Source organism: Porites lutea, chromosome 2, assembly GCF_958299795.1.
Source record: "Porites lutea chromosome 2, jaPorLute2.1, whole genome shotgun sequence".
NCBI lineage: Eukaryota > Metazoa > Cnidaria > Anthozoa > Scleractinia > Poritidae > Porites > Porites lutea.
This window is the reverse complement of record NC_133202.1, coordinates 31,254,174-31,325,446: the sequence shown is the minus strand read 5'-3', so window position 1 is coordinate 31,325,446 and position 71,273 is coordinate 31,254,174. Positions and strand designations below refer to the sequence as shown.

Sequence of the window (71,273 nt, the reverse complement as noted above, 5' to 3'; positions counted from 1 at the left end):
TTTACGCCGCGGTAGTCGGTGAAAAAATCGTTGTGTCGCGGTGATCTGCTTCTTTTTCACGACAAGAGGATACAAATCCTAAAAGGTCTCCCTGGCTAGCCTGCGTGACCTGTGTGCACAGTCTGAGATTGTATTGCGCAAACAGTGCAGACAAATCGTATGGCTTCTAATTTCAGTTAATACTTGATATGATTAACGACATTAACTTTTTCCTCCAATGATACGCAAACATGTCGCATTATTTATGACTTCATGGACCTTGTGGGAATAGTCAGCTTGGTTAACCTCCTTTATACCAATCTTACCACCACTTTCGTGCCAGTCGCCAAACAATTATTCCAGCAAATAGTGAGGTCAGTGAGATAATTATAATTTGCGTAGTGTCGAAAGATAATCTATAAAGATGGTGTGGTCTAAAAATTACTACTTGTCCTTCTCGTTGTGCATGCAGGAATATAGAATGTACTAGTATTCGTGTGTGTTTACCCTACGTAGTATAGCAGCCCGGGGGTGGTGGGGGGGTACTTTCTGATAAGAGGCTAATGAGGATGTGCCGCTGGATGGGGTCGCATTTTCACGACTGGATTGACCATAATGGGGTCGCATTTTCAGAGAGTTTTTTAGAATGGGTTCGCACATTTTCTGCTTTTTTGGGGTAAGACAGTTCTTCATATTTACGGTTAGCAAAGGTACCAGAATGTTTGTATGGTAGATGAAAAGTAAAGTGTTCTTCATTCAATCTAAAACATAGTCTGCTACACAGCCGGCTGTGTAGCAGACTATCTAAAACAAGGTCAATTCATAAAAATAGAAAGTGACGAAGTTGGGATCGCGAAAATTAAATATTTGTTCAAATGACTAAGATGGGGCCTATAATTGGCCACAGAATAGACTGAAATGGGGTAGGGGCTCTGAGAGGCCAGCGGCACATACCAACCAAATATTAACCTAAGTACCCCCCCACCCCGGGCATGGCAGTTTTAGATGGTTTTGTCGGCAGCACCACTGTGAGCGGCGAAGCAGCTCCTGCCCCAATCTCCTCGTCCGCGCCCGCTGTCACAGCGTTTTGGGCATCCCCATTCCCAAATCCCTAGCGTTTTGGGCATCCCCGGTGGGGGATGCCCAAAACGCTGATCGCTTCGACTTTGCTTAAATTATTTCAGACTGGGGAAAAGTCGGGATTGTCAATCACGAATTTACGGCTGAATAGTGTAGATGCATGTTAGAATTATATCGTCTGACACTTTTCGCCGGGTTTATTGCGCAGAAAAAAACCCATAGGCAGTAAACGTTGGCTCAAAACGGGACGAAATTGAAATTTACAACCGCATAACATCCCTTCGCTGTACATGCAACGCTTCATTTTTTGCAAAGCTTCAATTTTATTTAATAGAACTGTTTACCAGCGAGAAATGCCGCAATCACCGGCAGCTGCGATCGTCTGATTCCATACAGCCAAAAACAAGAATACTAAACAAAACAATCAAAAGACAAACATGAATAAAACTGCGTTTTGCGGTGTTGAATTCATAGTATGCATGACATTTGAGGCCTGTACAACTTAACCCCGCAGCGCTACTTGACACACAAAAGGCTGTCACACAATTTATACAGAGGCCTCTTGCACCTACCGGACAGAAGAAATTAATCTGTTGCCGTTTTGAGATGCAGTAGGGGCTTCTATTAAATCAATTCCGACCGAGTACCACACCTTGGGAACAACCTTCGCAGGGTGCAAAAGTATAATCGCGGCCGGCGTGTCCAGAAAAAGGAGCAGAGTGGCACTCTTCGAAGACCCTCGCTTTCTCTTCCTCGGTGAACAATTCGTCGTAGCGCTGTGCCATCCTTCTCCTTGGCCACCTAGAACAAGGACTCTAATTTTGAGTCATACTCCAACTTTTTGGCAAATTTCGCAGAGTCGTTTTTTTGCTTTGTAAAGCCTTCCGGATAAGCCTTCTTTTTAAGATACTGGAAAAGATTTCTATATTTAGCGGAAGCCATCTCTAAAACGTTTTCGATTTTCCCGCGAAATCCAGCATTTTTTTGGAGGGGATGACCAAAACACTAGCGATTTGGGCATCCCGGGAGGGTACCGGGGGATGCCCAAAACGCTGCAGTAATATGAGAAGGGGATGCCCAAAACTCTAGGGATTTGGGAATGGGGATGCCCAAAACGCGGGGATACCCAAAACGCTGTGACACCGCTTTATTTCGACTTATTATTTAGCGCGCCTAACCAAAACCGCCATGCTACGCAGGCTAGTGTGTACTGTGTGCCCTTCGAATCCAAAAGGCAGGCCGGGTCGTCGTTTTGAAACCCTCAACACAGAACCGAGTTAATTGTGAATCTGAAACAACCTCATAAGAGTCAACTGTTTTCCGTCCGTTTATGATCCAGGTCAGTAATATATAAAGTGATACTAGAAAACTCCTGTTGTATCATTTATGTAAACGTATACATGTAATAAACAAAGCTAAACGAGTGCGATGATCTTATGTTTATCGTACGCTTGACATCGACGCACCTTGATTTGGAAACACTGACATAAAAGTATTATTTCTATTTGAAAGGAGGATTTGTAGTATTGACAACGTCAACTTTTTCCCATTTGTTACTGCGGTTTCGGTATTTGGCTAAATTTTGATGCGGTATTGCGGTATTCTCGCGCTACCACGTGCGGTATTGCGGTATTCGTACCCCCCTTACGCCCCCCTCTTAAAACTGTTTTTATCTGTTTTTATTCCAATTTATAAGGTATTTAATAACTGTTTTAAACATGTTTTAAGCATTGCAAAAGGCCTGGATTTTTTATATATTTTGATCAAAATTTAAAATACATTAAAAATTATTTTTTAATAGTGTTTTAAACAGGTTAAAACACCTTTAAAGTCAGTCGAAAAATATATTAAAAATGCACTTTTCACCCTATTTAAAACCTATTTCACAAAACAGGTTAAAAACAGTTTTCAAAAATAGTTTATAAATATATTTAAAACAGTGTTGGATTTGGTAAGGGAAGGCAGTTCAATTTTTTCCCCTTAACTACAGCAGAAACATGTCGCTTAAACAGAATCAAATCTTACATGCTTTCGCAAATGGGGTTGAATAAAGTAACTCTCTTATGAATACTGCCATGATGTGCTCATTTGCTTCATGTCGCGAGAATTCTTGATGTGTTCTTTGAAGTGGGTTGGGGCCGAAGTCTCGGGACCTTTCCTTTCAATCACGATGGGAGGGCAAAAGGGCTTTCGACTCAAATACGATAAAAAGTTCAAGAACATCAAAGATGAGCTCATAAGCATTTTATTGGCTATCATACTGCAGTAGCATAAGTATATTTTGCTTTATTGAGAATGACTGAACTTTTGTGTAATCACACACTTTATCTGTAGTAGCTGAGAAATAGCTAGTACCATTTTCAGTTTTTCTTCGGAATCTTCTCGCAATAATAACCATGTAAGGCGGATCTGGACCCTTTGGGGCACTTAGCACAAACACCCGAGTCTCCCGACCAGAAATGACCATCAGGACAATTAGTCGGACCATGATACTTCGTCTTCTTCCTCTTTGTTAGAATTAATTTCTTCTTCCTTTTAAACTTGTTCTTCTTCCCCTTGTCTTTGCTTGGTCGTTCCATGAAGCAGAGCTTTGTGTCAACTTTCAGCTTAAAGTTAGAAGCAGGTTCTGGAACTTGTACTGATTCGTATCCAGATATGGAAACTTGCCATTTGGAGTATACTGAAGGGAACAATGGCGTCCTCTCTAAAAGCTCTTGGCAGCTGTTCTGATCTTCATTTAAAGGGCAAATTTTTGGCAAAGAAGACCCATATGGGTTTGTTAATTTATCGCTATCCCGTCTGCATACAGCACTGTGACCCTCACGATAATCAAAAATGAACTTTTTCTCGGGAACTCGCACGATAACATACCGTGTTCCATCTGGTGGGGAATGTTGATTTTCTCCACTTAATTTAGCTTCCACTCGTACTTCCCTTTCTGTTGGGCTAACAGTTGGAAGAAAAACAACGAACTGCTTCACAAATATCGCTGCATTTTGGTCGCCTGAGTTGATCCATCGATTGTCAACCAACCACTGACTGTCTGGTATCTGGAAAGTAACGGGCTTGCCAGCATACAAATCGCCGAGACTCATAAACGCCAGGTTGCCATTAGAAGCGATTGGAACTTCTCTGTAATCGTGTACTTCTCTGCAAGGTGGAATAACGAAAGAAGCGAGACTTGCAATTTCAGTGTTAACCCCGTTGCAAACACTAGGTCGTGTTCCTCCTCTTTGGTACTCCAGTATGTTACAATAGTCTTCCACAATCCTCCAGATGTTGATTTTGTACGAAATGTAGGAGACTATAGTGAGTGTCTTGAGATCGTTAACAACGTTTGCATCAACCTCAGCTTCGCTGGTAAGGGCATCGTAATCACCAGTGATGCTCGAGGCAGCATCTAGGGAGACCGCTGCTCTCATGTAGGTTGCCATGGATTCAATAAGCTCAAACTGAAAGTCATATATCTCCTCATAAGTGGCGATCATTTCTTGTGCTTTTGCCTTTGCTTTGGGACATAAACCTTGGCCTCTAACTATTGCTTTAGGACCTGCGCAAAGATTAGTTGTGCATTCTAATATGACCTGACAGGTCCCTTCAATCATTTCTTCCCATTTTCCTGTCATGGCTGACAATTCGGGTTTCTCAACTTGTGGGTCATAAGCCTTGTAATCATCAAGAAACTTTTGTTTTATCGATGCAAAGTCATCTGCTGAAGTACCCTTTTGGATGCCATCAAGGATTATTCGCACGTCTTCAAGAAATTGGGCGTTATTATTCAATCTTCTTCGAATGTCCTTTGCATCATTAACGAGCTCGTTAAAGACCCTCTCTCTCCTTATCATCTCCCCAACCAGGGTTAAGGTGTCGGCTAGTTTTGCCTGTCGATCGATATAATCTCCAGCACTGGAACCACCAAAAAGCTTTTCAAGGGGATTCATAACAACAGCAGCTGCCAGTACACACTGTGCTGCATCCTCTGCAAGTTCAAGCGAAACGGCTGCTATTGCATAATCGATAAGTTTTCCAACTTGATTCCCCAACTCAGTACTCAGAGTCTCAATATTGGATTTGTACTTGTTTAACCTTCCGTTGATAAACTCGACATCAGCATTTGCCTTTTCGCGGTTGAAGGTTTCAACTTTAGTGAAATACGTTCGAAGGCCATTAAACCGTTCGTTTACTGTTTTAGACACCTCACTTGTCACCCACTGGCTAAGCTCTTGCAATGCAGTTTCTTGATTTTCAACGACTTGAAGAATCCTATCCATTTCGGTCAGTGCTAGGAAGCTTTTATAATCGATGTTAGTGTTGAGCATCTTGATAACCTTGCCACTTGCTGGAGAGAGCCGTGATTTTCTAAAGGCTTCTAGCTGGACGATGGCTTTCCAAAACATACATTCACTCTTCTTCACGTTACTTGGAAGGGCCCACGCTGTTTCGCAACCTGATTTGATTGTTGTTAAATCTGGTACCAACGGGATCCACTCATCAGTCAAATCATCTATTTGCCCGTTATTAATGTACTCAAAAATCTTCTCTAAGTTATTGACAATAAGTTCGCTAACTTGCTCGGTAGTTGTTGGGTAAACCGTTTCGAATTCTTCTGGATAAATGTGCTTTAACATCAAAAAGTGCAATCGATAAGCACTCCATTTGAAACTCCTCTCGAATTCCCATTTAACCATTTCTAGGGTATTAACCAATTTCACAAGTTGAGGCAAAGCTGGACAAAATATTTGGTCTGCCAGAGGATTGTTTACACAGGATGCCTCTATTCCCTCTCTGAGAAACTGCCCATCCCGTCCGTACAAAACTTTAGCGTAAGGATTTTCGCCTCTTCTAACCTCTGACAGACCTGCGGCCAGCCTGGACTTTGCATCGTTACTTTCTTGATTGAGAACTGCCCCGCACCTGCTTCTCAGCAGAGGGTGCAAAAGCCATATATCAACATAGACGGCGCGAATGGTGTCTTCTCTGACGCGAATGAAAAAGGGGTTGGACATTGTGATTTTAAAAAACAGGGCGTAAGCACACTCTGGGTCAAAACGCTTCAAGGGGTCAGCACACCTTTCTTGAGCTACGGTCAAGGGATACTGGTTGGGAAGAATGCCTTGATCGACAAGCTGACAACGAATATTATCCAGAGCGCATACGGTTTCCCGATGCACTCCATTAGAGCGCAGCGAGTTAAAATTACGACAGAAGCTTTCAAAACTGCTCTCCAAGCTGGACAGGCGTTCACAGGTGTCTGGATGAGTTACTTCACAAGACGAAGATTGTCCTTGTACAAATCCCCAGAGAAGAACGAGTATAATCGCCTTCATAGCCATGGTCATACCTATAAACAAAGCATTCTGACATTTAAAAACCTCCCCCGTGTCTTATTCGATACTAAAAATAAATCCTTTTGTTTACTATAAAAAAGAAAAAAACAGCACAATTATCATCGTCCACTTTAAAATATTAAATTGAAACTCCTTTTTAAGCGATAAACAACTTGATACATGTAAGGTGGGTGGCTCCGGCCTCGTCAAAGTTGAGAGTCTACGTAGGCGGCGGTGTGCTCGACGGTCTCTCGTATTCTTCGAAATCTTAGTCGTAAGGTAGAATGTCAGAGCTTATTTTCCAGCTGGCGTTAACTTTTAAACCTCTGAAAAAGCAAACTTAATTTCTTAGCTGACAGTTTAGGATTTTTACTGAACTATACGAGTACTCACGGTGTCTCCGTTGCTTTCACAGGTCTATTGAACTATGACAAGCTTTATGAAGTCATAGCTGGACCAAAAATATAAAATTAGAGTCGCTAGATCGTTCTTTATCGGAGCAATTCGTCCTCGAAATTCCAAAATAACTATCACAGATGAATTCTAAAGAACTTTCAAGTTACGAACTTCTGCCTCAACGATTTCTCTATATATTTGGCGTACTTATTATACATCAACAAAATTTCAATGCGATTTTAATGCTACTGCCTGCAAAAATCACCGAAAAAAAATATTATGGTTAAAGCGCCCTGGAGAAATTTGATTTATAGATTCGTTATTGTTACTCTACAGGAGCATTTTGTGTTTTGGGTAAAGGCATAAGTACTGAAACGACTTCAGCACAGAATTGTCCTAAAAGGGCAATACGTGAGTCACATATCCCCTTTAAGCGCTAATTTCACAAAGAAATGTTCATCACGTGTAACATCGAGATTTTTTTTTTTTTTTGGTAGTCTTTACACTAGGGCCTAAATAAGGTAAAAAATATTTCAAGACAAGTAAATTTTAATTTCTTCAAGTAAAAGAAAGCTTCACACACAACCTATCTTTTTTACTTCAGGTTTACTTAAGCCTATTTTCCCACTCAACATATATAATTAAGATTGATTGACATATTGCTTCGCCTTTCTCAAAGCTTAAAAACCGCAAGTTCGCTAAGTCGGTCTTATGGATGTTTTCAAGTCACTTGAAACTTTCTTGAATCGTTTCAACTTTCCGACTTTAATTAGATGTAAAGTAAAGTTACTTGAGGTTTTAGTTAGGCCTTCACACACGCATTTTTGGTTACGTAAACTTAGCAGCTCTTAAGTCTCTTACTTAAAGGAGCTGTGTCACGAAATTCAGCCAAATTAGGTATTACAAAATGCCCGTTAAATCCAAGAGAAACATAAAAATAACCGCTTAAAACATTAAAGGAAGGTTAAAAAAACACAACTACAGATACAACAGATGCCACGGATGGGCAAAACTGAAAAGGGTTGAAATTAGGGTTTTTGAAAACTGTTCAGCCTAACAGTTTTTCAAAGTTTATCTCTGTTTTTTGCAACTTCAAAAATAATACTCAGGAGACATATTTCTTTGTCTCGAATCTCTGACTTTGTCATTTACATGTAATTTCTTTGCTTACTTTAAGTTCCATAGCGATTGAGGGCGAGTAATTGGCAAAATTCAACAAAATCAACTGGACTGCCGTGACACAGCCCCTTTAACAGCATAGTATAAAGACAACCATTATTGCCCAATGTTAGCTGTAGTTCTTTCAACGTTTCGTAGCGATGGCGTGAAAACCGAAAACGTTATAAAGTTCATAGAGTTCATCATAGTTCAATGCACCTATATTTAAAACAAGGGAGCCACCTTAACTACGTGAGAACTTTTTAAAATTAAGTGTTGTCAATTGTTTTGGACATGCAGTCATTTTCCCACCACAAATCATCACAATAACCTAGATGAATAAAAAGTCGGCTAAATATCCGACTAACTTAAAGAAAATTGACAAAATTAGTTTGAGGGGAGCAAAACCACAGAAAATAAGCTATTCATTTACATCTTACTAAATCAAGCCAAAACCCTTTGCTAGACTGTGACTATGTTCAGCCTCAACAAATAGAAGAGAGTGACCTTAACCAAACATTAATGTATGCGCGAAAATTTCGCAAAATTGCTTCGCAAAGTAATAGATTCGTGATCTTGCCTTAACAATGAATTCTAACCAAAAATCTATGCGTAATTGGAATAAGAAAAAAAACTTCTTCGTGAATTTTAGGTTACTTACTTTGCTTGTGAAAACTTAAGTCATATCATTCAAACCAAATCCTTTAAGAGCCCGCTGGATTTAATGCGATTTCGCACTAGGTAGATCCGTCAGCTTACGAGTCAGTCTGAAGTCTTCTTCTAGCAGAAATTCGTCCTAATTGTTCTCTTTCTCTGTTATGGCCGGTATTCTAGTGTGTTACACGTAACCAATCAAGCAGGTGATTTGTTAACTTGTTGCCAATGACCAAGTCGTAGAACACAATCAGAATGCGTAATGACGACCCTGAATTAAGTTTAAAAGACCGCTTTCGATTTATAGATAGGCAAGTTAAACACTATGCTACTTTTCTTTTTTTTTTTTTTAATTGTAAAAAGCAATTCATTATATTTATAAACTATGAGAATTTTAAGCTGACTATCCTCTCAAGAAACTGGTACGTGAATTGTTTCCACAGTTTCACTTTCACACTAGACAAGCATCGCAGTTTGAGCTCTTTCGATCTTTTTCAGGTGATATTAATATTAACATTTAGCGGAGAGGTTTTTCCGGTAAATAACTTTTGACACAAAAAAATACCTGTGTCAAAATAAAAAGAGGAATTATAATTGTCAGAAATCGGGAATTTTCTCAATGTGTTACTGATAGAATAAAATTTACGTTAAGAAGAGAAAAATCGATTTGTTTTTAAGGTTGCTGCCGCCCCTGTATTTATCTCATTCAACCCATGTCCTGTTATTATTATTATTACTGTTGTTATTATTATGTTTTATATTTTAAACTGAAACAGAAGTGATGTGACAAGAAGTTACCTTTAGTTTAGTTACCTCCTAATGCTGTTTATGCAGTCTCCCCGTTACGCGCACTAGATTAGAGAACTTTGTAACTAAAATTGCTACATTCGCTTGGCATAGGAAAGATACATCCAAAACTCTTTTAACTCTGGAAAAATCCAAGAGGACACTTGTAGCCCTCGCCCTCTCTGTCATCTTTTTTGTTTGTTATTTATTATTTTGAATTTTTACAGTGACTTTGTAGCAGTTTTTAATTTTCATAGATGTTGTATTGTAGGCTTTGTGTTACTAAGTATTTGTCAATCAATTAAAGAGCACTTTTATACAATAAATATAAAATCGTTTACTTCCCCACACCCCAAATTAAATATATTTAATAAATATCTTCTTTCAAAAGAGGAATATAGCCATCAACACAGAAAGGGTTTTGTGAGAGAAGAGGGAAACCGTTTTTCTCTCACTCAGCATCCCCTATTTCCGACTTTTTTGTTACATATCTGTCGATCCTAAAGGTTTGGTGGCTATGTAGTACGGTCACGTTCTGTCCGTAATTTCTCCCGTTTCAGTCTAACTTTGCATTTTCCGCCTCTGAAAGTCCGCTGTAAAAGGTGATTGCACGAATTTAAATCGGCTCCTTTGAGTTCTCACTGTTCGTTTGTGATTAAATTCTTTACATTTCCTTGTACATACTATACAAATTAATTGCACTAAAAACAGATCTCTTGTTGCTTTCAACTTTCACACAATAACTGACAGGTACAACTGGTCTCTTCAAGAACAACTTCGTGTCCGTCTTTCTCCCCGGCTCTGTAATTTAAGCCTCGTAATGCTGAAACTGACGCGTATTTCAAGGGCTTTCATGTTTGAGAAAGCGTTCTTGATTTTTATGGTGATCTGAGGGCGAATTTTTGCGATCGTATTTTTCCTATGAAAATATGATATTAATTTGAAAGAGTGTTAAAAATTCAAGTTCTTGTTTTATGGGAGGAGTATCGATGAAAAGGAAATTTCAGCATTTAGTAACACGTTTGACTTCGTTCATTTTGTTACCTTACCGTCCAATTTTGCTTATAATTCTTATCATGTGAATACACATGTGTTTTCCTTTTGACAGACCACAATTAAACATCAGGTGAATACCTGTTGGGGACAAAAATTATAACAACATCTGATTAAGCTATATTACGAAGGTTCTGAATTTTTTTTATTTTTCTTTATGTCATTTTGTGTAACCAAAACAAGCTAAGGATTGTTTTCACAATAGACCGTATTCACGATACGCGCTATCTTTGCGCGCGGTGTAGAATTGATGGGATAAAAGCCATGAGCCATCATCTGTTCAGATTCCGTTGACTTTATGCGAATAACAGAACACATAGCAGCTGCGTTTCATATCGTTGCGAAACTAGAAAAAAAAAAAGAAAGAAAAAAGAAAAAAGGTTAAAAACGTAAACCTTGCAGTAACTCAAAGCTTCAGCTGTCGGTAAGCAAATTTCAAGCTGCTGCATCTTAAATTTTAAAGCGCGAATTCACCTGTCAAAATTTTGACTAGTATGAGAATAGAATGCTTCCGGAGCGTGACCAAACTAAAAGCAAAGCTTTAAAAATCTGTTGTTAACACTTTTTTCATAAGTCAAACACAAGAAACTTCTATAAGCCAAGACAAACACAAGATGCATGTCTGGGTCCCTTTAATATAACCCTCCCAAGAGTCTTAAAGTTTACGGATGTAAGGAGTACAGGCAGTCTTACGTGACGTCATCGATGGTTTTCCAATAGGCCATTTTCATAATGGCGCCATTTTACCACCATTACCATCTGGTTATTTCTTTCATAGTTTCATTTTATAATCTCAGAGAGTTTTGAACTTACTTTGCACAAGGAAGTAAAACGCTGAAGGATACTGGTAGTAATATTCAAAAGACATCATTAGGGACTTTACAGGCAAAAAGTTTAGAAGTTTATCGCCTTTATTTTTTTCTTTATCGCGATTATTGCAACTCGCTTACTTTGTCAAAAGTTGGCAAACCCTTTCTGAGGTTGAAGCCGTGCAGTGACCCCCAACGGCAAGGATCCAAAATGTTAAAAAAAAAAATTAATAAAAAAAACGGAGATGCATGGGTAAATTCCGAGCTTGCTTGTTTTTTATCAGTCTTATTCACACCACTTGGTGAGATGATATCCCTTATGAAATATCCTCTTTAGCGTCAACTGATTTTGGCTGTATTTTTCACTTGGGTGTGGTGCTTGACACCGACATTTGAGGCTCATGGTCGAAAAATGAACCTTCAGAAAATTCCAAGAATGACCAAACAAGGACGGTGAGCTGAGGGTAAAAGGCGGAATGAGTTTGCGGAATCGCATGCGGCATGGCTTGCGGAATGACATAATTATGTTTAATATATGGAAAATGGCGCAAACAAATAAATTAAACAGGAAAGCATGAGCGCGTCTCTGCCACGCCTTTTTGTGGCGCCAATTGAAGGAGCAACCGCTTTAGTTTCCAGTCCATTTACTACTGCTATTAAAACAAGGCTAAAATATTGAATCGAAACACAGCTGATACACCAATACTTAATAAGTCATCGATAACTCGTTTCAAAAATAAACTGAAACGGTTATTTACGTACGTCTCTTTTCCTGTGATGCGCAGTGAAGGTACGAAAACATGCCAAGTTTAACCAGTCTGCTACTCTTCTCATTACATAGAATAACATGGTAACGGCGGACGAGGTAAAATAGAAAGGAGTAAGAGAGAGTACCCTGCGCCTCCGGTGAGTTAAGGAATGGGGCACTGCAAATTTGGAGGGGAGTGGTCTGTTTTAGTGGGGATTTTACCTTTCGCATTAATATCTTAAATTCAATATCTACTTCCCATAAGCATTCATTTTTCATTATTACAAATGTATTATCTGTGTCACGTGACTTGTCACACCCATTTTTGGCTTTTTATTTCAATCCAAATTTACACCACTTTATAAATACCACTTGTAATTTAACTCACTTTTTGTTAATGACTATTGACTCAAAGTTTATGGAATTAATCGGGGTTTTCTTAAATTATCTACGTTTTTGTAAACTATAACGTTTCTTGTTAAGAGGGAGACTGGGACGAGAGAAAAATATGAATAAATGAAATATTATGGAAGAAAAAAACGATTGTGGTCACATTCAGTAAACTGGTGTAATCTGTAAAGTACAAATTTTGCATAATTATGGGCGCGGCTGGTCACGTGATCAAAAAATAGACTGTTTAAGGTCCAAAGTGGTTCTGGACTTAAACACAGCGGTCTAAGATTAAAATAAAGGAAGATACTGGAAAAAACAAGATCGTCATAAAACCCTGCATGTAACGAGGACCCATTCCTTAATTCACCGATCTGGGAACGAGGCAGACTCGGTGTCCCAAAGAAAAATAAAGAAATAAGCCTCGTAAATACGTGCACACGTACCGTGTCTCAAATCTGTCTGGGTTTTTAAAGGGTATATTACTAGAGGGCAAAGAACGCTCGCTGAAGGTGAATTCGGGCTAGCTACGGGTCTGAAGTTTTGGTAAGGTGAACAAATCAGATCATATTTGAGACTAAATAAACGCCCCGAGTCAATCTGTAACCCACAAATCGAGTGAAGCGAACTGCTCTCTGTCTACTTTCGGCCTTTCCGCGTCTCCTCGCACCTCCCTTGAAAGGTGAGTGTGTGGGTTTGATCGTGAAAAAATCCTGAAAGAAGGAAGGAATCTCTGTGGCCGTGAAAAAAAAGCTAATCGAACGTGAGAAATCAAGGAGCCTTTCCTGGCTTTTTGATTGTCACAGTAGTCGAGAGTCAATCGAGCCCGCAACATTAACAAAGGGGCTGCTTGTGAATTGATTGGGGCCAAAAAAGGGCGCAATTTTCAGCTTAATTTATTTATTTGACTCATTCTGCATATATTACATTCCTCATAATTATGTCATTCCGCAAGCCATGCTACATGCCATTCCATAAACTCATTAGTCCCGATTGCGTAAGCGGCGAGATTCATAATTTGCCACGCGTTTTTCGGATCAATTTAGGTTTCTGCGAAACTGCCCACCTACCCCTCCCCTAACCCAACATTTCGCCCTAAGTGAGAAGTAAGTGTTAATGTTGACTTAGGGGAGGGGTAGGTAAACAGTTTCCCAGAAACTTTAATTGATCCCGTTTTTCTTCGTATTTAGGACACAAAAGGGGGTTATTGTGCCGGCTAGGCGTCCCTAGCGGAGACCGTGGTAACTGGAAATAAGAATCGTTGCGTGATCGTAGCCACGCATGTTTTCGGTCCACGAATTCTATCTCTTGACAGCGTTCATTACTTTGGAACAAGTGAACACTACTAAGTGGTACAAAAAAATAAGAATCTTAATTAGTAAAACGGCGATGGTCGGGTGTTCTAAATTTTCATTGTATGTAAATTGGTCTTGTGATGAGCATGCAGTATATTTTCGGTGATGATTAAAATGACGTGCTATGTAAATCACTTTTTCGATCTCTAGCAATGATGTAATTTCTCTGGAATCGAGGCCCTTGAGTTTTCGTGTATTTAATGGTCTTTCGATATAGTTTTTTATAGGCCATACCGATATTTTTCAATCGCTTTAAAAGTGATTTTATCCTTGTCTGATCGCTATAAAATTTTCACCAATGATTGACTATAGATTGAAATTTGTCAAAATGTAGGTTTTAGTAAAATCGATATTACTATGACAACAAGAAACAAAAAAACTTGATAAACGCCTAATTTTGCCCGACCTAGACCAGCTACTGAAAATTTAGCAAAAAGCCTCCGTAAGAAGTAAAAAATTATGTATGTTTGAATTCGACTAAAACGAAAGTATATTTCAGACCTTAAATTTTCAATAGCCGTGATAGATTATTTAATAAAAACGTTATAAAGGACTCAAAGTATTCTTAATTAGCGCCATAATGCTGCTTAATATCGATGCTAGGAAATTTTGGTGTATTTTCCTTCTTTCTATCTTAAACCACTTGAACGAATTTTTTTTAAATCTCTTCACATAATCTTCATAATGTATAAAGTAATGTGTGAAATTTTCATTAAGACTAATTCACTGCAACACCTTGAAATTTCAAGACAAACCTATCCTAAGGACCGATCAAAAATCGGCGCAACAACATTCACTGTTTTGAAATTATGCTGCGGACAATACATATATCCATGACTAGTACATTTCAGTGTGAGTATTGTCAGTGTTTTACATCCAGAAGATGCGATAAATTCAAGTTAAAATGTACTATTCATGGAGGTATGTACAGCGCGCATTATTTTAGAAAAATTAGCATAACGTCAAAACAGTGAATGTTGTAACGCGGATTTTTGACAGGTTCGTACAATAGGTTTGTCTTGAAATTTTAAGATGTCGAAGTGAATCAATCTCAATTAAAGTTTCAGACCTTATTATATACATTATGAAGATATGTGAAGAAATTTTAAAAATTTTGTTCAAGTCGTTTTAAAGATATACAAAAAGGGCTAAAAGTCCAAATTTTTAATGAAGTTGCACTAATACAGGTGGTGAGAAAACGGGTTAGTTTTCAAGGTCACAAGAATGAAAATATACCAAAAGTTATCAAAATATGATATTAAGCAGCATTCTGACGCTACTTAAGAATAATCTGAGTTATTTATAACGTTTTTATTAAATAATCTATCACGCTTATTGAAAATTTAGGGTTTGAAATATATTTTCGTTTTAGTCGAATTCAAACATACAGAATTTTTTACTTCTTACGGAGATTGTTTGCTAAACACCAAACTTTAAGTCCCTAGTGTTGGATTTTCAGTAGCTGGTCTAGATCACACAAAATTCGGCTTTTATCAATTTTGTTTTTGTTTATTGTTGTCATAGTGATATTGATTTTAATTAAAGCTACATTTTCACAAATTTCAATCTGTAGCCAATTACTGGTGAAAATTTTATAGCGATCGTCAGGGAAAAACACTTTTAAGGCGATTGAAAAATATCAATATGGCCTCTGAAAAACTGTATCGAAACACCACATACACGCATATAGCCTGCGACCACATACGTATTTCAGGTCGTCGCTAACAGGCGTACTAAATCAATTCAGGAACAAATAAAAAGTAAATATCCCGAAGAATACTTGACCTCGCTAAAGTAGAAAGTATATAAAAAAATCTTTAGTGAGTAATTCCTGTTTCGAGTAGAATTAATGGCCTCCTTATTTCTCGATCTAATCTCCAAGCAAGAGAGACTGACGGCCGGTGTAAGAGCGTTCTTGGTGCTCCTTTTTCCCCCACCGAAAAAAAGGATATCTTGCGATTACTAACTACTTAACGTTCTAGACACTACGGCCAACCTCGTTCCCAGGGTTCTCTCCTACCAGACCTACGGAGCGATAGAGAGAGAGAGAGAGAGACCCTGGAAAACGCTGGTCACGTGTCTCCCAGAATCTGGGAGATTACAAACAAACGATTTGGGGGAGGGGCAGGTAAGTGTGAGATTTGTTTCTACAGAGCGTAGACAGGTCAGTGCAGCCATCAAACTGTGTACTGACCTGATCTTGATCGCGGAAAATAATGGACAAAGTCTTTTGACAGCGAAAGCGTAACTTCCTGCAGAATATCTGGATGTTAATCGGATGTTTATCAGCGATCCTTCCATTTGGCACATGCAACGGAAATGGCGGAGGATTCACCGTGTGTGCACCGGGAAGAGAATACGCGGCTCGGACAGTCAGGCTGATTGTTAGCTATTGTTCAAATGGAAAGAGGTAAAGAGAATCTTGAAAGAAAATATTTTTAGCCAAGGCTCTGTGTTTTTGCATTTTTTGTCGTCTTTTATAATATCAGGATAGCTGAAAGCTTCTTTGTTGCAAAATACCATATGATATGGCTTGCACAACTGCCAACCATCTATTGTTCCTTGTTAATTTTCTGGATGTTTAAGTATGCTGTAGAGGATTTTTAGAAATCAGTTAGCCACATGTGTTTTTAAATAAAGTTTTCATATTGGCCATAAACAAGAAAGCCTTTCGCTTGGAAGATTATATTGTCTGTTTTGTCTCTGCTTATACTATTTCCTGTTGTCTTACATGTCGCGTTGGTATATAATTATTTTTGTCTTTGATCTATTTACCACTTTCCTTTTGCCGCATCATGACAAAGGTTAGGGGGTGGTAAATGCTGACATTTTAGGCTATAGCTTTCCGTGAAGTCACTAGATCTAAAATATTACTTTGATCGTAAATGTATTAACTGAATTTCTTGCTCTCAATGTAACTACCATGTTTTCTCCCGGAGTTTTGTCACGCCGAACCGCTAAGACCGCAAATGGTGTACGTTTATTTCGCCCGATTACCAGCCGCTGTCAGACGAACATTGAAACCTTTAATATAGAAGTTCAACATACAGGGATTTTACCTTGCTTGTGTATAACTCAAGATCGTAGAATTTTTAGCGATTGGTGTCATCGGTTAACCGACGACAACGCTAGTTTTTGATTCCTTCTCTGGTAATTCACTTGTTTATCTGATAGTTTTGTTAAGGCAGAAATTTCCTTTTAGTTTCAGTTATAGTTGTAGTAGGATTAGCAAATCTATCTTGCTATTGCGATCACTGCGTGAACGTCGCGAATAAACCAGACAAAAAAATGTGAGACAAGGGACCCCTCCCTTAGAAATAATTTTGTTCTGGAGCTACGTGACCAGCGTTTTCCAGGGTCTCTCTCTCTCTCTCTCGCTCCGTAGGGCGGGTAGGAGAGAACCCTGGGAACGAGGTTGCACTACGGCCCGCCATGATCTTCTACGAATTCTGGAACCACATTTACAAAAACACCAGCTCCTCCGCTTAAAAGCACGTTTCCAAAACCTTTTAATTCCTCGTAATCGGCTAAAGCTATCCCCATGAACCCTTATCTCCAATTGTCAAATAATAAGTAACTTAAATGAAGGGAAATTTAATTTCCAAATCGCTCCAAAAACTATAATTACAATTTTTCCAATTTTTACTGTATTTCTTGTCTTCAAAGTATTTTCAAACGTTCTCAACGAATTTCATCAAACATAGCGAATATCAAGGCGGCAATAAAGTGGAAGTACAATTTCATTCTGCAACAATGAAAGAAAAAACAGAGCAAAACCAAAAATTATATAATCCAAAGAGGAACTAATTAGCGATGCAATTTAAATCTTGCATGATACGTTGATAAAATATCCTGAAATTGTTTTTAGGACCATTCGCATCTGAAATCCCTGAATCTAGTGAGCAAGCCACGACAAACACGGTGAGGCGGTGAAAATATATTTGGAAACCTCGGGACCAAAAACGAAAGTTAAACAAACCTAACAAGTATGTAAATATTACATTTGTTTAGCAGGTATCTGATAAAATGATAACTGTATTTAGAAATAATATGCGCGCTTATGGCCCTGTTTCGTGCCATCTCCAACGCGCAATATATATTATCAGATAGCCCTTTTGCTGTGAGCTGGTGCAAACCTTACTTATTGGCAAGGCCGATAAGCAGTGCAAGTATTATATACAGAAAGTATCTGGTACAAAGACATGCGTATTATTTGTTGGATAACGCCGTCTCCGAGATAATGACGTGTATAGTCTATATGTTGGCCGCTGTATTTGACCAGGAAATTGATAAGCGATTCTACATATTCTTATTTGTTGCTACTCAAGGTATGGGAGATATGTCCAGGATTGAGCGCACTAGCAAAAATGTGCGAGCTAAGTTTTTCGCAATTTTAGCAAAAAATGACTCACCAGAAAATTTAGCGAGACACTCGCTTGCAAATATCGCAAAAATAGCAATAAAAAATTCAACAAATTTCTTCACTTAGAAAGAGATAAGGCAAAGAAAATCGCAAGAGTAGCAAGACTAACAAATTTAAAAAAAATTACGCTTTGAAAGAGAAAAGGCCAAGAAGCTAGGATCTCGAGAAGTTCCCAAGTTTTCCAAAAATAACAAGATTTTTTATTGCTATTTAAAAAGACTGAGTAAGAAATATCGCAAGAATAGCAAGACTAACAAATTTAACAAAATTTTAGAGAGAGAAAAGGCAACTAGGGGCCTAGAAAAGATCGCAAATTTTGCAAAAAACGCAAAAGTAACCCGCAATTTCTCTGCAACTAAAAAATACTGCATAACAAATATCGCAAGCGTAGCAAGAATGACAATTTACCAAAATTCTAGACTGAGAAAGAGAAAAGATAACGAGTGGCCTCGAAAAGTCCGCAAATGTCGCAAAAAAAGCAAAAGGAGCGAGAATTTTTCTTGTTCTAAAAGTACTGGGTAACAAATATCGCCAAGAAAAGCTAGAGGAACAAAATTAATGTAATAAAATTCTAGACTCAGAGGTTAAAAGGAAAAGAAATAGTTGTGTGGGTTAATTTATTTATTGTATGGTATAATTATATATTTGCGATTTAAAGAATACGAAAATTCAGGAAAAAAATGGCTTATTCCACATGCCCAGGATTTTCACCCTGCTAAAATGCTAATGTCTTTTACAATTTAGTCAAAAGAAGGAACGATAACAAAACTAGCAAGAAAATCTTTGATAGTAACCTTCATATGGCGGTTTCGTATTGGAAATGTACTGTTGGCAGAAGGTCACTAGCTATAAATTAGAGCGTTAAAGTATGACAATGTGCTATATGTTGATCCAAGAACGAAGGATATAAATGTTTATATTCAGGATTATCTTAATGCAAATAAACTGATGTCTTCAACTGTCGGTTGAATTTTCCTTGCCGCGAGCCTTTGTTGACTGAGATACATCTCAATTATTAAGGTTTTTTGGCCGATTATTTGAACTGTGCAAGCAAAGGAGTTGTTACTTGCTGATGATTCATGAGTAATACTAGAACGAGGCACAGATATACGAAGAATTATATTAATTGTTAGAGATCAAAAGACCTGGGTATTTTTATTCAATAGTTTTTTAAATGATGGGTCAGACTATAGTATGATAATGTAACTTTCACTTTTTGAGTAGCCTTTTTTTACATTAACACTTCGACAGAGAAAAATTCTTAAGTCAAAGGTTGATAGTGAAACAATCATGTTATGGCGATTTGTATTTGTATGGCATTGGTCTTTTGATCCTCTTTTTTCACTTGCTGGTTTTTGTTATAATTCCCTCTTTTGACTAAATTGCATTCTAGAAAAACAAGCAACGGAAGCAATTTTGGTTGGCTGATTCGGCAAATGTCAGTCAATCAAAAAAGTGGGCGGCAGACGTTTCGTAGAAGGTTTGTATCAGGCTCTCTTTTCGTTTCGCCATGCCCGTCGGAATGTACGTAATTTACAAAGTGAAACGAAAATAGAGCCTGATCTCAGGTTACTAGGGACTAGACTGGCTTACGTTTAGTTCTAACTGATTCTTAGGGTCCGGGTTCGAATCCCCTTGAAGCGAATTTTTCCTACCCTTTTTTTTTTTGTCTTTTTTAAAATATTTTTTCTACTCTCTTTTTACCTGTGTGGTGCATATAGCTAGCAACATAATGTGGTAAATTGAAAGCAAAGTTTACAGGAATAAAAAAAAATGCGGTGCGTATCAAAGCGTTTCTACCGGTATTTTTAGCATTACTGGACACTGTTATCATTACCCAGCTCAATCATATCGTCGAATCGTCGAGTAACCTTGATATGGCGGTTTCTAATTGGACATTGACTGTTTTGTATGCCAGTACTATTTGGTCACTAGCTATAAATTACTGCGTCAAAGTATGACAATGTGTTGTAATGTTGACTCATTGAAATTTTCCTGTCACGGGCCGTTGTTGACTTTGAGATACATCTCAATAACAGGGTTTTTTGGGGGCCGATTATTCAAACTATGTAAGCAAAGGAGTGCAAAATTTTAGTGCTGCAGGAATTTGATGAATTTGATGATTCACGAGTACTTGGTACTTTTGCGTTATTTCCGAAATTATGCTTCTTCTTTTTTACTTTAATTTTGGTAGAAATACCTTAAGGGCTACGCAACAAACAAGTAAATGGCAAACACCTTTAGCGTAATTACTTCTAGAAGCTTAAAGAAAGCATAATTCATTGTCTGACAACTATTACCCCTCGGACGTACAAGCAAATTCATACCCCCACCAAGGTACAAGAGGGGGGGAATGGAATCCCTCCCCGGAGTTTTTGATATGTTACAGTATTTTGAAACGATCTTACCTTTAGTGGAAAGCCTTTGATCTTCTTAACAAGATGAGGTATATTTTATGGGTGATGGCGCTGCTGGAGGCCTGTGACGTCACCAACAATAGTCACCATCTTGGATTTTACCGAGAATTGGAAAACAGGTTAAAACCGCAAGAAATGGTAATTTTTGTGTTTTACATGAAAAATAACACATAAATATACACCTTGCATGATTTTAGCCACAAGATTTACTTTTGTTGTTGAAAGAAGTTGAAAAAACATGTATTTTCACCCAAAATTGTTGTTTAAGTTTATTAGCTGCACTGTCTTTTATCTCTACCTTTTTTTTAAGGTTGCCTCCCTAACTGACAGAAATCGCCATGAGAATCATACAAAAAATACTACTAGTCTGCTAGTAGTATTGTTTTTGAACCCACAAGTGACCATCCTGTGCAAGCTAATCTTTATAAAATTTTTCAGCCTCTCAGCTTTTGTCAGCTGTTCTTTCTCTTCTTTTTAAGGTTTTCTCTTTGTCCGGTTGACATCGCCATGAGACTCTCAGCCTTATGCGCCGTGCTTAGTCTGTTGGTAGTATTTTTCTTGATCCCAGAAGTGACCTCATGCTACGTAAAAGTTAATGGATGCTCCATACCAGGAGACCTCTCATTCTTCTACAAGACAAAATTTAGACTTGCCTGTGACAAACATGATGTCTGCTACTACTGTGTAAGACTAATTTTCTTTCTTAAGAAAAAAAGGGATTACCGCAAACGTATGAGGACAAAGATAGCTTAAGTAGCCCTGTTTACACGAATTGGGGATACGTTGTTATCCACCGTCTTCTTTCCTGTCAACTGATTTATGCAGGTTTATAGAGCGTTTTCACTCAAGTGGCCAGCATCTATGCAAATTTATTGAAACAAACGAAAGCGTTTGCATAAGAAAAGAGTTCACCTCCCACGGGATTGGATTGGGACACCAACATCAACCAGGTTGAGGTTGAGTTCACCTCCCACAGGATTGGATTGGGACACCAACACCAACCAGGTTGAGATTGGTTGTCAAAGTGCATTTTGGGACTGTTTTGAGGAAGAAGTTGCCGCCATATTGGAAATGCGTCCCCCAAAACAGTCCCACAATGCACTTAACATCCATCTCCGACCCGGTCTCCCGCCCGACCTCAAAGTGGCCAATAGGCCATTTCCGAGTTCCCCCAGGCCGCTGTATCAAAACGAGGTTAAGTGCTGAGCCTTTGATATGAAAATGATTTTTCATTCTCATGCAAATAAAACTCATTTTCATAAGAAAGGTAGTGCACTTGGCCTCATTTTAAAAGTGAGGGTTTTTGAAACTCAGAAGTGGCCTATTGGGCTGGATATTTTTGCTTGGAGTTCTGACGCCGAATAAAGGGCTCATAATCGAACTGCGTGAGAGGCAATCTCAGATATTGCAACTTCACTTCAAACAGTGGCGTACTTATATTATATGCAAAATAAAATATATATTAAGTTATCACTTAAATACGTACTTCCCATTACGTTTCTTAGTAATTCAACTCCAGGAGAGTTCGCCTACATTTGAGAAAGTAAGCCAGTTGAAATAATCGCCAAAAAAAATGGTACGAAAAAGGCAGATTCACTTACAAAAAAAGCGACGTCTTCACCGCAATATTTAGTACGTTTATTATAATACCAACAAAGATGGCGCGCTTGTAACGTGAACACGATAACCCCCTTCCAGTGCCTCAACCACCCGAAATATATATTATCAGCGTGGTCTTCGTAGAATTAAACAATAATGCTGCCATTATCGAGTGGTCGTTTGGATTCCTTAACCATAAGGCGCAGAGGAAATGAACTAATAAGTTTTTACTGGTTTCAGGGTCGACATTATGGGTGGCAGCGAGTCCAATGTGATGATGCTTTCTGGAAAGACATGCTGACAAATTGCAACTTCTGGGACCTTCCATGTAAAATGGCCGCAGAAGTCTACTACGGTTCAGTTAGAGTCGGTGGAGCATTTTTCTTCAATAGCCCTACCGAAAAATGGTGCCGGGCTGGTTGTGCAAAGCGTTATGGAAATCCAAACAGACTCATCAGACGTTAAAGCCTTACAGAAGATACAAGTCAAAGTACTGAAGACAGTGCGAAGATGGTCATATCGATCATTTGATGAACATGTGCGAAGCTTTGTAATTGACAATAAACTTGTAAACTTTAAAGGCCTCCTGATATTTTTCTGAGAGTGAAGTATACATCTTCGATAGTGCACGTTTAGGGTTGTTCAGCCCCGCAAATACTATCCAAATAGCAGATGTCGCCCTTCGAGTTGTCTTCTTGCTGTTCTTGCTATGTTGCTAGCTATTTTTTCGCCTAGTTGAAACGAGTGAAATGTCCGCCATTTTTCAAGTTCATAACCAAAACAACTCAACCTCGTCCCCAGGTCTTCTCGGTTAACGGTGCATTAACCTGTAGAAGGCAGTAGAAGGCTGCATTTTTGACGTCATTTTTTCGTTAAACACAAAATTCTGTTGCGACATTGCTTCGAATGCTTTCAACATTGTTCCAATATTGCGTCGCTATGTTTCGCTAAAAATCGTCGTTGCGAATCGTCTCGTGTAACATCACCTTTATAAAATTTTGAGGTTTCGACAAGGTTTTAAGAAACTTTTTGTGGCGTCCTCAAAGGAGTTTGCTTTGTGTTGTTTGGTTTCTTTGCTCAGTTGTTTTGACCATTTTATCGGCGTGTTCGATTGTTTAGAAGCAGTCGACGCTTTTATGTTACCACGTGGTTCAGGGGAAGGACGCCGGGCGTTATATTTTTATAACTTCTACGCGTCGGTTCAAGTATTCTGATAATAGTAAGTTTTAAACGAAACAGCAGATTGTATGCGTTAGGTTAAAATAGTCTCACAATATTTTTTATACATTTTGCGGTTAGTTTAGTGTGGAAATTGTCCAGTAGGCACAACATGCTGTAGGAAACGGTAAAAAGGTATGCAAAGACGCTGGAATTGAAGGTCAATTTACACAAACCATAGCCTGCGTTCAACAACAGCGACCCGGGGGCTGCAGAAACTGGAATTCCAGATAAATTTGTAATGCAGTTTACTGAGCATAGAGATGTTAGGTCTTTGCAAAAATATCAACCAAATCCAAATCAAACTAAATCCACCCTGGGCTCCCTGGGTAGCCTATTGGACGTCACTTGGCCAAAGTAAACCTCCTCCGCTGGAAAGATTTGCTCGAGGACTATTGTTCACGTTAGCCAATCGTAAATCAAATCGCAGAAGCAAAATCCGTGCCAAACTTGGTACTTTCACATTTAAGTATTTTCGCTTTATGGCTAGTTTTAGAGTAGCCAGCGGACACAGACGTATCTTTGGGTGGATAAAAGTGACGACCGGAAATATATCGTCTGTGTCCGCAAACTAGCTATTTTTAGAGGAAACATTGGGTGAAATATGAGTTCAGCCAACAAAATCGGGATTCGATGTCATGATGATGTCGTGTTACGTCAATCCAGTTATACCTAGATGTTTGAAATAATGAATACATTATTCTATGCGTGTAACATTATTCTATGCGGGAACGCCTGGAATAAGCAACTTAGGGCCTGTTTACATGGAGGTGGGGGACTCCAGGTAGGTGAGGTAACTCTCTTAGGTTGGGTAACCCGCCTGTCCATATCATCTCTCATTTTAATTTGATCACGTTTACGATAGGTTTATGATAGGTGGGGTGACCCGCCAAGGCGGGTAGCGCGGTCTACCAGACCAGGTTACCCTCTCAGCCGGGGTCAAATTTTGCCATGTAAACGTTTTAATGTGGGGTAACCCGCCTTGCCGGGGTCGTATTCGTGATACACCAAATTCGCGCAAAATTCACTTTGGAGGTGGATTTTTATTATTATTAAAGTTAACAATAGAAAGCCATTGCACTGAAGGTTGCAGTAAGAGCAACAAGTGAGTGAAGAAGTCCATTAATCGCCAAAACACGTGGTTTGCCAGTATTTTTCTTGTTTAAGTGCTTAGCGACCATTCAATAATCTTGAGAAAGTGCACCCCAGGATGGCGGGGTTGTAAGATTGCTTGTAAAGGAGGGCTATTATTTTTTTTACCTCACCTAAGCAGGTTACCTTACCTACCTGGGGCCCCCCACCCCCATGTAAACAGGCTCTAAGACATTGACGTGACCGCACTTCAGAAATACCACAACATACCATAATGCTCTTTGTTTATAACCCCCAAATTTTACATTGGTATTGTTTTCAGTTTCTCTTGGGGCCATTTTAACTCCCAAGAAAAACTGAAGACAATGCTTATGCAAAACTTTGGGGCGACAAACAAAGAGCATTATGGTATGTTATGGTATTTTCTGGAGAGGTCAATTCTGTCGACGACTCTTTCATTGTCTCTATGTAATAGGCGTGTACCCTTTGTTCATCAAGCGTGAGGTCAAATCACCCGGTTCAAGTTCTGTTTTCTTTACTTCATTTTATTTTTTTCATTTAATCATTTTGTTTTTTTTTTAATTTTGCGTCATTTAAAGACCTAGAGAAAGGTCGTGGCCAACATCCGGCCATCTTGAACGAACAAGCTTGCAAAGTGAAGGATTCATAATTAATAACTGGCAGAAAGAAAACTCTTGGGTGAATGGATTAATAGTCCCGAGCAGGCAAGCGCTTCCTATCTTAACCCGCTCGGGTAACCAAACAAAACAAAGAATTAACTTCATTTCGCCTCTTGCAGAGCCAGCTTTATAAAAGTAAGTTAAAGCATTGCTGGCGTGAACTTAGAATATCAGTCCAATATTTGACACACTCTTTACAGATTTACGATTGACATACTTCTTACAATACTTGTTTTCGTACAATGAAAATTCTGATATTTAAAATTGCCTAATTGTGGTGAATTAACACCATCGTAAGAAAGAAGAATTTTGCAGTGACGAACAACTTTTGTACGTCTGGAATTTTGGTATGTTTAGATTCATTTTGTAATTCCAAAAGCTTTGAATTTCTCCTGGAAAGGTTCTTTACGCTGTTTTACACATGAGCCCTAACAAAAATTGAAAGCACGTTTTAATAATGCGCATTTAGTCGCCAGTATTTTCTGATTCAGCCCATTGTCGCATCTCTTTCCTTTTTTTTTTTTTTTGGCTTATCAGGCTAACTTATTGCGGTTTATTTCACCTTGGTCGTTCTTAGTTCTATTTTTTTGCATTTGCTTTAAAAAAAAACTAGATTCTTTGGGCCAGAAGACACACATACATATGTCAAAAGCAGTTTATTTACCCAACTTATTTAATTCATGTTTCTTGTCCCGTATTTCCTATTGCTAGACCTTACTGAGCGTATCAACGGTTTGTATTCTTTTCAAAAACTCAGACTCTCTTGTTCAAGAATTACAGTATGTCGCACTCAGCAAAGCCTATAGTAATTTACATTAAAGCTACTATTGCATTATATATCAATATTTATAGCAAGTTGTGACACAGTTTTAATGAATAACATCTCAGGATGACATGTTTATTCACTTGCCTATATTTGACAATTAATGAATGAGGCTGAGTATCTTATGAAGAATTATTAACACCCTCCGAGATCTCCATAATTCTTCATATGATACGAAAGCTGAATTCAATAATTGTTTTATTATTCATTCAAAATAATTCGTGTTTTAAAAACATGGCTAAAACATGCTTACCTCCATCGAACCATGGATGTTAAGTTAATCTTCGATAGTGCACGTTTGGGGCTGTTCAGCTCCGCAAATATTTTCCAAATAGCAGATGTCGCCCTTCGAGTTGTCTTCTTGCTGTTCTTGCCATATTTTTAGCTATTTTTTCGCCTAGTTCTTACTCTTGAAACGAGTGGAATGTCCGCCATTTTTCAAGTTCACAACCAAAACAACTCAACCTCGTCCCCAGTTCTTCTCGGTTAACGGTGCATTAACCAGCAAGAACGCTGCATTTTTGACGTCATTTTCTCGTTAAACACAAAATTCTTCCAAATTTGGCCACCAGTAACTGGTTATGGTGAATTAAACGTGTGCTTTTTGCCAATCAGGATCGGGGAAATATTTTGCATGACGAATAATTAACAATTATTCCACGAGGGCGCGTTCGATAAGAAATGATAGATAGCCAATGCTACGAGGCGCGTAGCGCCGAGTTGGCTATAATCATCTCATATCCAACAAGCGCGAGTGGAATAATTGTTTTATTAAAAACGCCCACAAAATCTCGTTGAATCTCCCCGACTAGAACAAACCGGAAAAGACAAGGGACTTCCGCTATTCACATGTCACACGTCTATCAAAACTGTCAACGCGCGAACGGACTCGCCTGGACTGCATGAATGAAAAATCAAAACATTGTAGCGATGAACAGTAGTTTTTTAAAAACTCATCGGGATTCTAGGATTTTACACAGCAGAAAGGCTAAAAAAAACCAGGCAGATAATGTGAAGGAAAAGAATTTTCAAGTGACAGCCGTCGAAATTACTGTGAATTTGGATTTTCGAGGCAGTTATAAAAGTAAGAACAACGGAGAAAAACTATTACCTCGGTCGCTTGTTATGAAGTTGTTTGAAACCACAAGCTGGTTTTGCTGAACGAGAAAAGAAGCTATACTGCCTCCTCGATTGCTCTAGTGAATGGCTGCATAGCCTTTACTTGTAGCTGGTCACTCTTGGTTTATATTCTTGATGTCGGATAAACAAGCCGCAGTTATCTATCGGCGAGTGACTCGACCGGCGAATGGCTTCGCGATCATGAAGAAATTACACTTGTCTTCTTTCGTAGCTGGTCAAGGTACTTTAGTTCCATGTGTTTTTATGTGTTTTTCGACAAACGTTCAAACAAGCTCTTGTGGCTTTTTTGTTTGTTTTTGTCTTTCGATGAAATTGCATTTCTAGTATTCTAAGAAATGAATTAAAACAATTTGCTTCTTCGGGCGCCGTTCTATCCTTCGCGAAAAAAAAACTCAGCCAGCTTCCAATTTTAAACTGACGCGTACACCGACCATATATGGAGAGCATGGTATAATAGCTCATATACCATAACGGCTAAGCCAATCAAAATACTAGAATTGCATTATCCAATGATTCAGTTTTTAATAATACGTCTTAGTTTACGTCTTTCAGAGGTATTATCCAATAGACCTTTTTACCAATACGGCGGCCATATTGAATTAATTCGATTTGAGGAGTATTATAGGATGCCCAGGTAGCATGAGCACATTTCGTTTGTATTTTCGAGCGCTTTTCAGGACATTGTTTCTTAAAGTATTCTTAGAATAGGATTGTAATGAGAAAAAAGATCCTTGTGCCGTGTTTCGATGTAATAACGATCGTCTTTTTTCCCGAGAAATATGCAGTGAAAGACTATATTTCTAATACTAAAGTAGAAAAAGGCGATCATTATTACAGCCAAACACGACACAAGGATCTTTTTTCCCATTACAATCTTATTGTAAGAAAACTTTAAGAAAAAATGTCCCGAAAGGAGTCGAAAATACAAACGAAATGTGCTCATGCCCCCTGGGCATCCTATAATATTCCTTAAATCGAATTAATTCAATATGGCCGCTGTATCAGTAAAAAGGTCTATTCAACGGGTATATATGTTGTAATTAAATTTTATCCTTGGTTTAAATTTTATTTTCCTTTGTTTTTGGATATGGTAATGCGTGACAATGACTTTGAAACAAAGGGAAATAAAAGTCAAGCTAAGGATAAAACTGAACCGCCACACTCAACATATACAAACTGCAAATTATTAAGGAGCTGGAGGTATCTGATAATCCGTGACTGTTCATCAGTAGGATGATTTCGACTCCGTTAAATCCTACACCAATTGTAGAGCAGTTTAAGAGGCGCACCGGTTATATTCGAACTTCTTCAAGACTACGAAACTGGTTCGATTTAGAGCTTAAAATAACGTCAGGGGGCAAAATTGTGGTTTTCCACTGGGGAAGAAAAATCGCAATATGCTCCAATAATCGGGGGGTTGTAAAACCCAAGGGTAAAACAAAATGGGGTTCTGCAGTCCACTGAGAACACTAAGAAGGCTGGGTTGAAAGTAGCCTTCCCTACAGACGGAAATTAACTTCTGGTTAAGTCCGTCTGCAAAACAGTGCCGAAATTCTTCAAGATTCTGAGCCCCCAGTTGTGTACCAGGATTTGAGTACGCGCCATGATTTCCTTGTCAAAAAAGCTATTGTCAATTTCCCAATCAGGTTAAAGGGAAATTCGACACGCATTTCCGGTAACTCGTTGAGTTCGTTGGGGGCCCAGAACAAGGATATATACCGGTGCTGCTTCGCAGACTTTACTAACCGGGATTAGATAACGTTAGATAATATACATGATTGTAAACTTAATTGAATTGAATTCCATTTTAGTTATTCATTTAACATTTTTTACTCTTTTTCTCTATTTTTTCTTGTGAGCTTTGTATACATGTATATATAACATACGTGTAACCACTGCTCGCCTCGACTAGCAAATCTGCTAACTGCGGGCAGTGGATATTTAAATAGATTTTTGCATATTAAATGTAAAGATACTCAATTGATTGTACAAGAGCATTAATGTTTCTCTTATCCATTCTTAAGCTGTCCAGGAATGCTGTTGAATTGCAAACAGTGCCATAAAAATGTTAATGAGTAGCGTTTGCACTTAAATGTTTGTCTATTGTCCCAAATGATTTTCAAGATAATGTTAATGACTCGAACGTTGGCGTTAATGAAAGTATATTTTTCCCTTTTGTATGTCGAATGACGCAAATGAATGCCCAAAAATGTTATTGAATGTTGATTAGAATGCAAAAATCGTTATTGAATCTGATTTATGTGCAAATGTTCGCTTTTTCGCGCTAATGAATGTATCTTCGCGCTGTTGGTTGCCGACTAAAATTCACGTAAATGAATGCGTATTTTCTCTTAATGAACAGCAAAAGGTGTAAACAGGGGCTGCCATTGGTTGATTCCTGGTCACGTGGCGTTACCTTTATCCACCTGTACCCAGAGCGTGGTAACATTTTGAACCCCTCAGGAGGAAATCGGACAATCTATTACACCTACACAAAATACCAAAAGCTTGCGGTGAAGTTTAGTGACCAGGGATAGGAAACAAAGTGAATGATGTTTCATATTGGAGTTTCAGCTCCAAGAATGATAATGTTAATGTTTTCTTGAAGCTGCAACGAAGACAAATGAAAGAAACGGCTCACCTGGTCATAGGGGAAGAGCCCATGCGTCTGAGCACCAAAGAAATTGTTGTACCAGACTCCAAGCATCGCTAAGATGACGGGCACCTGTTTGTAGAAATTTTATAAATTTTACTATATCAGTAATAACAGTGTATATTGTTTAAGGGTACAGATTTTGAGAGAGTCGAGGTACACAGGAAGTTGAGTTGAACAACGTTTTATTCCTGAGCTTCTTGGTTCTTCTAAGTTCCAAGAAGCGAAGTTAAGCGTACAAAGTGGTTGTATTTATAGTAAACTATTAAGCTATGTAGTTTCTAAGAAAGGCCAATAGTTCTCTTAGACGTAAAAATAGGTGTTAGGAGGTGGTAGAACTGATAGAAAAAAAGATACTGAAGTAAGTTGAATTTAGCTGCGCGTGAAAAAAAATTTGCAAAACTGCATGAAAATATCTCTATAGCCAAATTCCTATACAAGAAGCTAAAACGATGGTTTGAAAGAAACCAAATTTTCCTAAGATTCTGTCGAAAGAAACCCTAGTTTGAAAGTAGGAAGGTAAGTGAAAGTTAGCTGAAAATAGCCCAACTGAGAACAAACAGCTAAAAAGGTGTTGGGTCGCGTGGCCCCAACAAGATTTTTATGAGATAAGGAAATCTGATTATGATTCAGGTTTGGAAGTGAAAGTGAGAACTATCTTCAGGTTTAGATAAACGAACTTCGTTTACAGAAAACGCCTATTTTCCCATTCCACGGCTGAATGCATCTGCTAAGGGAAGTTATTATTTCTACTGATCTATCGAACTTGTTTCAGCCTATGTTTCTTAAACAAGCTTGAAGGGGTGTTTCTTAACCTCAGCTAAATCTTTAATTGCGAAAGACTGAAACCACGCTTATGTTTCCTACAATTGACCGTGCGTCCAACTTCTATTTTTTGATTTTTCTCAACACCAAAGAGGTCGGTGCAAGAATCTTTAGTGAAAGACTTAACTGAGCAGCAAAGGCTTGTTAGTAGAATCTAAAGCTTGTCCGGATGTTCTGACAGCTTGTAAACACCATCGTTTGTCCCTTAACAAAAGATATTTGACATAATCGTTGAAATTTTGATTTCCGAATATCCCTGGATAAAGTTAAGATGCCCAACACCGAAATAAATAGAATATACTGAATAAATATTAATGATTACGAAGAGAAGCGCAAACAATAAAGCAGACTGAGCAAAAATGTACCCTCACATATTCCCCACTTATAAGTGTCGCCTTCCGACGACAAAAATAATAAGAATGAACCTAGGCAGTGTTAGCGCTAAAACTAACGAAAGTTTCCGTCATGGAGAGAAGAAACTTGTTGGAACCAGACAATGTTTCCGCAGATAGTGCCAAGGAGATTTTCAAGGATGATCAGTTGCACACGTTGTTGTAGCACTCTCTAATAACTTGAATTAGGAGTTCGAATGTTTTAGCCAATTCAAGTATATTGAGGAATCTTGTCCTCGAATGCTCAAACTGTAGTGGTTTATCAAAGTACCAGGGAGGTAGTTAACCAGAGATGCTGACCATAGCAATGAAGGAGTTTCCTGTCGTCTTTTCTTGGCCAGAACATTTCTCCGTAACAGTTTTCAAGGAACACCAGAGTTCGGATAAAAAATAGTTTTACAACTTGCTTCTTTCCACCGTGCACAAAGTGTAATTCCATATTGTGATCATGGCAATATACGTCGCTGTATGTTTTAATGTAATAGTTCATGATTATTCTCTCTTGTCTGCTTGAAGTTAGTGATGCTGAAATTAAGTGAGGGCAGTTAAGTTTGAGGAAAACCAGCCACTTTTACAATAGACAGAATTCGTGTTCTCCGACAGTCCTGGGACGAGTGGGCCTTGATCATGAATGCGAGGCTCATGCGGGGACCTTCTCGCCAGAGGACAAACAAATATGAAAAAACTACGGCTGAGTTTGCCGAATTTAAGGAAAATCTTTAACATTGTAAAGTTCCGAAGGGCTTACATACTTGAGAGATCATTATTTCAAACAACAAAAGGAAGATCTGCTCATTATTACTAAGAAAAACAGCGATCCTAACTATAATTATATTGATGAGAAGAGTGCTTGGTGAGCGAGTTTATAATTTAATACAAACAGAGATGTTCTTAAAATCCCCGACGCCATTTAGAGTTTGGTGCAGACGATAACACTGAGCAGTTTTAACTCCACACTACAGATACACACAAGAAAAAAAGAATAAGAATAAGAATAAAATCTTATAAAAAGGATTCGAGTATTGATATTTTGACACGATATACCATTTTCTTGATTACTTCTAGTTTCTTCTTTTGGCTTCGTGGCTTTTTAACTTTTGCTCTTAGTACGATTAGCCCTTCCCACAGTTTTGTTTTTTTGAAACAGATATCCCTTTAACTTACCCGTCGGGTTTCAGCTTTTAAATCTTACAGTTTTTTTGCTGATTTCTATCGTTTTGCAGCGATTCAGCCGCGACTAACCAATGTTTGTTTGTGTTTTTGCCAAAAAGTTCCCCGCTTTAGCCTCGCAATCATGCTGTGAAGTCTCTCGTCCCAGGGCCGTCGGGGAATACGAATATCGTCTATTATCTGAGCTTAAGGTTACCTAACAACTCTCTGATAAATTATTCTAATACATCTTAACCTTTTACATGATTGAATTTTTTTTTTCTCAAAAACAAAATGATTTGTTTCGAAGATAATTTCGCTCTCTTGTTGGCTCTACTGTTTGTACAAAACAATGAATCGGCGGCCATGTTTGTGTACAAAAAAAAATCCTGTGGGAATTGAACTCTTTTCACATGCTAAAACTTTCTTTTATTCCAAGCAATTTGCATAGCTGCTGAGCACGTGACCGAAAACGCTCTATAGTCTATTTTACAGTTACAGGGGGAAAGAAGGCTGGAGTTGACCTTTTTTTGATACAACCCGTCCGTTCTTATGCTGACTAGTATCTTTCAAACATAATTTCCATAAGAAAAGGAAGGAGGTTTATATCAAAACAAGGTCAACCTCAGCCTCACATTCATTCAATGGCTAGGATAACTGTTAAATGGTCTACTGGAGTCATCATGGAGCATTGTTCCCATTTTTTGGTTCAATGAATGTCGAAAAAGCGAGCGCACGGAACATGAGCTTTTTGGCCAACATATTGACCACACAAAAGTTACAATTATATTGGTTATCATATATTAGTTTATATTTCTGCAAAGATTACACATTCATTTTGATGACTGAATTACTGACGCTAGTTTAAAAAAAGGTAACGGAGGGAAAATGATGTCTTACATTTAGGTTAATGGAATTTTGCCTTTGTAACAAAACCTCGCGCTGAACTAGGTTGCTAAACTAATTCTGCGTCGGAATTTTTTAAAAATAGTGTTCAGGGCTGCTTGAAACGAGGACTATGCATGGAGAGTTATAAGTAATACTATATGACGTAAGTTCCAATACCCAAATATTAGGACTCCAATATTTGACACACTTGCTTTTTAATATCATTTGTTCCAATATTAGTTTTCGTTCAATAAAAAAGCTCACCAAATTCAAAAATTACCAAATTGCGGTTAATAAGCAACACTACCAGAAGCAAGAAGATCCTGTGACGAAATCTTGGATCTCGGTATGTTTCCAGTTAACTAATTTCCTAACCGTTCTAATTTAACTTGGGCCGGTTTAACGATAATCACGAACCCTTCAATTAAGCTTTAATAATGCCACACTCAGCCTCTAGTAATTTCTGAGTCCTTAGCAACTTTGTTACCGATCGGGAAAACTTAATTCGCTCGTTGTTATCATGTTGTCAATTCCTCCTGTTAAATAATCTCACCACTAGACGTATGTACGGTTTATGCACATACATCTCCTTGGTGCTCCATTAGGTTTTCTTACACTAAATGAGTATATTTTTAGCACAGTTTTTCTGTAAAACATTCCGAACCAACAGTCTCATAAATGCCTATGTTGCGAGTTATTTTGTGACGTTCAGTGTTCAGTGTTGTTATGCAATGGTATTCTAATCATTCGAACCTCTTTAAGAAGAAGAAATTTGCTTGATCTAGAATTTGAGGAAGAGAAACCAGGGTTCGTTTGAATAATCAGGTGGATTTATTATTATTATTTTTTTAGCTTTTTTTCTGTTGTTTTTAAGGTTCTCTCCCGGTCTGCCTGACATCGCCATGAGAATCGCCTCCTTGTGCGCCTTGCTTAGTCTGTTCGTTGTATTGTTCTCGACGACAGAAGTGACCTCGTGCTACGTAAAAACCAATGGCTGCTCTATACCAGGAGACCTTCCATTCGCCTACAAGGCGACATTTAAACCAGCTTGTGACAAACACGATGTCTGCTACTACTGTGTAAGACTTGCTTCATTTTCTTACTACAAATTTATCAGAATGACGGCAACAATGTCTCACCTTCATAAATAAGGATAGCTTAACTACGCAAATTAACAGTTGGATGCTACATACGCAAATCCAGAACACAAGATAAATAAATAAATACATGATGCCATACTAAAAACCCAAATTTAGAACAGAGGACAAACAAATAGATTAATATGCCTGAAAACTACAGTGACCAAAATACAACAATATCATAAATATCTTTGAGTGGCTAGTACAAAATTGGAGCTAAGACAAACTAAATTTAACTCCTTAATATTTGCCAATTTTTATTTTTAGAATTCACTGAATATTGAAGGGCGTTTTCGTATCGGTCGTTGCCTATTATCTATTAGAGAACACTAACGACATAAAGAATTTTTTGGCGGTGTTTTTTGTTCTTCTCTTTTACACAATTATTCCAGATGGAGCAAATGTAAGTGCAGGAAAAAAGTTTAGACAACAAAAAGTTTGGGAGATGCCTAAATTTTGCAAAATTAGAAAACTAAAATACTGCAACATCCCAGGGCTAGGATTTCTTTTTATCATTCCTTTTATTCATTAATTTTTTTTCTGTTATTAAATAAAACAAATAGATTCCATTATATAATCGAAAATGATTTTTTGATTGCCTGCACATTAAAGGGCAGGAAAACAAAGCTTTTCTTTCTTTCTTTCTTTCTTTCTTTCTTTCTTTTAGGGTCGACATTACAGGTGGCAGCGAGACCAATGCGACAAAGCATTTCAGCACGACATGAAGAAGGTGTGCGACACATTCGGGTGGGCCAAACGCTGGGCGTGCAAGAGGATTGCAGACGTCTACTACGGTTCAGTAAGAGTTGGTGGGGCTTTTTTCTTTAAAAGCCCAACTCAATCATGGTGCAAAAAGACGTGCGCAAAGAATCGTGGAGATCCAAACAAAACACTTTGGGGTTAAGACCTCACAGAAAAGGGAAACAAGAGTATTTTAAACAGGAACGAATGTTTGTTAACTGAAGAAAAAAATCACTTTTTAATACGGTGCGATGTTGGCGATAAGCTAAGCATGATAAAACCAAATAAAAGCCTGCAAGTAATTCCACGGGGACAGTGAACATATATTAATTGTAATGTAGAGTTTCCGACGCAGTAATTAACTGTGTAAGACAGTAAACTTGGCCAAACCGTAAAACGAGAATCACCGAAGGTTGCCAGAGATTTCTGAGAGTTCAAGGACTCGCTCTCGTTCAGCCCAGCCGTTATCAAGTAATTGCCTTTTTTTTTTTGGTGATATCTAAAACACACGGTTCTATAATATTTATTTGTGCCCAAATGACCAGCACGCGACTAGTAGAATGCACATGCGGCCGCATTAAAAAGTAATAATTACATTTTAGTGGGCGAGTGTTGATTTTCATGGCATTAGAATACTGCATACTTTCTTTATCCCATTCACCCCCGGAACCGCCCGTAAGCGCCTGTGAGGACCCACCTCTCTTGTACTGTTTGTGACGTCATCAGTTTTTACGGTCAAGGACAATTTTGTCAACTAACTTGTGCTGGAGGAAGAGGCCTTTCAAACCATACCAGAACAATGCACCTATCAATGTTATACTGGCGGGGGGGGGGGCAGGGCATTGGGTCGGGATTTAATTGTCTTTGTTGGCCCTGGGTAGGACATTTGACTGATCTTGTTCTCCCAGGGGAGGGGATATTAGAATCTTTTTTTCTCCCGACGTGGATATTTTTGACTGCCGACTCGGACAAAAAAGACTGAGACCGAACATAATTATGTTTACCACTTCCACGCTTCACGCATGCGCCGTAGGGTCTGGAAAGATCTGGAAATCATGAAGACCAAGAAGAACCTAGCGAAAGCTGAGTGGATTTTACTGTTTTGTCTTCAAATTTTGTTTGTTTTAGCGTGTTTTTGATCAATTGAACCTCTTGAGATACTGTGGTATCAAAGTAAACGGAAGTAAACAGCAAGCAAGTCGATTTTTGCAAGTACAATTATTGATCAGTGTTTCCATCATTCGCTACAATCACTGTAAGCTTATAAAACTGACTTTCTGTGTACCCTTAACTAAGAACGGTATATTTAAAGTGACAAAATGTGGACTTTCTCCTAAAGGTTCCTGTAATCTACGCAGTGTAACACGGATTATGGTTAAAACGTATAATTGCAGCTGTAACAGGAACATCTATCTTTGGTGATGCAGCAACATAATATGAATAAAGATTACAGAGTTTTATTTGGAGATATTTTTATTGTGCCTTTCTTGGGTCCAGCCTTGGGATATGTGACGGCAATGTGCAGCCCGGGGTGGGGAAATTTGGTTGCATTTGACTGGAATGATTTGCCCGTGGGTAGGGAATTTGACTGCAAATTTTTGAAAAATGTCAAATCCCTACCCCATGACCTGACTCCCATCCCCCCCCCCCCCCCACCCCCCCTTCCCGCCGGCTTTACATTGATAGGTGCATAAGCACGATTCAGTCAAAGAAGCCGGAGAAAAACGCCAAAAAAAGACATGAACAGTTGACACGAAATTCCAATGAAAATCTGGTTTACCACCCTCACAAAACCTATCCAATATGTGAAAATCCATTTTTAAGATCGGCGTGGCACAGGTTCACTCCATAACAGAAACCGCGCGGAAATCACGGACGGTTCTTGTGTGTGAAAAAAGCCCTATCGGATATGGTTCTATCCGGTGTGGTGAGGACACAAGCCTTAGCACGAGTAGTAGGATTTGACCGTCTCTTGTCACTGTGATATCTGTCTGTAGTCTTAGTCAGTCTATTGTTGTAAAGTTTCTTTGAGTTTGTCTAGGAGTCGTTCGTATGATGCCAATAACTGCTGACTTCAATTTAGACGCGTATGATTAAAGCGAGTCACGTTCCTTAGTAGAAGTCTGAAGAATAAGTAACAAATTGAAAAAATTGTTCAATGTTTACTATTTTTGCTCAAGATCAAGCTATAAAATAGCAGCTTCTTCTAATATTAAGAGATCGTGGTAGAATCAGCCCGATATCCCTGATATATTTCTGGACATATAATATAATATCACTTCCTCTGTATTGGTAGACACTATATACATAGAGCTGCAAACTGAAAATATACGCTTTCTGCGCTACAAATCTACACACAGTTAATTGAAAATTAATTGAAAAATACATTTCTATAGTAACAAGGTATTCTCTTTTAGGAGGAAATGAACTCCCTTTAAACACCAGCCCGCAGTAAAAAATAATAATAAACAAAGTCTGCAATCAGTTAACACAGGTGGATAAAGGAAGAAGGGACTCAACTTCCTTGCATTTTTTTTTTCTGGTAATTTGAGTTAATGGGATTCCTAAGTCGAAACGAAGTAATTGGATTTTTTGTACCGTTGTTAGTCGGGTGAAAGGAAATGACGTGTAGGTGCATATGCAAGCTATTATTGATAAACAAAAACAAAAACAAAACAAAATTGCACTAGCTCTACAACGCCTTTTGCTGCTCGAATCGTATGCCATATTAGTGAGCCACAATATAAAAGAAGTATGACGACACGATTGATTCGCCTTATCGAAGACATAGTGATTAAAATGCTGTGCTCTAGGGCACACTTCCATTCAAGACCTTGGTTCACCGACATGCAATTATGATCGAATTGGAGCAATGGTTTACATCTTTTGCCCTTCCATTGTCACCTCAATACCAGGAAATAAATTTTTACTAAAGTGAAACATCGGTCAATTTAATTAATGTATAAGCAGTTTAGCTAAGGAAGCAATCTTTCCATTTTGTGGTATGGTCAGCCAATAGGCCCTGAGTTCCAAAACCCTCACTTTCAAAATGAGGCTGGGTGCACAACCTTTCTTGTGAAAATGAGTTTTATTTGCATGGGAATGAAAAATGATTTCCATATCAAAGGATGAGCACGTACCCTCGTTTTGAAACAGGGGCCCGGAGGAAGTCGGAAATGGCCCATTTGTATAGCTTTTAGTTAAAAATAACATTCCTTAGTGAAATGAAGATTCTTTTTTATTGGGTTGATATTTGTCTCTACAAAAGAATCTTACGAACAATTATATTCTATATTTTATATATTACATTTTATATTTTATTAGCACTTAGCACTTCCTTGCTAATATAGCGCTGGATTTTGAGGCACGCCTTAATTCGGGAATATTGTTTAAATATGAAATAAGTATTGCTAAAGTGGGGCTCATAGTACGTCACAAACGTTTCGTTAGGCTTGAGGATTGTTGTTGTACAGGATGTCCCAAAAGTTCGTTCCTCTAATAGTCATGCACTATAACTTTTGATCGAAACTTTATTTTTACATGAAATTTCTGGAAGATGTTTATTTCTCTATCGAATACATGTATTCAGAATTTCAGTAACTGGCATGCCCTTTTTTTTTCTTTTTTTTTTTTTATCACTGTCTGTAGCCGTTGCGGCATCCAGTGGGATACAGCATGTACGTTTTGACGTTTTGAATCAGAAGACGTCTTTGAGCCGGTTGCCCCCAAGATTGTGTAGACGATGCTCGTGGAGCTAGAGGTTATTAAACTAATTCTGCGTCGGAATTTTTACAAATAATGTTCAGGGCTCCTTGAAACAATGACTATGCATGAAGAGTTACAAGTAATACTGCATGACGTAAGTTCCCGCGTTACCAATCACGTGAGTGCCATATTCAGATATTAGGACTCCGATATTTGACACACTTGCTTTTTAATATCATTTGTTCCAATATTAGTTTTAGTTCAATAAAAAACTCAGCAAATTAACAAATTAACAAATTACGGTTAATAAGCAACACTAGCAGAAGTAAGAAGTTGCTGTGATGAAATCTTGGATCTCGGTATGTTTCCAGTTAACTAATTTCCCAACCGTTCTAATTTAACTTGGGCCGGTTTGACGATAATCACAAACCCTTGAATTAAGCTTTAAAAATGCCACACTCGACCTCTAATGTTATCTGTTAACTTCAAGTATTTTTGGAGTCCTTAGCAACTTTTTTACCGGTCGGGAAAACTTAATTCGCTGGTTGTTATCACGTTGTCAATTCCTCCTGTGAAATCTCACCACTAAACGTATGTACGGTTTGTGTTTTTTTCAAGAATAAACATAAATCTCCTTGGTACTCTGCAATTGTCGCATTCAAGAAAAACCTTATTTTCACCCATAGACAGTGTTCTTATACTAAATGAGTATATTTATAGCACAGTTTTGGTGTAAAACATTCCAAATCACACAACAGTCTCTTAAATGCCTATTTTGCGAGTTAGTTTGTGGCGTTCAGTGTTGTCATCCAATAGCATTCTAATCCTTCGAACCTCAGTCTTTAGAAAGAAGAAATTTGCTTGATCTAGAATAGACCTTTTTACCGATACGGTGGCCATATCGAACTAATTAGATTTAAGGAGTATTATGGGATGCCCAGGGGGCATGAATACGATCCGATATACTCGCTCATAGTTTACGCGCGTTTTTCAGGCCAATTTTTCTTTACGTTTTCTTAGAAAAAGATTGTAATGGGAAAAAAAGATTGTTGTGCCGTGTTTGGATGTAATAATGATCGCCTTTTCCTGGGGAATATACAATGAAGTTCTCTTTTTGCCCGAAAAGCGCGAGTAAATACTGAGCGAGTGCCCCCTGGGCATCCTATAATACTGCTTAAATCTAATAAACTCAATACGGCCGCCGTATCGATAAAACGGTCTATTGGGGAAGAGAGACCTGTTTTCGTTTGAATAATCAGGAGGATGTAAAACTCCAGGGTGGAAGAAAAGATTGTGTGGTCCGCGTTACCACGAAGGCTGGGCTCAAAGCTAGTCTTTCAGCTTCTTCAGTTTCACAGGTTTTATTATTATTATTATTAATTGTTTTCTATTTTTCAGCCGTTTTTGTTGTTGTTGTTGTTGTTTTTTAAGGTTTTCTCCCTGTCTGGCTGACATCGCCATGAGAACCACAGCCTTAGTCTGTTGGTAGTATTGTTCTCGACCACAGAAGTGAACTCGTGCAACGTAAAAGCTAATGGTTGCTCCATACCAGGAAAGCTTCCATTCTTCTACAAGAGGACATTTAAACCAGCTTGTAACAAACACGATGTCTGCTACTACTGTGTAAGACTTACGGCTTTATTTTCTTACTATACATTTATGAGAATGACGGCAACAATTTCTTACCTTCACAAATAAGGATAGCTTAACTACGCAAATTAACAGTTGGATGCTACATACGCAAACCCAGAACAAAAGATAAATAAATAAATGCATGACGCCATACTAAAAAACCCAAATTTAGAACAAAGGACAAAAAAATAGATTAACGTGCCTAAAAAGTACAGTGACCAAAATACAGCAATATCGTAAACATCTTTGAGTGGCTAGAAGAAAATTGGAGCTAAGATGAACTAAAATTAACTCCTTAGTATTTGGCTATTTTTATTTTTAGAACATACTGAATACTGAAGGGCGTTTTCATCAGTCGTTACCTATTATCTATTAGAGAACACACACACACAAACACAACTAAAGTCATAAAGAATTTTTTTTGGTGTTGTTTTTATTCTTGTCGTTTACATGATCATTCCAGATCGAGCAAGTGTAGGTTGCAGGAAAAAAGTTAAGACAAAAAAAAGTTTGTGAGATACCTAAATTTGCAAAATTAGAAAACTAAAGTACTGCAACATCCCAGGGCTAGGATTTATTTTTATTATTACTTTTCATGAATTTTTTTTTTTTTCTGTTACTAAATGAGAGAAATAGATTCCATTGTATAATCGAAAATGATTTAGTTAGCTTAGTTTCTCGTTCTCAAGTTCTTTTTTTCTTTCTTTCTTTCTTTTAGGGTCGACATTACAGGTGGCGACGAAGGCAATGCGACAAAGCATTTCAGCGTGACATGAAGAAGGTTTGCAACAAGTTCAGAGGGGTCAAACGCTGGACGTGTAAGAGGATTGCAGAAGTCTACTACGGTTCAGTAAGAGTTGGTGGGGCTTTTTTCTTTAAAAGCCCAACTCAATCATGGTGCAAAAATACGTGCGCAAAGAATCGTGGAGATCCAAACAAAACTCTCAGGGGTTAATACCTCACAGAAGAGGCAAACAGGTGTATTTTTAACAGTAAGCAACGTTCGTTAACTGAAAATAAAAAAAAATCACTTTGTAATACGGTGTGATGTTGGCAATAAGCTAAGCATTTTAAAATTAAATTAATGACTGCAAGTATTTCCAGGGAAACAGTGAACATATATAAATTGTAATATAGAGTTTCCGACCCAGTAATTAATTATGTTAGACAGTAAACTTGGCCAAACCATAGAGCAAGAATCACCGAAGGTTGCCACAGATTTCTGAGAGTTCAAGGAATCGCTGTCATTCAGCCCAGCCGTTATCAAGTAATTGCCTTTTGGTGATATCTAAAACACACGGTTCTTTAATATTATTTGTGCCCAAACGACCAACACGCGACTAGTACAATGCAGTCTGACATATCGATGACTCATCTGGTTTAGGTCGATGTTATCAAGTGCTTTCCTAGATATTGACCGCACTCCAGAAATACCACAACATACCATAATGCTCTTTGTTTGTCACCCCAAAATTTTACATAAGCATTGTTTTCAGTTTCTCTTGGGGCCATTTTAACTCCCAAGAGAAACTTTAGACAATGCTTATGCAAAACTTTGGGGCGACAAACAAAGAGCATTATGGTATGTTATGGTATTTTCTGGAGTGGTCAATTCTGTCGACGACTCTTTCATTGTCTCTATGTAATAGGCGTGTACGCTTTGTTCATCAAGCGTGAGGTCAAATCACCCGGTGCAAGTTCTCTTTTCTTTACTTCATTTTATTTTTTTTCATTTAATCATATCATTTTGTTTTTTTTTAATTTTGCGTTATTTAAAGACCTAGACAAAGGTCGTGGCCAACATCCGGCCATCTTGAACGAACAAGCTTGCAAAGTAAAGGATACATAATTAATAACTGGCAGAAAGAAAACTCTTAGGTGAATGGATTAATAGTCCCGAGCAGGCAAGCGATGCCCATCTTAACCCACTCGGGTAACCAAACAGAACAAAGAATTAACTTCATTTTGCCTCTTGCAGAGCCAGCTTTATAAAAGGGGTAACCTTAAAGGCGACCATGCATTGCTGTCGTGAACTTAGAATATCAGTCCAATATTTGACACACTCTTTATAGATTTACGGTTAACATACTTCTTACAATATTTGTATTCGTGCAATAAAAATTCTGATATTTAAAATTGCCTAATTGTGGTGAATTAGCACCACTGCAAGAAAGAAGAATTTTGCAGTGACGAACAACTTTTGTACGTCTGGAATTTTGCTATGTTTAGATTCATTTTGTAATTCCAAAGCGTTGAATTTCTCCTGGGAATGTTCTTTACGCTCTTTTACACCATGAGCCCTAACAAGAATTGAAAGCAAGTTTTAATAATACCGCATTTAGTCGCCAGTATTTTCCGATTCAGCCAATTTTTGTATCTCTTTCCTCCTTTTTTTTGGCTTATCAGGCGAACTTATTGCGGTTTATTTCACCTTGGTTGTTCTTAGTTCTATTTTTTTTACATTTGCTTTGAGGAAACTGGATTCTTTGGGCCAGACATACATACATAGCTATACATATATCAAAAGCAGTTCATTTACCCAACGTATTTAATTCATGTTTGCTGTCCCGTATTTCCTATTGCTAGACCTTACTGAGCGTGTCAAAGGTTTGTATTCGTTTCAAAAACTCCATCTGTTGATCAAGAATTACATTATGTCGCATTCAGCAGGGGCACCCAACGAGAATATAGTTCAAAACCACTTAAACATAACATTGTTAAACGTATTTTAGTATTTAAACGGTAGATATAGGCATATTTTTATCCCCTAAAAATTTTTCATCTGTTCGGATTTCCTAGCTGAAAGTCTAGTGATCCGAAAATTATAGGGATCAAAACTTACCTTTTGGAAAATTCCAGCCAAAAAAAGGCTCCCGAAAATTCTAGGTGACCTTTTTAGGGTAAAAATCCGTTAAAAATAGGCAAGTATACCATTTTTTAGATGTTCGAAAATCCTAGGAGAGGCAGCCAAGCAAGAAATTTTACAACAAATGTTCCGAAAATTCTAGATCTCACATCGTCTTCCGAACAGATATTTTCCGAAAATTGTCGTTGGGTGCCCCTGATTCAGTAAAGCCTATTGTAATTTACATTAAAGCTACTATTGCATTATATAACAATATTTATAGCAAGTTATGGCACAGTTTTAATGAACAATATCCCAGGACGACATGTTTATTTACATGCCTGTACTACGTCTTAGTTTAGGTCTTTCACAGGTATTTTCCAATTCAAAGGGTATATATGTTGTAATTTAATTTTATCCTTGGTTTAAATTTTATTTTCCTTTGTTTCTGGATATGGTAATGCGTTATAATGAGTTTCAAACAAAGGGAAATAAAACTTCAAACCAGGGATAAATCTGAACCACAACATATACAAACTGCAGATCATTAATTAAGGAGCTGGAAGTATCTGATAATCCGTGACTCTTCATCAGTACGACGGCCACAATCGATTTCGATTCCATTTAATCCTAAACACCAATTGTAGGGCAGTTTAAGAGTTGCACCGGATATGTTCGAACTTCCTCAAGACGACGACACTGGTTCGATCTAGTGCTTGAAATAATGTCAGGGGACAAAACTGTGGTTTTTAACTGGGGAAGAAAAATCATATAGTGTTCTAATAATTGAAGAAGGGGGGGGGGGGAGGGTAAAACACAAGGGTTAAAAAAAACAGGGTTCCGCAGTCCACTGACAACATAGCCTGTGAACAGGCTACTGACAACACTTAAAAGGCTGGGTTGAAAGTAGCCTGCGCCTCAGACGGAAATTAACTTCTGCTTAAAGGGACAGGTTCACGGTTCAGCGCACGCTCATTAATTAAATTACTTTTTTTCCAATTTATTATTAATTCTATAGGTTAATAATCCCACTCACATGTATCTCAGCGATCTCAGAGTGTATTTCAAAGTAGAAGAGTATTTCAGAGTAACCTGAAGTGGGATGGAGGAGTACTAAAATCGCAGAAAAATTAGTGGATTATGCCAACACTACCAACGTTGAATTTATTGTTGAACCGAGGGTTTTCTTCTATGGTGGATTAATTTACAACTTTTTGTACATAAGTTGATCAAAGGACTGCCAGGGGAGTGTCCAGATTGGTTCTTTGACAACATGATCATATTGCTTTCATAGACGATACAGCATGTCCCGGCAGAAAAAACAGCATTTTGATTACCGAGCATGCGCTGAACGAGAACCTGTCCCTTTAAGTCCGTCTGCAAAACAGCGCCTAAAATCCTTGTTCTGGGTCCCCAGCTGTGTACCAGGATTTGAGTACGCGCGATGATTGGCCTGTCAAAAAAATCGATTGTTAATTTGCCAGTCAGGTTGAAGGGAAATTCGACATGCATTTCCGGTAATTCGTTGAGTCTGTTGGAGGTCCAGAACTTGTTGCCTGCGTGCAGACGTCTCCTATTTCCTTTGTTGCACGCGGGAAAGGGACGTCTGAGTGACGCCGTCGCTAATCGTGTTCCAGCGTCCCACCGGCAGGGTATTCTATTTCGCATAAATTGTGAAATAATATCCTGTTAGAAATAAGAGTTGACAGGCCAAACACAACATCATAAGCTCATGATAATGCGAAACCTGACCTTGAGAGTCTGCTTGAACAGAGGTTTTTCTTCGTTTCTCTATCACGCGAACGTTACTAGCACTACACGGTGCATGTAGCATTCTAAACTTTGACTGAGTAAATCTCGTTTTTGCCGCACTAAGTCTTACATTTAGAGGTCATGAAGCAGGTTTGTTACATGCATACTAAGTAATAATTTCCTGTGGTTCATGCTTCTGTGGGTGTTCCTGATAGGATTTGATTTCAGTATCAGTTGAAAAGTGTTTAAATTTTCTTTGACGTCTGTTTGTTACGGCTAAATAAAGATTTTAGTTTCTTTGGCTGGCTTTGTCCGAAATGCCTCCCTGGTGCGGAGTCCACGCCGCTTTTGTAGTTTTCTCGGACACTGTTTACAAATATGATGTGATGTGTCATGCACAGTAAATTGCAAAGAAATAATTTCCTCGTACACGTTAAACTTTCCGCGGCCTTGCACAAGATTTCGAACGGTCTGCACACAATGGCACACGTTTTGATTTGTTTTGGCTGGAAAACCCAGATTACATAAATCAGCGCGTATATTATCACACAAGATTCGATAACAACCAATCAGCGTTATGTCAAACAATGCGCACTGTGTGTCTACCTATCACAGCATGTTCCCAAGATCTTGGGAACCCAGCGGGACGCTGGAACACGATTAGCGACGGCGTTACGCAGACTTCCCTTTTCCGCGTGCAACAAAGGAAATAGGAGACGTCTATACGCAGGTAAAGAACAAAGATATCGGCATTGCTTCGCAGACGTTACTAACCGGAGTTAGATAACGTCTACCACGCAGGCTGGGCTGAAAGATAACCTTTTAAAGTTCTTCAGCTGCAATTTCTGTTGTTTATTTTTTAAGGTTCTCTCCTTGACTAGCAGAAATCACCATGAGACGCTCAGCCTTATGCGCCATGCTTAGTGCGTTGGTAGTGTTGTTCTTGATCCCAGAAGTGACTTCATGCGAAGTAGACGTTAATGGTTGCTCTATACCAGGAGACCTCCCATTCTTCTTCAAGAAGAAATTTAAACCTGCTTGTGACATACACGATGTCTGCTATTTCTGTGTAAAACTTACTTCATTTTCTTACTTAAAGAGGGATTATTTTAAATTTATGGGGTTAATATTAGCTTAGTACGCAATTCATATACTACATACTACGCAATTTAGAACAAAATATAAAATGTATAAATAAATATATAAAAGGATGAATGTGACTAATACATGCAGTCAACAATGAAAGCAATATCGTAAATACCTGATAAAGAATTGGACCTAAAAACAAACTTAATTTCACTCTTAAAATGTACGCGATTCTAAGTTACAGAATTCCCTGAATACTGACCAACTCGTTTCACATCAGTCGCTACCCTAACGTGAAAATGTGCTTTCTGTGTTGGTTTTTTGTCTTTTCTTTATTCTTTGCCGACTGAATTTTTATGGCTTTTGAAGCAATAATTTTGTTCGCTCGAAGTTTTCGTTAAGAATAGACCTCTTAAGCTTGTATGTTTTGCTTTTCCAATAGAGGTCCAAGGGAAACTCTTAGTATTCTTTGTCATAAATTAAGTACAGATACGCACGTGAATAAGATGAAAGTTGAAAGAAACAGTCCTCTAGAGTATTATCATATGGCCTGTAATGGGAACTCAAAACATACAAACTAAATAACAATTATTCACCGAAGTGAAGGTGGCTAGTTGTGTAAATTTACCGAGCTGCGAAGCCACCACTAGCCGCCGACACTGAGGTGAATAATAATTGTTTTAGTACATACTAAAACAGTGAGATAATTGAGCACAAAAATGATGATTTTTAACTCAAATACTGTTGCCAACGATTACAATTTTGGCGAGTGATGACTGAACTCTGGCGGCCGTCGCTTTTTGCTGCCGACAAATAAAACTTTTGAAAGCATTTGTTTAGCTCTTGCGGGGAAATTTCTTCAGAAGGAGTTGTGAATTCTTTTTGTATTTACTGCGCTTTTCACAAACATGCGAATTCTGAAGTTCAAAAGCCAACTGACGATTGCGTTTTTCGCTGCCGTCAATCATCTTCAAAAGGTCAAGGTTTGTGATTTGTGATTGGTGGATTTCGATCCGTTTTGTGTGTTTCTGTGTTTCAAGGTTCGTTGCTTGTGATCGTAATTATGATTGACGGCAGCGAAAAACGCAGTTGTGAAGGCGGCATTTGAACTTTAGAGTTCGCATGTTTGTGAAAAGCGCAGTAAAATCATTCTGTAAAAAAAGAATAATTAAATTTAGTTTTAAGCTTATTTATTAACAAGTCAACTAAATAAAGTAACGCAAGACTTAAGCTTAATTTGCATTTGTAAACAAAAAATTTTTTCACCGGTTTTATCGATAAATTCGAGTAAAAAAGACAAAGCTTTACCTGTTAAAACTTCCAAACCGAACTTCGTCACCTTCTCCGTGTATTTCGGGAACAGCTTGCTTGATTAGTTGTGAAATTTCTTTGTTTGTTACGGCAGCAAACCGGGAAGGCATTTTGCTCGCAACTTAATGCGAGTTTGGCGACGTTCACTGGGAGGAACTGGGGGTGAATCAGTGAATAGTGCAGGATATTCACTGATTGAGTAGCCAATCAGAGCGAGCGAAAAACACTATCCACTGTTTTGGTATATACTAAAGAGGTTTATTGGTCTTGTAAAGAAAGAGTCGCATTTTACACTGGCACCAGTAACAGGAACACAATCATCTTCGCCTGCCCCGCTGAAAAATACGCCTGCTATACAGGCTACATTATCAGTTTTGTCCACTTAGAGAGAAACAGCATTGCTAAGTTGGGTTTTGTATAAAAAAGAAAACAAGCGATTTATTGTTTGGGTGTCTTCACATCATTAAATCCCGGAGGAACCAAACTAAGTTTAAAGTTCTAAAAGTCTTCGCTGATTTCAGGGACGACATTATGGATGGTCGCGAATCCAGTGTGACAAAGCATTCCAGCGTGACATGAAGAAGCTGTGCGCACGCAACTGGTTGTGTCGGAGAGCTGCAGATCTATACTTCGTTTCGGTTAGACTTGGTAGGGTTTTTTTCTTCAAAGCAACTACCCCACCATGGTGCCTAACTAGTTGCGCAAAGGATCTTGGAGATCCAAACGGAAGTCGTTGAGGTTAAAACCCCACAGAGGATACAAAGGAAAGTATTCAAGTCAGTGAAGAGAATGGCCCTTAACTGAAAATCATATCTTATGTCAGTACACGTATGACGCTTTGTAATCCGCAATAAACTTTTAAGCTATAAACGTCTCCTGTCATTTTCTTACGAGGAGGACAGTGAAGTAAAAACACTTCAGTTATACTTTTCAGTTTTCAGCCCGGTAATTCCTCGGGAAGAGAGGTCGCGCTTGGATCGCGAAGAGAGATCATTTGAATGCCCCATTTATACTACTGTAACACATTTTTATTTCTACATACCGAGATGGTCAGTTTTTTTGAAGCCATTTTAAAGAGCAATGAATTTTTTTTAGCGATGGACTGTCACAGTAGAAGTATTTTAAAGAAAAAAAATATTAATCTAAGCAATCTGGACCTTTAGCTTAAAAAAACTAAAATAAAATAAACTCCGCACACGTGTTAGCTTCTTTCGGCTTCTAACCTTCCTTTCTCCTGATTTTGGTCCGGCTCGATCTCCCGCTTTGCAGTACAAGGCTCTACCGAAACTAAATTAAGAGTTCTATCGTGCTACAGTTCTTCAACATTCTTCAAAAAGTAACCTTACTCGTCTTCAGTCGTCTCCCAGTCTCCTATCAACCCGGTCAAGGAGGAGGCGCGAGGGGTGATGCAAAGAAGCAAAAAGTCTCAGTTTCTCCTTTCTCCTTCCTAAAGTCCCCTTCGCCGATATGCTGTTATAGCCTGCCGCAACCGTTCCGTGACCGCTTAAAATATTAAGAAAGGCCTGAGGACGAGTCAGGCAAATGACATTTTGAGCACGCTGAAAGAAAGAAAAGAGCTGCTCAGGCGTGTTGTGACGTTAAGAAGGACATAAAACACCGTAAAACCAGCCGTGCTCGAACCAATCTGCCGCCTTTCCTGGAAATTTTAGTGGAATAAGTTCCTAAGTATTCAAGCAAAAATTTATAACCATCGAATATTACTTGCAGTAACGCTTTATTTATTATTTTTATTACTTTTTTTTCTACGTCGTTTAAATAAAGCATTTTGCTTAACAGGGCTTTAAATAATACAGATGTTCTACATCACCTTCGATTTGCCTGTCCATTATAGTGTAAACAAGCTTCTGGAATTTTGAGAGGCTTCCGCTGAGAAATAAACTCAGCAAACCAATTCTAATAGCACATTTCTTCTACAGCAATTCATTAGCAGCATGTTTATGCTCTTAGTAATTTTTAAACTCTACTATCATTTAACTCTGACGTATCTTGCCTTGCCATGCAAGAAATTGTATTTAATCAATTATGGCACAATTACGAAAAATCATAAAATAATTTTACAGGTCTACTTTGTTAATGTGTTAATGGAATTAAAAACCTAAGGCCCTGTTCGCAATAGGACGAAAAATGGAGTTTGGCGTTTGCAAAAAATTTTGTAATCACCTTTTTCCCTTTTTGCAACCGTGTTCGCATCGAGACAAGCAAAATTTTTCGTAAAACTAGAAACGCCATATTCGCGGAAAAAGATGACCCGACGAAGGCTATCTGTCAAGGAACAAAGAATTTTTTCTCAGTAAAATAAATAGGATCTATTCAGCTGGCAAGTGTCCCGGGCACCCATTTCTTAATTTTCTGGATCCACCCCCGCTAATCGTCCTTCGATCGACTCATCCCTGAGGCATCAAGGGAAAAAAATGAGCGAGCCAAGAGGCGAAGTCTTAAAAGTAATGTCTTGTACTCACTCCCACTGGTCAAAAGAGTTGATGTCCCAAATAACACCTTGGCAGAATATCTTGTGCTCGTACATAGCTTCAAAATAAACGGTATAGTTAGCAACACGTGATTATATTAGTCTTAAAGAAACATACTCTTTTCAATTATACAGCCTTATGAAGTGACAAAGGACAGAAATTCGTTTCAAGTACTAACAGATATTAAAAAGACGTCTTCGATTTGGGGCGAGACAACTGGGGCTAATAATTTTATTGGGTCTGATTAGTGTTGGATTTATAGTAATTTAGCAAACATTTTTCTATTTGTTCCGCTTGTTGTCGTTAATCTGTTGAACCTTCCTATTTCGCTTTATTTTGCTTGTTTATTGTATTTATTTATTCATTTTACTGTTTCGCCTTCTTTTTATTTGCCGCCCTGTTATTGTAAAGTTTATTGTAATGTTATGTTAAAGGATGTTTAATAAATACATTATTAATTTTAAAAAAAACTGGGTCTTAAAGAAAACATTAATGACTTAGATACATGAAAAAAAAACATACATTTGAACTGCGGATGAAGAGATGAACGAGTAGTTATCAGCCTAAAAGCTAGTTTCTATGTCGTTAGATTCCGCCCTGGCCCGCAAAGTTTTAAGAAAAAACGTCATTAACTTGAATAAAACGATACGGAGAGAAATGTTACGTACATGTGTTAATCTGGAGAGACCGTGTCTGAGTTGTTGTTTTTTTTCAGAGTGACTGAATTTGACTATATAACGCCCGTTTCAAATGTAAAAATGATTTGAGTAGTGGTCGGGAGTGTTATCATTGCCAGGAAATAAAGTGCTTCATTGTGTAATTTTTGGATGCTGTTGACAAACAAAAGACAGGCATGTTGTTCTACTATTAAATTCGTCACTTTAGAAACTAGAAGGAAACTGCGCCAAGTTAACTTTCGCAAAGACTTCTGGCACTTTTACTGGGGACAGGGGAAAAATTGGCCAATAGCAGACCGGCGCGTCCCCAGTAACGATCATAGACGTCTTTACAAAAGATATCTCGTCCCACTTTCCCTCTCGTTTCTAAAGTGGTGAATCAGAAGGTGATAAATGTTGTACGGGAAACCGCCCACCTACCTCTCCCCTAACTCAACATTTTAACCTAAGTGAGAAGTAAGTGTAAATGTTGACTTAGGGGAGGGGTAGGTGGGCAGTTCCCAGAAAACTAAAAATGATCCCGTTTTGGCTCGAGCAAACGTAGCGTTTTGCTAGCATTTAAGTCGTCATTTAATGGCCTTGGGATCGACCTTAGGTTGATTCTTTTTTGGTTCTAAATTGCCAAGCAGAGGGATGAGTGAATTCTTTCTCCCTAGCGCGGTTTTCCAAAAACGTATGAATGTATATTTACAAATAAATAAATACCAGCAACTAACCAATTAGGGCACCCAAGATGAAGGGAGTCAACTTGGAAAACAAAATGGAATTCGTTGGTTTGTTTCCTTCGAAAACCTACGATGAAAAATGATACATTAACATCTAAAGTGTATAAATGAGTAACAACTCAAGAGTTTCTACTGTGTTGGATGACTCTGAGGTTCAAGTCAATCAATTAAATTAACTAGTAATAAGTCAGTTATCCTTTTGCTGTACAAATGCCTTTAACACAGAAAACAAATCTGTTGCTGAGTTCCTGAAGTACCAAAAATCTAACAGAAATGTTCATTTAAATCTTAATTTTTAGAATTCTAATAACAACAACAATAATAATAATAATAACTTATTGCTCATTTGGTGCAAATTAATATGATTCAAATGTGTCTTACATATATATCTGACCATATACAAGCAAAATTATATAATAACATAGTTCTAAATTTATCAAAAGCCTAAAAACTGATAACGAGAGACAAAAAATTGCATTTAAAGAATTGTTATGGAATAAAAATTTAAACGTAATACTAAATCTAAGACAATACTACATGAGTAATTATGCTAACAGAGGCTCTAGGTGTTACAAGCAAATGCTTTTTTGAATAAGTACGTAGGGACCCCAGGTAGGTGAAGTAACCTTCGGTGGGTCACCCCGCCTATCATGTAAACGTGATCAAATTAAAATGAGAGATTATATGGACTGGCAGGTTACCCCACCTACCTGGGGTCCCACACCTCCATGTAAACAGGCCCTTAAATGCTCCTTTGAAAAGAGCAAAGCTTCTAATTATTCTTATTTCAGAGAGTAATGTATTCCTTAATCTAGGGGCACTGGAACGACGTCGAGCGTGCTTACAAATGAAGTTTTACGCAGATGGTTATACCTTATGTGGTAGAATTTTTTCCAGGGTTTCTCCCGTCTTTCCACTCTTCTCCAACTCTGCTCGGGCCTCTTCTGTCGTCTTTCCTTTCATTAGAGCTTCAGGCTGGGCCAAGAAATTGGCTAAAAGAATCTAAGGGTATCAATAACAACACATTATTCACACAAAAATTATAAAAAGCTGGCAAGCAGTGCAATGTGCCAAAAAAGGTAATAAAATCCTAGAATTTGGTATAAGCCGAAATTCAATACAAATAAAAGAACCGGAGCCCTCACTAGGATCGCGCTTTATAGAGAACAACGTTAGAAAAAGCGGACGCAATGCCCGCGCACACAAAACGATAAGCTGCTACAGCTGCTGCTACTTAAAGTTATGTGAATAGTGTGCACTTTACTTAAAAGAACTTGCAAAGTAATGCAGGCAAGTATCGTAACTTTGTATGTCCAAACTACAACCGATCGAGGCATCAGAGCAGCATAATTTAAAACACAATTGTAATCTATGAAGCAGACAGCTCGTTCCTCCAACATTTCTCTGAATTCAACAAATCTGTTTAAACTGGCAAAAACATTACGGTATGATGCAATCCACCAGAAATTGGATTCTGGGTCTCGACCGGCGCTAAGAAGTCTCCTGGGATCAGTTTGGTGCCTGAACAGAAATCAACGCAGCATAGGTATATTAAGTATTTTACCATAACTGAGCGATTTCTCGCGCGCTGATTTGTCGAGAGCTATGTTCAATAAGAGCACAGACCACAAAAATAACGTGATAGTGGCACAATTTGTTTTTTGTTTGTTTCTTTTTTTCTCTCTCGCGCGCAACGGAAATGGACGTCAAAATTGTCAATGTTATTGTAAACAATAAATCGACAACAATTTTCCAAGATCTGTTCTGTTATCGACCGTAGAAATGACGTCAAAATGTTCAAACTGTACAGTGAAACCACTCGCCTGCAGCTCGTGGTTCCGCCTGAGTTTTGAACATTTTGACGACATTTCTATGGTCGATAAGAGTACAGTCCATGGAAAATTGTTGTCGATTTGTAAATTACAACATAAGCGCCTCGTTTACAGGCTCCTTGCTTCCTAAAATGCAATTGGCGAACAGTCTGGAACTTGGAAATGAGTACCGAGGATAGGAGTTGCGAGAGGCCACTAGAAAAATTTATTTTAAACAGGGATAAATAAAAGAGTACACATTTTCAGCTAATGGCCATTTGTGTATAAAACCACTAATACTAATAATGAGATAATCTCACGTTTGCAAATTTAATGCTCCAGAATAACAAGCCTCGCAAACAGTACGTGGCATATTGCATGATAGTTTAGTCGAGAAGATGTGCCTAAATTCCTATGGCATTTTTTTTTTTACACGTAACTTACTATTCAGTCTTTAAAAGCCCAAAACTAGAGCTTGAGAACATACCCTGATTTATAAGCTGGTAAAATGCGTGTTGTCCATTAGTTCCAGGTTCTCCCCACACAATAGGACCAGTGGAGTAATCAACACGTTCGCCGCTACGAGTTACCGATTTACCGTTTGACTCCATATCACCCTTGTAGAAAAAGAGAAACAACGATAATTACTTCCTTTGCTTATTGTCATGTTTAGAAAAAGCCCAAATTTGGTTTTTAATATTAGGCCAATAATGAACCAGGTGGCCGCTTCTCGAAAGTCCAGGTAACCGGGCCAGAAATCAAATATTCAACTCAAAACCTAACGAAACACAACTTACTTGCTGAAAATAGGCGGCAAAGCGGTGCATGTACTGGAATAAGAAGAGAAAACCGTTAAAGAACACAACCTAGCCCGGTTTTGCTTAGATAAGACTAACCAACATCAACCAACATAACTTAATTGTAGACTAAATTTTGGGGCAAATTTTCACAAGTCTGAGCTACCCGCAAAAAAAGGCACAACATTATCTTTTTCCAACTAACCTTTCCGATAGGCTACTTTTAGCATACTAAAATCATTCAACTTGATAACAAGATCTATTTTTAAACATTAAAAATAAATAAACCGTATTATTGATTTTCTGTCTCGCTGTCAAATTGAGGTACAGTATGTCTAGGTAGGCTATCTGAAAAGGCTATACGCTTTAAAGAGGGATGCAAATATACACACAGATATACAGATTTCGGTGGGTGTCATCCACTTCGACGCCCAGCATCGCTGGATAACACCTTCTTTACTTTACGTAATTCTTCACATCATATACAGCCTTTTCCAAAAAAAAAGGTTAAATAACTGCAGTACTGAATTACCACAACAAACAACAACTCAACATGGCCAAAAAAATCATCATCATCATTGTGACGCAATGGGGAAAAATTGGGCTTTTGGTATGAGAAGAAGTTTATAAACTTCTCATTCACGCACTTAATTTAGAAGTCAAGTTATTATCACTTCGTTGGGTATTGTGGCGCATTTTGCGAGCTAAAATGGAGAACTTAGCGGGCTTCGCAGTTAGCTTCGCTTTGAAAAAAGAGGCTTGAAGAGAAAAAGAGCAAAAAAGAGAATTGTTAAATTCCTAGACTTTCCCTCAACTAAACAGGGGCTGCCATTGGTTGATTCCTGGTCACGTGGCCTTGTCTTTATTCACCTGCACCCAGAGCGTGGTAAAATTTTGAACCCTTAAGGAGATTGGACATCTTATTATACTTACAGAAAATACCAAGAGTTTGCTGTGAAGTTTAGTGACCAGGGCTAAGAAACAAAGTGAATGATGTTTCATATTGGAGTTTAGTAATTGTTCCCTTGAAGTTGCAACGAAGACAAAAGGAAGAAACGGCTCACCTGGTCATACTGGAAGAACCCATGTGTCTGAGCACCAAAAAAAATTGTAATACCAGACCTTAAGCATCGCTAAGATGACAGGCACCTGTTTGAAGAAATTTTATAAATTTTACTATATCAGCAATAACAATGTACGGTATATAATTTCGTTTTGCCAAAATCTCGTCAGTGCGAGTTTTGGTTCTCCCGAATTTTCGACAGTGCAAAATGCCGCTCTGCCTAAGTTTCTTTGAAACGAATTTTCGCTTGTTTAAAAGCGAAATTTTGCAGAGATTTTCGTGAGATTTCGTTTCATTAGTGCAAAATTGGCGGGCGTTTCAGAAAAATTTCGCGGCGAGCTTTCAACGACCCTTCGGCAGCGAGAACAAAGGAAAAATTTGGCGAACTTCGCACTTATTACTTTTGCGCAGTACTGTACCTACTAAGCTTAATAGCGGCAGGACAGACCCTTAACACGAACAAAAATATTGTGATTTGAAAGGGTGAGAGTGTCAGTGGATCAAAAACGCTTTCAGCCAAGAGGGACTGGGGCTTCGGAACATAATACAACAGCAGCTATTTAACAAGGGTACGTATATAAAAGATTTGAACCCAGGAGTCATTTCGTAAGCAGGTGAAATATGCTGATCTGGCTGAATGAAATCCTAAATAGGAATGCTAATGACAGTCAATGACGTTTGAAAAACCTATGCGTCAGTCACTTTCAGAGTCGAGTACTAAGTGTAATATTCGTCTTTAATGGTATCAGACACTGGTCATTAAACCTATTTGCCAACCAAGACGTCATGTTGTTGATCGTCTGTCAGTTATGCCTTTAAGTTAAGTTACTGACCCAGAACTTTCTAAGGCTATGTCGACATGAAAAATGCTCCGGCCTTGTATGAACAAGAACTGAAACAAGTCGTTCACAGACTTTTGAGGTTCGTACTGGAGCGGTTGGCAATAAGGGCTTGGTGCATAAATCCTCAACATCACTCCTGAGTATTAACTTCCGTGTGCGTGGGTTCTTACTCTTTCGCTACTGTTCAAATGCCCCAGTCCGTAATGCCACAAAGAAAGGCACAGAAATCTATCCAATATGTGACAATCCACTTCAAAGATCGGCGAGGCGCAGATTCACAACATTAGAGAGTTTTAGATCGGAGTTTACCGCCAACCTCTGACCAAGGTTTACGATTACCCGTTTGCAGTTCGACGTTCAAACATAACTCGATTTAGATTGGCGGTGGATTAAAGAAGTGGATTCTGGTTTATTTGTCCATTTAGAAATAGAAGAAATAGCAATCAGTGAAAATAAAAGAAATTTACGATAACACTGGGTTATCTAGCAGCAAAGATCTGTAAATTCTCACATTAGTTCTTCTTGCAAATTTACAGCCGCCATTTAGAATCAGCAGCCATGAATGGCACTTCAAGATCCAATAGGATTTATCAAACTTAGCATTTCGCCCGAATTTGTGCCTCTGTTAATGGATAAAGACTTGCTCCACAAGATTTTTGTATCATTACGTAGGATAAAACAAGAATTATACGCCAAAACTTTCGGATAAATGACCTACGTTAAAACCTACCTCCCCACGTTGAAAACGTTCGTCGTAAACCTCAAACGTGACGCGAAAGACTTGTCACGTGACCTCCAGCGGTTAGAGGTCGCCGTAAACTCGGATCTAAAACTCTCTATTACTGAAAACGCACCGAAATCACCGTTCTTGTGTGTGTGTGCGTGTGTAAAAAAAAGTCTTTTTGGGTATGGTTTTAACGCCGGCGCAAGAGCTATCCGGTGTACTGTAGATATTGGCCTAAACACGAGTGGTGCGTTTTGACTGGCTTCTGTCATTGTAATATCCGTCGCTATATTGTTGGTCAAATAGTCCAGTTTCGAATTCGCCGTGGCTTTAAATAAAAGCGCCGAAGACTTAGGGTCTGTTTACACGGAGGTAGGGTACCCCAGACGGGTGAGGTAACCCGCTTAGGTGGGGTAACCCGGCTGTCCATACAATCTCTTACGTTAATGTGATCACGTTTACATGTTAGGTGGGGTAACCCGCCTCATGTTACCTCACCTACCTGGGGTGCCCCACATTCATGTAAACAGGCCCTTAATTGTACAGGGTTAGCCTCGACCTAAAGCAAAATATTCACAAATACCAGCGAGAAAGTGCCTGAATTTGAGTTTAAAACAATAGGCACAGTTGTACAAAGGTCTTTTTCGGACTGGAATTTGTCGATATACCTTAGATCGAGGCTAACCCTACTCTTCAGTGCTTCCATTCAGCGGCCGCGACGAATTCGAAACTAGACTATTGTCGGTTTTGTTTAGTCAGTCTATTGTTGTTAATAAATTTCTTTGAGTTTGTCAATGATTCGCCCGTATAATGCCAATGACTGTTGGCTTCAAGACAGAGGCGTTTGTTCTAAACGGAGTCCCGTTCCTTGGTAGTTGTCAATAAGTAAGACTTTCTGCTTAAAACCCAGCTACAAAACTGAATGGCAGCTCCTAAAATTATGAGATCGTGGCAGAATTAGCCCGATAATTTTTTGAACACATTCTATTTTTAAAGTTCTAAGGACATCTTTTTTGCCACCCAGTAATTTAGCAATTTTTACGGCTGATATTTAGACAAATATTGCTTGCAAATAACTTAAAACTGCGCGGATTGGATCGCCAAAAGTCTCACCCCGGCAAACGTCCCCTCCTTCTCAACTACGCTTTCTCCGAGCGTAATTGACAATTTATCCAGTTATCCAGTTTTCTCCTTCACCACTTCCTCCTGAATGCTAGAAACAACATACATTCATACAGGTGCATGCAAACTAAGAAATACCCTCCCCACTTTAGAAACTTACACACAATTAATTGAAAATTAATTGAAAAACAGTTAGATTTCGATAGTAATAACTTAGACTCCTTTAAGGACATCGGTGTTTTACCCGTGTTTATTCCGAACAAATGCGCATGTCGTGATACAAAAAGCACATTTCGACCACTGAATTATTCCCATAAAATTGTCAAAAAGTCGATGATGCAAAAGGTAATGAATGATTTTAGGATCAGTAAAAGGTTAACAACAAACCGAATTTTACGGCGAAGAGAGGTATTTAACAACTCATAACTATCAGCAAAAAAGCCCGCATATTTTAAAGCACTTCTCCCCTGTCTCATGCACCTTCATGATCTTTTGCCTCGTGTGGAATATTCTTGGTTCAGAATAAACTGGGGGCCTGTTTACGTGGAAGTGGGAGACCCCAGATAGGTGAGGTAACATGCGGCGGGTCACCCCACCTATCATGTACATGCAAACGTGATCAAATTAAAATGAGAGATTATATGGACCTACCTGGGGTTCTCCACCGCTATTTAAGCAGGCCCTAAGGGCCTGTTTACATGGCGGTGGGGGACCCCAGATAGATGAGGTAACCTGCCGCAGGTCACCCCACCTATCATGTAAACGTGATCAAATTAAAATGAGAGATTATGTGGACAGGCGGGTTACCTCACCTACCTGGGGTCCCCCAACTCCATGTAAACAGGCCCTAACATTGGTTTTGCAACAGTTCAGTGAATTTCGACGTAAATTTCTCGTGCGTAGGCAAGCCGTTCATAACAATACCATGTCATTACAATACTATGCATTTTAAATGCTAATGGCATTAAGCGTGTAACACGCTGGTAGCATATTCATAATTAAACGATTTTGCATTAAAAAGAAGAATCGCGTAAGGTTAAATTCTCATTAATTAATTAATTTTCTTTATGAGCATTTTTTCGCCAAATAGTCACGCTTTAATTCGGGAGAAAAGTTTCACAATATGAAACAAGTGTCATTAGTACGTCACAATCCTATTTTTGGCTTAATAGGTCGAAGAACATAATGTAATAAGGAAATGAAATAATCATGAACATGATAACATCAACAAATTGTTCGCATTTGTTTTGGTTCACTCTAACCAAAACTCTGCGAAGTCAAAAAAATAAATTCACTGTCAACAACATTCCTATTCAGAACTACACCCACCCGGACGATCAATAAGCCATTTTTTTTTTTTTTCTTCTAATGCTAAAGTAATTCTGGGTGGGAATTTTTTAAAATGTAATGTTGGCGGCCCCTTCAACATATGCATGACGTGATAGGTAACAATATATACAACATATGTTCCCTTGGTAGCAAAAACGTGGGCGCAAAACCCAAATATCATGACTCCAATATTTGACACACTCGCTGTTTAAAGAATATCATTTGTTCCAATATTAGTTTCCGTTCAATTGAAAACTCAACAAATTCAAAACTTAACAAACTGGAGTTAATAAGCAACACTATCAGAAGTAAGAAGTTGCTCTGAAGAATCATCTTCTAAATCTTGGATTGGGTATGTTTCTAGTTCACTAATTTCCCAACCGTTCTTATTTCACTTGGGCTAAACGATAAACACGAGCCCTTGAATTAAGCTTCAATAATGCCACACTCGATCTCTAATGTTATCTGTTAACTTGTAGTATATACTGAGTCCCTAGCAATTTTTTTACCCATCGGGAAAATTTAATTCGCGCGTTCTTAACATATTTTTATCATGTCACCGGCAGCGGTACGAGAGGCCATGGGTTCGATTCCCGTTGAAGCCCCGTTATTTTTTCGGGCTTAATTTGTAATTGCTTTAATAGCGAAAAACTCTTTCTTCGTTATGTGGGATTAATTTGCAATCGCTTAAATTGCGATTTCCACTCCGTTAGTCATATCTTCGTTTAGCACGTTTCTTGTCCGACAATTTCTCCTGTTGGATCTCATTAAGCGTATGCACGGTTTGTATTCTCCTTGATGCTCTAGAATTGTCCCATTGAAGAAAACCTCATTTTTACCTATGGACAGTGTTATTATACTGAATGAGTATATTTATAGCATAGTTTTTGTGTAAAACATTCTGAACTAACAGTATCTAAAATGCCTTTATTGCGACTTAGTTTGCGGCGTTCAGTGATGCTATCCAATGGTATTCTGATTATTTGAACCTCTTTAAAAGAAATTTGCTTGATTTAGAATACAGGAAGAAAACTGAACCAGTTTTTGAATAATCAGGAGGGTGTGAAACTTGAGGGTGGAAAAAAAAAATGGGATTTTGCGGTTCGCATTACTACAAAGGTTAGGCTCAAAGCTAATCTTTCTAAATTTTGCAGTCTCTTAGTTTTTTTTTTTTTCAGCTGATGTTTTTCTCCTGTTATTTTTAAGCGGTTTTCTCCCTGTCTGGTTGACATCGGCATGAGACTCTCAGCCTTATGCGCCGTGCTTAGTCTTTTGGTAGTATTGTTCTTGATCTCAGAAGTGACCTCATGCTACGTAAAAGTAAATGGTTGCTCTATACCAGGAAAACTTCCGTTCTTCTACAAGAGGACATTTAGAAATGCTTGCAACAAACACGATGTCTGCTACTACTGTGTAAGACTTGCTTCATTTTCTTACTAAAAAAAGGATAGCTTAGGGACACGTCCAAACGAATCTGGATGAGCTGAAACCGCATACTTGATATTTGCGTCAACACGGTGTGGACTATCCGGTTTGGATTCACAGGTCCACACGAATACGCTACTGCAATTTGTACATTTGCTTATTACTGACTAGTAGCCTAAAAAATTTTTCACCTGCCCTGGCGAAGACGTTTCGTTTTCTTATTTTTGCTCTGAGTTTTGGAATTTTCTCTACTAAATGCTAGCTGGTAGGTTTGCGCAAATCGAGCCCGCAATGTGATTTCACGGCATTTTTTAACACGAAAGTTTTCATTTAAGACTGGATCCGAGTTTATGAGGTAACAGACTCCAAATGGCCGCTTTCAGTCGTCCACACGAATTCACCAAACCCGTCGGATCCAGAAAAATCCACTCCGGAAAGCGGTTTCAAAAATATGCGGTTCACTGGTTTCGTATGGACAGATGGCCGATTCGTGTAAAAAAGTATGCGGTTTTAAATGTATCTGGATTCGTATGGATGCGGCCTAACTAGAGATATTATCATTTTCATGTTTCATACGCCAATCCAGAGCAAAAGATAAATCAATACCCGCATTATGTCATACAACATACGCAAATGAATAAATTAATAGTGGAATGAATCTAATATATGTTGCCACCAAAACACAGCTATATCGTAAATATCTTTGAGTTGCCAAGTAGAGAATTGGAGCTAAAATGATTAACTCTTCAATATTTGGTGATTTTTACTTGTATAATTCATCATTGAAGTGCGTTTTTATCGGTCGATACCGATGTCAGCTGAGAACATACACACGACTAAGTTCATACAAAAAAAATCTATTTTGTTGTTATTTTTTCCTTCTTGTCTTGTACGCATCGACCCATGTTAGGGAATCCGAATTCCTGGAATTTTCGCACACAGAAACCGGAACGTTTTTATCCATCGCGCTGTTAAAATCTGGAACAGCCTGCCGGACAACATTGTTGCCTTATAAATGACACGGGAATTCAATCTTTTAAGAGCCGGTTGCACAAGTTTCTCCAGCAATGTTGACTGGAAATGGAACCTGCTGACTGCTTAGTTCTAAACTTTTTTCATTTTTCTCTTTTTCTGTTGTGTAAGCTGCTGCGAACCACTGATTGGTCCATGAGGCATCAAACGAAGTAAATTTTTTCTCTATGTTTTAAATACACTGTAAATACTTGTACTTCGCCTTTTGGGCTATTGTTCGCTCTAGCGTGTTATATATATCTCTCTGATTTCGTTAAAACGTGGCCACTGGATTTTCGCCTGGCACCGGGCTCAGCTCGGCTCCAGGCCAGCCCGGTGCCCAAAAATATAGGGGGCTTGACGCCTTGGTCGGTACAGCTGGATAGCCCAGGGACTGCCCTAACAGTGGATCGGTGGATCAGGCCTTGGGGTCAAAACTAGTGGGGTAGGGAGGGGGCTGTTTTGAAATAACCCCTTCAGTAAGCAACAGTGTTCAGTGCAGGCTTTGACTGGCGAGTACTTTGGTCTTAATTTGCACTAGCCAGCTGAATCAGGACTCTGCTGAGAATGATTATCATGATAATTGCAGAGCTCAGTGGGAGGTGCAGACAGTCACCCATTGTGTTGGGTGGGGAGGGTCAAAGTCTTGGTACCAAGGACGCACTTAGCATAGGACATTTAGACACTCACTGAAGCCATGTTTTCATAAATCCAGTCAGATATATATATAGAAAATCATAGAATCGGAAGGTTCTGTCAATTGAAAAGAAAGAAAGAATCTACATTGTAACATGCATTTTAACGAGGCATTTGTTCGACAACCGTTTGACATTATCTGTACAAAGGACGGTAATTTTAGCTTGTGAATGAAGGAGTCGCATACTTCATCCTACTGGGTTAAAGGATCAGTTCTTATAATCGAACTGATCCTTTGAGTGCCTACACATTAAAAATAATGTAGAAGAACAAAACTTAGTTTGAAGTTCTTACCGTTTTTTTAATTCAGGGTCGACATTATAAATGGACGCGATTCCAATGCGACAAAGCATTTCAGCGCGACATGAAAGAGGTGTGTAGCAACAAGTACCGCAAAGGATGGTTGCGCAGGACAAGGCGCAAGACATGTAAGACGTTTGCCGACGTCTACTACCGGGCAGTTAGAATTGGTGGGGCTTTTTACTTTAAAAACCCGACACCATCATGGTGCCTACCTAGCTGCGCAAAGGATCGTGGTAATCCAACCAAAAGTCTTTCGCGCAGGGGTTAATACCATACAAGAACGACAAACAAGAATATTGTTAACAGTAAAGGAAGGTTCGTTAACTGAAAATCATAAAATGCACTTTGTAATACGGTCCCATGTTAGAAATAAGCATGTTAAAACTAAATAAAGCCTCCAAAGCATTTCCCGGGGGAGAGTGAAGCATATATAGATTGTAATAATAGAGTTTCCGATCAAGTACATGTACATGTAGTTAGTTGTTTAAGGCATTAAAGGACCTGTACCATGACCCCGAATTTCATTAAACTTCCAACAGTAGGAAACGGCCAACAAATTGAGTGAACCATAAAAATAACTGCTCAACACATTAAAACAAGGTATTAATAACACAGTAAATAAAAAGAAGGCACGGATGGATAAACGTGAAGAAGATTACAATGGATTGAAATCGTGGGTTTTTGACAACTTGTCAGCCTCACAGTTTCCCAAAGTTCATTTTTGTTGTTTGTAACGTTTGATGTAACGCTTGGGAGACATATTTGTTTGACAAAGTGCTTTGATTTTTGACGTTTACGAATTCATTTCTTAGCTTTCACTAAATCACTCCACGGCGCAAAAAAAAATGAAGAAGACAGCCATGACACTCGTTCAGCAGAGGCTTACAATTGTCTCCAGAACAACACGCGACTAGAAGAATACACAACGTCTAAAACCACCCGTGCGGATTCACCGTGACATTTTCTTGCACCACTTATGACGTCATCAGTTTAATGGTCAATGGCAACTTTAACATTCAACCTGTAAACTTGACCCGAAAACCCCGATGAAAATCCTCTTACACTATCCACCTAGAATTCATTCTGTGTAATCCTACGATCCTATAAATGTTCCCAATAACTCTTTCCATCAAAATAAAGCTTAGCCTAATAAATTGTAATAATAATAACAATAACAATAATAAGTTTTGGTCCTTTATAATCTGGGGTCAATTTAATAAAACTTTTACAGGTCTAGCTATTATTTCCAGACTTAAAAACAATGGCTATACTTGTAAATAATACTTGCAAAAGTTTTACAAAATTGACCCCAGATATTGACCAGAATACGGCTTGACTAGCTTCAAAAGGCGTTTTTCGGCAAAATTCCCAGGAGCGACCGGGTTGAAACTCTAGAGAAGGAAGATCGTTCGGTTCTTTTCTTTGAACCTTCATTACAGCTACACTACACGTAACAAGACACAAGAGAGAAGATATACTCACGTTTTTCTCTAAAGGAGCTGAACAGAAGTGATTGTCCCACAATGAAAACTATATTTTAAAAATGAGTTGCTGGAGGACCTCAAAGCAAACTACAGTCGACTCTCTCTTAACGGACACCTCTATAAGACAGACACCTCCCTAAAACGGACACCTAGAGTTGGTCTCTGCCTTTCTTTACTCCCTTTATTTGACTCTCTATAAGACGGACATCTCTCTAGGCCATTTCCGAGTTCTGAAATCTCTCGCTTTCAAAACGAGGTTAAGTACAAAACCTTTCTTGTAAATACGAGCTTTATTTACATGAGAATAAATACATAATAATTTTCATATCAATACCTTCGCACTTAGCCTTGCTTGGAGCAACTCGGAAATGGCTTATTGGAAATAGTAAACGTCATTCCCCTAGCTACCTGCTGGAAAAACCTTTACGATTATTCAGCGGTCATTCTAATCGGTTTCTTTGGAACAAATAGTAAGTTTCCCTCTTTTTTATGCACTGTTAACAGCTGTAATTTACTGATCACTTGGTTGCTAAAATCGCTAGGTATGGCAGAAACTTCTGACTAATGAATATACAAAAATCTTCTCACCGATGTACACAGCAATTGACATTCCAATGGCAGACCACAGAGAGTAACGCCCACCTACCCACTGAAAACAAAAGGAATCAAAGGTTGTTTACGATTTACATATGCAAACCAGTCGGTTCACAGTTAGGGCAGATGGTAAGCAAAATTCGGGACTGGTCAATTTCGTCCCGGACAGCGTTTACCATTTGCAAAAATCAGTTTCATTTACCAAAAAGTCCGCGAAGGCGTGAAACTGGTATCCAAGGTAGCTTTGAAGAAATGGAACCCGAATTTTCCTTTGAAACATTCCGTCCGAAAAAAAAAAAAAACAGGATTACCTTATCAGATGTTCCGTTGCTCCCGGAAATTTTCCACCGGAACGACCCAAAAAGTCGTGTTCCATTTACTTTCCAACAGGATTTTCCGGATACTTTTTGTACAAGGTAAACAGCCAACCTTTTAGAAAGGTTTCGATAAACAGATAATCACTTGGAAACCTAAGACAAAGAAGGAGAACCTCTTTCCCCTAGCCTTGCGTTTTTGGACGGAAATGTCGTGCTAAATTTTCGCGCAAACCCAAATCACGGGAAACTTGTCACTCTATGCCATCCAGCAAAGGCGAATATTCAACTCTAAAGTGTTTTCGCACGAACAGTCGGCTTTTTGAAATCCAAATCACTTCCATCACATCTTGCATCATGTACACCGTTGAATAAAACAGCATTACATTGAATCGAACAGTAATGTATCCGACAACATTAAAGATGAAAAAGGGAGCTTTTACCCGAGCATTTTAAGAACGTAGAAAGCAACTCAACGGCAAAAGGCAAACGTGTAAAATGGCGGAAATAACACGTGGTCATGTGTTGGTTGCCGCTTGATTTAAATAGAAGTGCTTTATCAGTCTTTGTATTGCCTGAATTACTTACATCCCAAAAAGCAAACATGTTTTCCTTGAGAAGTCCAAACTCTGTGACCTTCTCCTGTGAATGAAATGACAAAATAGCGTTCAAATAAATGCGTTAATTGTATTGTGTGCACAGTGAACTGACAAAAAAACTTCTTTCATAACGTCTCAATGGGTAATTCTTTTTATTGAAGAAAAACTTTCCCATCACTGCCAAAAACGTGACCTAACCTTTACTAAAAGCGGTATTTAGTGGTTAGTGCTAACTATATGGGATTAAAAAAGATTTCCTACGAAAGGGCCTGACTAGGGAGCCACTTATAAAATAAACATGCGTTCTTTCCAACTCTATCGCGATTGTTTCAAGCACGTTAAATCTGTCGCTGATTGTAGGTGGATTCTCCTGAACTAAGGGCCGCATCCACAGTTTTAGTCGAGTGTGTTTACATTCACTTATGGATCTTTCAAACCACACCCGAATGAGCAAGGTTGAGTAAACAGGCCGTACAAAGCAAGCAAAGGAACTATATAGAGTTCACCTAAACTTCCCATGAAGACCTTGTTCCCTTACCCTCATGGACTTCCTTCAATCTAATCCTACCGAGCTCAAAGTTTTTGCGAAAAACTGTTTCCACCGAAGTGAAGCCTAGTAAATGCCAGCGAAAGAGAAAGAAAACAGAGCTATGGGTGCAAAACAAAAGAGGAGGAGAGGATCACGAACGTCTGCCCTCAAGGACTAGATAGCAAGGTAGTGTGCAACTTCTAAACGTTTTGGCAATTTTGGTCCTTTTTTAACGAGAGAGCCACCATAAAACGGCTCTACTAGCTTCAAAAGCATTATTTTTTGCAACATTTCCAGGAGAAATAGGTATAACTCCGGAATGACACGACGCTGTCGAACAATCCTTCTCTAAGGGTTACGCCTTAACGTCTGTGGCTGTGGAGAGGTTTTCGTACCTTGGTGTTCCCAAAGGCTAGACCAGTTGGGTCCTTGGTCCTCGTGCTGGGTTCAACAGTGCTGGGCAAATTTTGAGTGAAAGACAAGACGAATTGCATCGCCTGCCCCTCCAGGTTGGGGGTTGGGTGATGGGTTTATGTAAATCAGACACAATTGGCTTCTGCGCAACAGAGCGCAAAGAGACAAGATGAGGTGAGGAGAGTTGTTGTGAGGTCGAAAAAGCGTAGGATAGCCCTTGGTAATGTGTTAATCTATGTTAAAAAAGTTGAACCATAACATGTGCATACCTTGTTTGTGGAAAGAGTAATGAAGTGCTTGACAACAGCTGATTTCTGTCAAAGGAAGGATATGATCCTTCAGAATGTAAAAGCCAAATTAGGAACAATGATTTCTAACACAAAGAACACATTGACTGCTGCCCGGAAATAAGAAAAGAAACTCTTTAAAATATATGGGAGCTTCTTTTTTATTAACACTTTAAAATTTCAAAGGACACTTTTGATTATACGGATTCTGGATGCTATAGATTTTTTTTTCTGTTGTCTCTCCCAATTCTTGATTCTTCCGTCTCAGAAGCTGTATCAAACCGTGTGCACGGTTTATTTCATCCTAGATATCTGGAGCCAGGGTATTTTGATTAGTGTTACCTTAAATAAAACTGACTCTAACTTAGCACGCCTTCGTCCGTTCATAAAACTGATTTCATCTCGTTTAGAAGTGATTCATTGGTGAAGAGGTATTGAATTATAATTTGGTCGCAAATGGAATAATCCTCATGCAAATGTCTCTATTTTACAATTATTGAGTTGAAAGTTTCTTGTTCTCTTATTAACAGCGGCTTTTTATACAATCCACAAAAACGATGTTCGAGATCTGTTTGCATTTACCATTCCCTACCTGGTACGAACAGAATACAATCATTAAATCTTTAAAAGAGGTGAAACGACTTTTTGATAATAATGTTTTTGGTCTGCTGTGCAAGTAGAAATTTGAGCATTTTTATGATTGGTTTTTCGAGCGCAACGGCAACACGCAACTGAAATGAAGTAATTTACATCCTTTAGTTTATTCAAAAGCCACTACCTTGCAGTCTTTGCATTTGTAATAGTTTCTATTGTGGTAAATATCTGCAAAAGAAGTTGGAACACACAGTTAACTAGGAAAAAAGAACCGTGAAACCCGTTGTTATTCGATTTTAATAGAGACAAAACAAAGCGGAACGCATGTCAAGTCATAAAAGTAAACTATAGGAAACCAAACCAAATCATGCACCCGAAAACAAAAAGTTAAGACTGGCTTTTCGCGCTACATAGAGGGCAGGATAGATAGGACAGAAGTTAATGTGAATGATCAAAAGTGAGAAGAGACGATAATAAGAATGTCAGTGACTAAATCCCCGTGCAAACAGACACAAAATTGTTGGCCAACAACTCCCAACATTGTTGGGAGATGCAAAAGGACGCAACATTGTTGGCCAACAACTCCCAACAATACAACTCCCAACATTATTGGGAGTTGCACGTGGAACAAGCAACAGGGTGTGCAGACAGACGCAACATGTAGCATCCAACAATGCTGGGACTGGTGGATAACAATTTTGCCACCGTTTGCACGGGGCTTAACAGCAATTTGAACTATTCATGCACATCAAATCGACAATACCTTTGAGGCGACAATGAACAAGGTTGTTTCTGGATCGAGTGTTGCAACAGTCTTAGCCAGATGAGTTCCGTCAATATTAGACACAAAATGAACGTGCAGATCTTTTTTGCCGTAAGGCTTCAACGCCTCAGTCACCATGAGAGGTCCCTGAAAGGAGATTATGAACATACACGTCTTGCCATGTGAAAGGCGCTGAAGTATCCACGTAGCCACTCAGCCGCCTAGCCGGGTAACTACCGCGTAGGCACGTAGACAGTCACGCGGCTACATAGCTAGGTAGCCACATAGCCATGCAGCCACGTAGCCGCGTAGCACCTATCAGCCAAAAATGTAACACACACCAGTGTAACCACTTAGCCTTGTAACCCCGTTGACACGTAGCCCCGTAACCACGTAGCCAGGTAGCCACGTACACCTTAGCAACATACGGTAGCCACCTAGCCATGGAGCCACGTAACTGCGTATCTTAAACGCGGCAACCTTTCAGTAGGCAAAAACAAGCCTTAGCATCCCCTGGATAGCCCCATAATTTGATACAACTGACCTAGACCTAGCCTCACGCCCTACCGCGAAGTGATCAATTGATAAGCTTACCAAATTAGATCATCCAATGCCAATGTTAACAAAAATACGAGTAATCACTGCAGAATCTAGTTAACTCAAAGTCCCAACATTATGTGCTTTCTATTACCTCCAGTTGCGGCCCCACCCCTCCCTATATTTTTAGACCAAACTGAGGCCCCGAAGGGCTGAAAAAATTTTTTGGAGACAGGGCCCCCCCTTATCGCAGGGACTGGATGACCGCCTCGCTGATCTCTATAAAGTGGTGTGTCACATATCCGACAGGTGTTTACACTATACTGGATAGCTTTGGCGCTGGAACGAAAACTAAACTGGATGGGGATTCTTTGCCAAGCTACGCCACGCCAATCTCTATAAAGTGGTGCGTCACATATCGGATAGGTGTTCACACTATACTGGAAAGCTTTTTGTGTCTGTAAATGTGAATATAGCCTAAAAAATGCAATTCTGCACCGGTGGAGTGGTAAGTAACTATAATAAGCACTGCGCCACCGGACAACAAACTCTTTTTTTTTTTTGGAAGGAGCTATTGGGATTCACGGGAAACAAAATATATAACTGTTTCCCTTAGGGCTAGACTAAGGGGAGAAGGAACTAAAGTAGATGAAGTCCCTCATTTTCCTCAGTCGAAGGATAGTAGGGAGCACCCAATACACAAGTGTGTGATAATCGCAGCGCCCGAGGAGAGGCAAGACACAAAGAAAGGAGATAAAATTCAAGTTCATGCGCATGAAATCATGTTCTACTATCAAACGTTTTTTTCTTCTTCAAATATGTTCTTTATTAGACTGTTCTTAGCAAATACCTGAGGAAAAAATCGGGGGTCACCGTGCCTGTTTCCTCACAAACTGCTGTGAAAGGTGAACGTGATATTGAGATGGCAGTCGGATGGATAATTTGCGCAGCGGGGACTGGGGCGAGATACAAAAATAACGGCCATTGTGTTCGAAGTATGCACTCGAGATCAAGCTTGTTTTCTGTTGTTTTTATGTATTTGATATCGCCAAAACAGAAATTAAACTTGAAAAGAGTACATTAAATACCAAGGAATGAGGTAAGTCAAGATTTGATGATATTTTTGAGTTATGAATTTTTATTCTGCCGGGACTATTTTGTAGCGCACGCGTTCCGTTTAATTCCAGTGAGCTAGGGTTCAACTGTTTTGCTTTTGCACAATAATGCTTGACAAAGAAACATGAAGAAAAGACTATTGATTCCTATTCTTCGTATGTTCGCTTGTTTGCTTTCTATACACAGCAAAATGTGGATTGAGCAGCAAACTTCGTATTTACATCAAACACTGGTCTCCCTCGCGTGGTTCTGGTGCTACGGTGGGTCAAGTCATTTGTTCCAGAAATATTCGTCTCTCCACTCTCGGAGTTTGAACAACATATGTACAGTAGCGATCTCAGGCCGGATACTAGCTCGCTAATGCAGTTGGAGAGCCGTAGAGCTGTCCCTGTGACAGGCTTCACAACCCCCATAATCCAAAGCTTCAGCTAGAACATTTTAATAATTCCACAACTCGAAGGCCGCGAAGTGAAAAACCACTGCAGACTTCGGGATCACACACATTTCTTCCATTTTCTTGTTTTTCGTTAGCAAACCAGGAAGCTGTCAGCCGATCTACGGCATTATTATTGCGAATAAAAGTATAAGACGAAAGTATATTTCAGGCCTTAAATTTTCAAAGGCGTGATAGATTGACTCAAAGTATTCTTAAGCAGCATCAGAATACTGCTTAATATCGATGCTAGGAAAGTTTGGTGTATTTTCGTTCTTTCGATCTTAAGAACTAACCCGTTTTCTCACCACCTGTATAAGCGCAACTTCATTCAAAATTTGGGCTTTTAGCCCTTTTTTGTATGTCTCTGAAACGAATAGAACGAATTTTTTTAAAATCTCTTCACATAATCTTCATAATGAATATGTCTGAAACTTTCATTAAGATTGATTCACCGCAACACCTTGAAATTTCAAGACAAACCTATCCTCCGAACCGATCAAAAATCCGCGCAACAACATTGCGGACAATACATACATCCATGACTGGTACATTACAGTGTGAGTATTGTCAAAGCTTTACATCCAGAAGAGGCGATAAATTCAAACTAAAATGTACTAGTCATGGAGGTATGTATAGTGCGCATTATTTTGGAAAAATTAGCATAACGTAAAAACAGTCAAATGACAGCAATAAAACTGGGATGGGATTCGCACTCTCGCGGGATTTATTTTATTTCGGTTTTTTCGTAGCTGCAGCTGAGTTCCGGTTAGGTTTCGGTCGATGTTAGATAGGATTTCGTGACGTCTTGACACTAAATAACATCGACCGAGACCAGCGTTCCCTGGGAAGACCATAAGCCGCGTCGTTCAATGCAATACAGCTGAATCTATTACAGATTTAACATTTGTTTAGTGATATAAACTGGAAACTACAGTATTGAGCGTTTTATAACTCAAACTAACTCCAATATAACATCTTTGCTATGATCGATCAAGTGAGCGGAAGTTGACGGGATCATTTCAGTCATTTTGTAAGTCGCCGCTGACATATCGATGACTCATCTGGTTTAGGTCGATGTTATCTGGTGCTTTCCTAGATATTGACCGCACTCTAGAAATACCATAACATACCATAATGCTCTTTGTTTGTCACCCCAAATTTTTACATAAGCATTGTTTCCAGTTTCCCTTTGGGGCCATTTTGACTCCCAAGAGAAACTGAAGACAATGCCTATGCAAAACTTTGGGGCGACAAACAAAAAGCATTATGGTATATAGGTTATGGTATTTTCTGGAGTGGTCAGTTCTGTCGACGACTCTTTCATTGTCTCTATATAATAGGCGTGTA

The 71,273-nt window shown here is 38.7% G+C and overlaps 1 protein-coding gene, 3 long non-coding RNA genes and 1 pseudogene across 4 annotated transcripts; 3 read left to right on the top strand and 2 right to left on the bottom strand.

Moving 5' to 3' along the window:
- Positions 1–3,347: 3,347 nt before the first annotated feature.
- Positions 3,348–6,392, bottom strand: LOC140926050 (uncharacterized). Its single transcript, XM_073375851.1, has one exon. The coding sequence runs from the start codon at positions 6,390–6,392 to the stop codon at positions 3,420–3,422; it is 2,973 nt and encodes a 990-aa protein (XP_073231952.1). The 3' UTR covers positions 3,348–3,419.
- Positions 6,393–25,438: 19,046 nt separating this feature from the next.
- On the top strand, positions 25,439–48,088 carry LOC140926835 (uncharacterized). Its single transcript, XR_012164489.1, has 3 exons — positions 25,439–25,511; positions 45,713–45,917; positions 47,767–48,088. It is a non-coding gene; the product is annotated as an uncharacterized lncRNA (long non-coding RNA).
- Positions 38,964–41,289, top strand: LOC140926834 (uncharacterized). Its single transcript, XR_012164488.1, has 3 exons — positions 38,964–38,978; positions 40,051–40,242; positions 40,970–41,289. It is a non-coding gene; the product is annotated as an uncharacterized lncRNA (long non-coding RNA).
- A 1,633-nt stretch (positions 48,089–49,721) lies between the features above and the next one.
- Positions 49,722–69,359, bottom strand: LOC140926049 (glucose-6-phosphate isomerase-like; annotated as a pseudogene).
- Positions 60,008–62,805, top strand: LOC140926833 (uncharacterized). The gene is made up of 2 exons (XR_012164487.1): positions 60,008–60,237; positions 62,267–62,805. It is a non-coding gene; the product is annotated as an uncharacterized lncRNA (long non-coding RNA).
- Positions 69,360–71,273: the final 1,914 nt, after the last annotated feature.

Excerpts from the sequence above, each read along its gene's own strand:
- LOC140926050 (XM_073375851.1), bottom strand. The coding sequence starts at position 6,392 with ATGGCTATGAAGGCGATTATACTCGTTCTTCTCTGGGGATTTGTACAA.